The 63,089-nt window shown below is 31.0% G+C and overlaps 5 protein-coding genes across 5 annotated transcripts; 2 read left to right on the top strand and 3 right to left on the bottom strand.

Annotated features, from left to right (window-relative positions):
- Positions 1-1,790: 1,790 nt before the first annotated feature.
- LOC11407395 (uncharacterized) lies at positions 1,791-6,333 on the bottom strand. Its single transcript, XM_003613128.4, has 7 exons — positions 5,639-6,333; positions 5,431-5,517; positions 5,100-5,312; positions 4,183-4,347; positions 3,900-3,953; positions 3,606-3,752; positions 1,791-2,440 (listed from the first exon to the last, which is right to left on the bottom strand). The coding sequence occupies exons 1-7, from the start codon at positions 5,987-5,989 to the stop codon at positions 2,066-2,068; spliced, it is 1,392 nt and encodes a 463-aa protein (XP_003613176.3). The 5' UTR covers positions 5,990-6,333; the 3' UTR covers positions 1,791-2,065.
- Positions 6,334-24,081: 17,748 nt separating this feature from the next.
- LOC11407882 (polygalacturonase At1g48100) lies at positions 24,082-27,289 on the bottom strand. The gene is made up of 8 exons (XM_024783738.2): positions 27,004-27,289; positions 26,750-26,878; positions 26,406-26,573; positions 26,214-26,252; positions 25,895-26,102; positions 25,324-25,405; positions 25,132-25,240; positions 24,082-24,575 (listed from the first exon to the last, which is right to left on the bottom strand). The coding sequence occupies exons 1-8, from the start codon at positions 27,229-27,231 to the stop codon at positions 24,162-24,164; spliced, it is 1,377 nt and encodes a 458-aa protein (XP_024639506.1). The 5' UTR covers positions 27,232-27,289; the 3' UTR covers positions 24,082-24,161.
- Positions 27,290-34,090: 6,801 nt separating this feature from the next.
- Positions 34,091-37,619, top strand: LOC11408630 (cysteine-rich receptor-like protein kinase 2). The gene is given in 8 exon segments (XM_024783423.2): positions 34,091-34,885; positions 34,887-35,154; positions 35,289-35,402; positions 35,611-35,750; positions 35,828-36,038; positions 36,175-36,409; positions 36,899-37,049; positions 37,147-37,619. Coding segments are annotated over 8 exon segments (1,980 nt in total). The 5' UTR covers positions 34,091-34,387; the 3' UTR covers positions 37,510-37,619.
- A 157-nt stretch (positions 37,620-37,776) lies between these two features.
- LOC11409460 (2-phytyl-1,4-beta-naphthoquinone methyltransferase, chloroplastic) lies at positions 37,777-40,068 on the bottom strand. The gene is made up of 8 exons (XM_003613133.3): positions 39,901-40,068; positions 39,756-39,820; positions 39,573-39,663; positions 38,992-39,074; positions 38,631-38,764; positions 38,489-38,550; positions 38,222-38,321; positions 37,777-38,042 (listed from the first exon to the last, which is right to left on the bottom strand). The coding sequence occupies exons 1-8, from the start codon at positions 40,051-40,053 to the stop codon at positions 37,942-37,944; spliced, it is 789 nt and encodes a 262-aa protein (XP_003613181.2). The 5' UTR covers positions 40,054-40,068; the 3' UTR covers positions 37,777-37,941.
- An 11,934-nt stretch (positions 40,069-52,002) lies between these two features.
- LOC11415594 (homeobox protein knotted-1-like 6) lies at positions 52,003-60,597 on the top strand. Its single transcript, XM_003613135.4, has 5 exons — positions 52,003-52,451; positions 52,546-52,668; positions 52,798-52,945; positions 59,889-60,127; positions 60,216-60,597. The coding sequence occupies exons 1-5, from the start codon at positions 52,170-52,172 to the stop codon at positions 60,372-60,374; spliced, it is 951 nt and encodes a 316-aa protein (XP_003613183.1). The 5' UTR covers positions 52,003-52,169; the 3' UTR covers positions 60,375-60,597.
- The last annotated feature ends 2,492 nt before the right edge of the window (positions 60,598-63,089 follow it).

The raw sequence follows: 63,089 nt of genomic DNA on the forward strand, positions 1-63,089 counted from the left end.
CTTGAAATAATTAAAAAATTTATAAAAGATTTTTAAATAGTAAAATTTACAAAAATAAATTACAAGTCAAGACTCTTCTACGAGGGGTGAATCAAGACTAATAATTATTTGTGATTTTTTTTAAAAAAAAAGTCAAAGAGAATAATTATAATAACAAACTACCAAAAATATAAGGTGTGTCCAACATGGATCACAATGAGTATCTTTTAGGCATGATACTATAGCACCTCTGATGTCATTACGATGCTTAACTTCATGAATTACAGAAGAAAGACCTTCAACACAAATAATAAAAAGGTAAGGTGAGAGAGGATCACTTTGACGAAGACCACGACCCGACACAATAGAACCTGGTGATGTTAACCAAAACGGAATAGTCTATTGTCTCAACACATAACATAATCCAACTGACACAACGAGATTAAAATCCCATTTGCATCATAACATCACACAAGTATTCCCAGTCTAACCTGTCATATGGTTTACTAATATCCAACTTAAGTGTCATCTAATTTATTCCCTTTAGGTTTTGCCTTCATGTAGTGAAAAATCTCAATTGCCACCATTGCATTGTCAAGAATGGGTCTACCTGGGAAGAAAGCTGACTAGTTAATAGATATACACCTATCCAACACCTACTTAAGTCTATTCGCAAGCACCTTGGCTACAATCTTATACACAACATTACAGAGAGCAATAGGTCACGCACCAATACTTCACAGATACATGGGCATCCCCTTTAGGAATGAGTGTGATATTGATGGAATTAACATGAGGCGGAAAGACACCATTTTCTAACCATTGACATTCTTCTTGATATACTTCATGACCATATGTATCCCAAAAATGTTGATAGAAACCCGGGTTGAATCCATCCGGATCAGGACACTTATATGCTTGCATGGAAAAAGTTGCTTCATTGAATTCTTCTGCGATGAAAGGGGCAGTCAGCATATGATTGTCTTCCCCAATGATGGTTGATGGGACCAACTTATTAACATTTTCACGGAGTCCATTTGATTTTTGAAAAAGTTGCGTAAAGTAATCACACATAGTTTTACACATACCATCTTCAGACCGACCCAAACCACCATCCGCGTTTTCTAAATGTCCAACTCTATTCATCTTCCTCCTTGTAGTATCAGCTGCATGAAAGAATTTCCTATTGAGGTCCCCATCGTGATACCAAAATTTCTTTGCTCGTTGTTTTCAAAACATGTCATCTTTAATCAACAATTTATCCAACTTATGACGGAACATATTGAAATAATTGATATTTGATGCATCCACATGGGAAATTATTGCTTAAAGTTTGCGTTGGGTCTTGTGAATATCTTTCCTTATATTTTGGTTAACATTCTTGCTCCATTTCGAGAGATCTGAAGCAGACTGATTAAGTTTCTGCTAAAGAGGACGATTTTCATAACCCTACCACCTTTGGGAAACAAACAGTCCAAACTATGATTTAACTAGCCAAGCATTTCCAAAACAAAAACGATGATGAGACATGTCATGATTGCATTCGAAAACCTGTCAAACCATCTATCATTAGCCATTGCTCGATCTAGTTATTTTTTCACAACACGATTATTCCTAGACTTTTAAACCAAGTGAAAATATAGTAGATGCATCATTTCATAATTACAAAACTATAGGAACCTTGTATAACCAATTGTGTGTAAAAAAAAAATGGAACAAAGTATTTGTTAGTTTTAATCATTGAAAAGCCACTCAAATCAACTGTGGAGAACATAAGAAGGAAGGGATATGTACCCCAAAAAAAGAGAAAGTGGAAGGGATATATACCAATAACGGTACATAGTATATTTACTATTTATCTTTAAAGATTTACATAAGAGTCCATGCAGTAATGGTATAATCAATGGATGACATGTTAGTCAACATTTAAAGAACAAATCCTAATCAAAAGGAATTTAATTTAAAATATAAGAATAAATGACCCCAAGCACCTTGAATGCCCTTCAAAAAGGAGAACCAATATCACCCAAACCCAAAAATGCCAAAAAGAAGAAAAAATAATCACTTTTTTTTATGCTTCATTCCCTTAGGGACATTTCACATTTCTTCCTGGTCCACCATAGTAAAAGTAATTCCCCCAAACATTATTTATTCCTCCTTGTATATCATAGCAATTTGGATGATCCGCTAGAACCCTTAGATTTGACAATGGTATCAAATTGTTATCCCAATCCACAACTTGCAAATTCCTAAAGTATGATGCTTTTCCAAAACCTTCTCCAGCAAAATGGCCACTACCCATTTGAGTTGAAGTGTGTGACCCTTGTCTAGAATTCACAATTTCTCCACCAAATTGTACCATACTTGCATGATCCCTTAAGTGTGTAAACAAAAACGATGGCCAGTACCCTACCAATATTCCGGAGCCAAATTCAAGCCACCAATTTCCATGCTTTGGATCCTAAAATAAATAGTATAACAAAACTTTCAATTACACTTGTTATTTTTGTATTTTGCAAGAAAGCAAAAAAATTCAATTAAAGCTAGACATAATTATGAATAGCATCATGTTAGCTTGGTTGGCAAGTGAAATGAGTCAAAAAGAGGAGTAAGAAAAGTGGTGAATGTGTGAAGGGTATGTACAAAAATAATGGAAAATTTTGTTAAAATAATAAAAAAAAAAAAAAAATGATGAACAAAACTACAAAAGGTTGAAGAGTTTCAGAATTAGAAGCTCTTTGTGGGAAAAAGGAAGAGAATCTTTAAAAGAAAGGAAAACATATAAGAGAAATACAGTTCATTATTCGAATTCACTAGGCATGCGTGTAATGTCCCAAAGTATTAAAGTGAATAAAGTGGTGCATGTTGTTAACTAAGACTAGACATTGTACAACACTTTGTTGCACTATTTTCATTTTTGTCTTTTTTCAAAATTTTCATTTTATAAAAAATAATTTTTATCTTGGAATGAAAACATAAAATAACTTCCCCTATACTTCTTCTAATATTCTATATCACAAAATTCAATGGTGTTTGTTACTTCCAAAACAATGGAGACCCCACCATTAAGCATTTTTAATCATTTTTATTTATTTTTATTTGTTTTTGAGTTCCTTTGAAGCTTTTGACCATGAAATTTGAAGACTTTTCTGAAACTAGTAAAAGATTCATATCAAAGGGTAGGGATCAATCTTCTATCCTTTAGGTGGGACCCTTAATGTGATCCATCAATATTGGTTGTTGGATTTCAACCAAAGTGTATATGCTCAAAACAGATTTCTAAACTATATAGAATACAAATGAATCAAGTATTATAAACCCTTAATCCGTTTTATAAGACTTGTGTGACAAAGTTTAACTTTTCCAATCAATAGTAAAACTAATTTTTTTCGAAGAAGCTAAACTAGCCCATCTAAATTGGCATCGGAGAGAATCAAATCTGAGACCTCGAGGAGGAGCACACTCCCAGATCCCAAGTCAATACCACCAGACCAACCCAAATGGGTTAATAGTAAAACTAAATCATCCACTATAAAAAAAAATAGAATTGGACACTTGTAGTATAAATTGACAATAATTTTCTAAGGTAAGGTAAATTTTCTTATAGAGCACAAAATAAAAATTACCTTCCAAATGAGCAAGCTAATATCAAATTGGCCCCCAGTATATGAAGAAGTTGGAGAGATTGCAGCACCAATTGCAATTTTATTGTTAGTTTGAACAAAGCCAGAACACAATAAATTGTAGCATCCAGTTGCTTGATATGCATCACTCTGCAAATAAAAATCAATATTTTTTTATTATTTATTTTCATTATTGAATGTCTTCTTATCTTAACTTACACTTCAAGCAAAGGTTTATAATTATGTATTTATAGTATATAACTTCTCTCCCTTTTCTTTATTGAGTTTTATACTTACCGTCCAATAAGTAAAGAATCTAGGGTAACTGTCCCCATAGAGCTCAGGGCTGACCTGAAAAATAATAATTTAAATTAGTTAATTTGGCTAAGATACAAAAATTTAAAACATGGAGAAAATATTATGGTAGGTAGTTGAGCAATGGTAACTGTTTTTGAATGCTAACCAAATATAGTGCATTTAAGAGTAAGACAAAATCATTGAAATATCAAAATAAAGAAAAAGTGTGTTTCAACAAATGAAGAATCAGTTAAGTTGAAGTAATGGATGAATTAAAACTTGCCTGCCAACCAGCTTCAATGGTGTTAAGATCATCTCCAAATGAACCAGAAATGACCCACATTTGGGACAAGCTGAATTCATATTGGTTTGCTACACGTGGGGCCCACACGTTTATGCTAGCCTTTGCTCCATAGTATTGATTTCCAGTCACATATCCAACTGCATGCTGAGCACCAATTAAAACTTTATGTTAGGCGATTTCTACTATGATACAAATACTAGACACATTGATATGTCTAGTATTTGGATGTCAGACACGTATCAGTGTCAAACACATGATATATATATCGGATGTTGGATATTGGAAACACATGTTTGAAACATGTGTTAGTGTCACACGTTCACATATATTGGATATCGGAGACGTCTATATGAAGTGTAAGGGCTATATAGGGTCATTTTGAATATAATTTAGGTTCCTTAGTGAGATTAAAAAAAAATTACCTAAAGTTTTTCCTTGCAAAGGCTCATGGTAGTTTATATTTCAAGTTTGATTTTTTTGGTTAGATTTTCCAACACAAGATAATGTGATAGTTGCAGCACACACAAGAGTAGAAACATCATTTAGTGAAACATTAACTAACTGAAGAACCATGAAATTCTGCAATCACTATAAATAGGAAAAAAGGTTGAAGTTTCATCATCAATGAAATTCCCACTACTCAAAATTTATTGTTCTTGCTTCCATGAATACTCATTTTCATACCAAACAAGACAAATGGACATTAAAACATGAAAAAAAAAAAAAAAGAAAGAAAAAAACATAAGCAAAGAATGAAAATCAAAACAGTATATTTGGTTGTTAATAATGTCTTGCTTCATTTGATGAACCAAAAAAATTTAATAAACTTAAAAAACAAACAGAAACTTTAATTTCTTGGTGTGAATTTTCAGAAATTGCATTGCATTTGCATATACCTCATGTCCATTGCTATTTGTGTCCCTTCTAACACGTCTTCTTAATTTTCTTCCAAATGTGTTGATAGAACTTGCCCTTAACATGTCTTGTTCTGTTGTTCTTCTAATCGGAATTGTTCCTTCTGGACATGATTCACCCGACAAGCTCCATGACTGAAAATTCTCACTCAACACATCCCTTTTGTTATGATTTTTAGGCCTTTCTGGAGGATCCTGCACACATGCAAGAAAATAAAATTACATTTTTTTTTATATAAATATTTCCTTTATACCTTAACCTATACATGTAATAAAAATCTTAGAGATTATTTTTGACTCAATTAGAATTTACCAGTGGTCTTTGTCCTTTTAACATAGGATGATCAAAAGCTGGTTGTTGATGAGACGCAACGCATTCTATAATATCACCGTCAGGACTCTAAAAAAAATTACCAAAAATATATATCAACAAATTATGATAAAACAGAGCATGAAGCAGAACAAAAAACAGAGCAAAAACAGGGGAAGTGAAAAAACAAAAGCATGAAACTTTGACATACCTGAATTGTCTTAATAGAAGGTTTATTGATCTGTTGAAGACGATATCTTATGATGTTCATTCTATTCAACTCTTCCTTTGGTTTAAAAGTGTTATTGGCAACAGGGTTGTTATCAATTTTTGAGGAAGAAAAAACAGGACAAAGGAAAGAAAAAACAAGAAGAAAATGTACAAGATTGTAAATGATTGGAGAAGTCAAACACAAGCTAAAATCCATGTTTAAGAATTTTCCTTTCTTTGTTTCTATTGAAGAATCCGTTTGAAGTAGTTCACATTGATCTTGTCTTCTTCTTCCATCTACAAAAACAAAATTGTGTGTTCCTAGATTTTGATTGTGGCAAGGGAAACACATCTTCCACCAAAGCTATACTATAGAATATACATAAAAATGAGTATTCTAAGTATGGTTAATTACTTCTTTCACTATTTTCAATGCCTTGGAAGCATAGTATATAATTGTATAACGTGCTTCTATTCTCTTTGTGAGTCAAAACTTGGGTTATGTTACTGACAACTTGAGGTTTCAGGAGTTGGGTGGATGATTAAAATACATGAAAGGGTTGGGTTGTATTCAAGTTTTGCCCATGTGGGTTGGAGCCCTTATAAATGCCTAGATTAGTGATGAAATCGTGCTAAATTTAAAAATTTATAGGAGTGTGTACAAGGGAAGGGGTACACGAATCATAGCAGCTTATAAATATATGTTGAATTTCAAAGGTATCTTTTTGCTTATCCAAGATTATTTAATACATGGCTTATGTAAAAAAAAATACATTTAAAGTATTTTTATGTAAATCTGAAATAAAGGTCCGTCCAACGGATCAACCGCGGATGAGTCTAACGAAATGAGTTAGTCTTTCACAAAATGATAAATGAAGGCGTGAATCTCGTTTTAAAATGGTATTTACGTTTAGTGTTTGACTGTGTTTTAAATATGATTTCCTCCGCTAATTGAATCTAACCAGGGTCGTTTTTAAGAATTTTGGTGTCATGGACAAATCAATAAAGTTCTGCCCTTTTAACTATTTAAATTTCTTCTTGTATTTTTTGTTCAAAAAGATTCATTTATAATAAAAAAAATTAAATATATATTTTCATTAGATTTAACCAAAACGAGTTACAAAAATATATATTTCTTTACCAATATATACATATATATATATATATATATATATATATATATATATATATATATATATATATATATAGTAACAACCATTAAGTAAAAATTCCTTAAAAAAAAAAAAACTATTAAGTAAAAATAATCATTTTGATACCTCTAAAAATCTGGTGCATTGGATTGTTGTTCCTTTCGCCCACCGTTAGGGCCACCACTGAATCTAACAAAAGAGACTAATCTCTGTCTTTCAAAATAAAAGAGCTCTTATAACATGATAGATTAAAGTTCAGATGTTGTCTGAGAGAGACATCCACATTTTAATGTCCAACGGTGAATCTAACATGTAAATATGATTACATGCGGTGAAGTGAATATGTAAAAAAATGTTCAAACTATTACACATATATGAATAATCTGGTACAAAAAAAAGTAAATGACTAGATTTATAAAAACAAATTAAGAAAAATGACTTTTGTTGTAATTTTATCCAAAAAAAATCATATTCGAATGGTTATCATGATAAAGCAACCATTTGTTCTTTTTGCAGCATAATTTAATGATGTGCTTTTTGCAATTGTTGATGATGATATATTTTTTCAACTAAAGAATTTTATTAGTTGGTGCTTTAATTAAATTAAAAAATGGATATGTAACTAATACGATCAATTATGAAAAGGGTTAATATATTCTGAATATAAATAATGTACTTGAAAGAGAAGGAAGAAAGAGATAACAAGACATGTTTCCAGTCTAGAATACAAGGACTGAAACTTTATCTTTTATGTTTGTTAGTTTATTGGGGCAAAATGGGACTGATGATTTCTGTTATTCTTTACTTTTGTGTCTGAGTGAGGAGTGAGGACAGATAGGAATTACAATTGATTCTGGGTTTCCAAAGTTCTATCTTTGCTTTCAGTCTCTCTTCCTTTCTCATTTCCCAAGATGTTCTATTCTGAGTCAGCAACACTTCATAGCACTCCATTACTCTTATTTTGGGCAACAATAAAGCTATCCTACTTTGATTTCTCAATGAGATAATTTCCTATATATACTTTTTTTTATAATCTTTGGAGGATTTGGATAAGTTAATTACAACTAGAAAATTAATACTCGTGGTAATCTTGTGACAAAACAAGAGCAATTATCTACAAGATTAATTTGTACTCGTGGTATACATGTAACGTTCATGTTAATACTCGTGGTATACATGTAACATTATGTTAAGTTAAAAAAAAGTGGATGTTAAACAACGTATAATTAGAAGGACCCACATATCGAATGTTTTAAAGTTGTGAAATAATATATCGTATCCAAATCATCTGTAGGATTACTCAAAACCAAGTAAGATGATGAATTAGACTTTCGCACTTGTATACGAATGAGTCAAGCTTAAAAGATGGACGCTCATTATTTGGTTACGCTTGAGCGTCGGCACACTTATCAATGAATATGAACCACATTCAACAATGTTTAAATTCAAAAATCTATAACACCGTGGTATCATAGTAACAATATTGGCTCTCCATTTTCTAGTTGCCATTACCATATGGAAGTAAGGCTGGAAATGAACCGATACAACTCGAATACAGTTCGGAACTCGACTCGATAATTAGTTCGTTGAACTTGGTTCATGAACCAAACGAGCCGAACTTGAGCTAAAGATTAAGTTCGTTAACTGAATGAGTTGAACTTGAGTTATATATAGCTCGACTCGTTTGGTTCACGAACTGACTCGATTATATATATATATATATATATATATATATATATATATATATATAGACACACACAAAGCTAGCTAGGTAATAATATTTAACTAATAGTAAAATATAATAGAAGCAATATAAAACAACAATGGTAACAGAGTGCACTGGATAGTTTTTAGCAATGAAAATATGTTGCTTATAGTGCCATGGTGCTAAACACTACTTTGTTTTTGTCCCACATCGAAAGTATTTGAGATAGATACAACAATACTTGTCTATAAAAGAAGCGGTTTTGCTACTCTTTGATATGAAGGTGGACAATCTATTATTTCACGTTTGTGGAATGACTGTAGTCCTCTTTGCTTTAGTTTTTTTTTTATAATTTTTTTTAAAAATATTAATAGGTTTAAAATATGCAATTTTTTAAATAATAAAATAAATTTCAAAATTATGTGATTCGAGTAAATGAACTTAACGAGCCGAACCGAGTTGCTCGTGAACTTTAAACGAGCCGAACTCGAGCCCAAAAAAAGGTCCCTCGAGTCGAGTTTCGAGCCGAACCGATTCTTATCGAGTCGAGCCGAGCTCAGACAAATTCGACTCGACGCGACTCATTTCCAACCCTATATGGAAGTGAAGCGAAATTGTTGTATTTGTGCCCCTAATCCAACTACGTGCTTCACCCTCCATGCATATCATAGTTATAGTTTGTCTATTGTTTTATTTTTGGGGCTCAATATTTTAATACTGTTTACCAACTTAACTAAATGTAAACAATACTTAATTACATGAAGGCCACTTATCATACTCTATTTGCTCACTAAATTCTTTTCCTTTGTAAGAAAAAATTGTTTTATTAAACCAGAGTATAAGTGGTTCGTTCCTAAATTTTAACTCAAGTGATAATGACAAAATTGTTAAGTTGAACACTTTCATCTGAATTTATTCTTAGAATTTGTAGTTGTATGTGAGTTTTAGTGGTGTTTACCACTTTGTCTAAAAAAAAATTAGAGGCTAATTTCAAAAGTAACAAAAAAATGGTTAATATATATATATATATATATATATATATATATATATATATATATATATATATATATATATATATATATATATATATATATATATATATATTAGACTATGCTTAGGTATATTAGTAAGAGTGGAACACGAGGAGAATAGAAATGAGCATTATGTATATTAAAAACATAGTATCTATTTGGTATAGTGATGACTAATTTGTGCTAAGCACTCATTGTGGTTAATATAGAAAAGAAAAATTAACGTAAGAAAAAAAAAAAAAAAACTAAAACACATTAATTAGTTTGAATGTTTTGCAGCTAACGTGTAGGAAAATGTAAGTTTTAGAAGGATTGAATTATGACATTTGTGTAGGGTCTGATGGCGTCATAGATAACTAAGTCTCACTTTCACTGAGAAAATTGTGTCGACTGATACTCTGAAAAAGATGTCGATCTTCCAGTAGTATTTTGTTTTTACACCATTTTTTTGTTAATTTTGAAAAACTATATATTTTTTTTGTCACAATGGTGTGATAAATAGCACATGAAACACAAATGTAAATGAAAGATCTTGGATTCGAACCAAAGATACCATGAATATTTAGCGTAACAATTTTGATATTTTCCCGTTTGTTTAGGACTTACGGATTGTTTATTTCAATAAGGCTGAATCAAGCATGTTTTTTTAATTAGTATTTTCCCATCAAATTGTGCTCTTTTACTAAAAATTATTTGAATTAAAGGCATCCACATTTATTTTTATGGGTCGGATTTGGTCATTGTATCTATCATCGAGGAGTATTTGGTTGGGCACAACCTCAAATCAAAAGTATTTAGGCGCACACACGTAAATGATAAAATTTAAAAGAGAAATAATTTAGTCACATCACTTAAAAAAAAGATAGGATTATTATGTTCTTAATAAATTACAAATCCAGTTATTATAATAATCTAAATGAGAATAATTAGAATTAAACATATCAGAGATGCAATACAAAAACCATAAGAAGGCATGCATGCAGTACACTTGAATGCAATTAAAAAAATATTTTCATTTGAGTAAAACTTAACTTACTTAGACCTCACTATTTTTACATGTATATTACCTAAATCTACAATCAAAATGATTAGTACCAGCAAATCAGCAATATATTGTGGATTTGAATAAAGATACATATAGTACATAGTTTTAAACTCTATGAGAAGGCTTAATTATGAGAGCACCAAAGCTAAATTAAGTTGCCTTTGTTTCACAGTGTTTCTCCTTTTTGGGTTCAAGCAATGATGCCTACCATTTTGCCAGCAGTCCCTTTATTTCTAGCTATGAATTTTCAAATTTTATAGTAATTGACTAATTGGAATTTTCTAACTTCTAAGAGCAACAAAAATGGAAAACATATACAGAATCTGGTCCCCTGTGAGTCACTGTCATTACAGCTAATTGGCCAGCATAAATAAATAAATTACTTAATCTCAATGAAACCAGAAACTCATGTCTCTTGATTACATTTAGAAACATTCAGCAATGTACTTTAGGTACAAGTTAGTTGAATGTCAAGGAACAAGGACATATAAACACAAAAGGCAAAATAATATGTTTTCTTGTTTCATCATCACCATATGTTGTTTGAATGAAAATTGAAAACAAACTAATCTTTAATCAAGTCTAGTCTACGTAAATTTTCAGACAAAGGGTTAATTTTAAGTTGACGTTTATGGTACACAACTTGAGTTTAGCATACCGGTACACAAATGGTCGGAGATTAAAATTATGGTGGAAGGATGAATGAGCAAGACACTCCAAGTGGTTAGCCTCATGCCTCAAGGTGGACTACTTGTGATGTAGGCAAAGTGGCTGCACTTATTGAAGATAAAGTGGCGCGCAAGAAAGGTTCAATAAAAATAGTGCAGATTTAACATCTGGTGTCAGATTGACTCAAATTATAAAAGTCCCGAACCTCATGAGCATAAGTCATCGCTTCACCATGATGTAGGGGTGAATTTAGTCTTTCGAAGCCCAAAACCGCATTTTACTATTTCAACACATTTATTATTTTTCTGTTTTATTTCAGTTTGTTATTTTTCGGCCCATTCGAGTTTGTTATTTCCCCTACTATTTAAAGAGTACTTTCGTAACCCAAGAGAAATTTTTTGCATTCAATAAAATTATCGAGATCCTTTCTCCACTTTGGTGGATTCTGGAAACTCTTATTTGACAGGTTTGTTGCTTGCAACTTGTTGTTTTATCTTCTAGGTTTAACGCTTGCTATTCCTTGCTTCCGTTCTGCGTCAACTTGACTGCGTTGCTGGTTAGGTTATTGGTTGATTGAAGCATGACTGCCGTCGGTTAGCATGCATTTCATAAAAACATGGAGATATTATTCGAAATAAAAGAAGTAAAAAAGATGAAATTAGTGAAAGTAATTTAGAGAGAGAAAAAAACTTAATTTAGAATGATGATTCAATTTAGTCCCTCACAATTTTTCCATAATCCAATTTAATTTCCGACAAAAGATAAACTCAAACTAGTCTATGTTATTTTTATATTGGGGACAATTTTTTTATCGGAGACTATAATGAATCGAGAAAAAATTATGAGAAAAAATTGAATATTCACTCTAATTTGAATTATAGGCTGCAGTTTTTATCAACATTGACTCTTGAACAACTAAATTTATTACGACAGTTTCTTAATTGATAATGTCTTAAAAGTTGTCACTTGTCACTCACTATAACTATGGTTTTCATGAGTTAAGATGGTTAATCACTTAATCCTTATCTTGACAGATGGAATTTTGAAACGAAGGGATGGAGATTGATGTAAAACTTAATTTGACATTAATATGAGAAAGCTATAGTATAACAACATAACAACCAATGGTTTTGCTTGCTAATAATTGTTGGTTGTGTTGTGTGTATAAAAGAGAAATCTATGATTGCAAAGCCGTGAGAAAAGGGAAAATTTGCTAAAATTTAACAGAATGATGTAGTAGTTCACAATTAGATGAACATAAAAAAATTAATATAACTATAGTCTATAGTGAATTTTGAAGACAATTGTGGAATTAATCAATTGTCAATAGGTAAAGAGTGCATGCGTGAAGGCTGAAGGGTGGATAAGCCTATTGTGGGAAAGTGCCTCTATTTAATGCATAGTTGTGGAAATTAATTAAAGGCAATATTTAGATGCATTTTCTTGTATAACTGCGGAATATGGACATGCATGTTACAGCTGAATAGGTTTCTATATGCATGATTGATTACACATTTTGTCAGAGAAGAACGTGGGTCTTTGTTTATTACAAATGATGAAGGAAAATTTCATTGCATTAGTGTTCACAATCTGATATGAGATCACTGAAACAAAAAGAAGCATGAAATGCTATAAACAAATATTGGATTGAATAGGAACATATGCACTAAGGAATTAACATGTATATTAAGAAGGTTAATGTGTAGAGCTGTCAAAACGGGCGGTCCGGCCTGTTTAGGGCCGGCCCTAACGGGCTTCGGGCTTTATCGGGCCGGGTCAAAAAGTCCGGTTGATAAAACGGGCTTGAAATATACTACCCGAGCCCGGCCCTACACGGGCCGCGGGCTTAACGGGCCGGTCCGTATTAAAAATTATATATTTTTTTTATAAAAAAAGTACTATAAATACTCCTATATTTTTTTTTTTTTATAAATAATATTTTTAATATGTTTAAATAATGCCTAGAACAAAAATAAATTGTAAACATTTTGGTATAAACGTCGTAAACTAAACGGCGAGGAAAACAATTTTAAATAAATTAGATACGTTATGGTTATGGATATTTATATATTCGATCTTTAAAATTATAAATAACAAAACGAGTAAATATAATTTTATATTAGATGTATATTTGTGTTAATTCATTGAATTTTCACTTTTATTTATTACTTTGATAATCAACTAAGTAAAGAATTATTTGAAAAATATATATAGTTTATAGGATTTTTTTTGTTATGCGGGCTAGCGGGCTACCCTCGGTCCGTTCGGGCTAACCCTAACGGGTAGCGGACTTTTTAGGGCCGGGCTAAAAAGCCCTATTAAAATCCGGGCTCAATATTTAAGGCCCAAGCTCTATAATTAATCGGGCTAAACGGGCCGGCCCGGCCCATTTTGACAGCTCTAATAATGTGTTAAATGTGAGTTAGAAATTGAATATTTGATAAAAATATGATATCAAAATTCGCTTACGGTTGATCTTAATTCAATGCGATGATTTACCCAAATTTTTTTGACTCCCCGAAATTCCCAACACAAATTCTTTGACTATAAGTAAAATTATTATTGGACTATCTTTTCATCTATCTAGGAAAATAAATAAATTTGTTTTTATTGGTGATAAAATATCAGTGTATCACTCAAATATAATTGACATTCCATAAGCTAAATTATAAGAAAATTCTTGTTCTTTCTTATCTTTTTGATTCATCGTTATCTCTCATAGATTTGAAGTCTTAGTCATATATTCCATCAAAATTCTGTCTTCATTCCATATAAGGTGTTACACAAGTGGCCTTTTCAACTCACTATATGTAGTTGGTCACTTGGTGGTGACTATATATTCTTCTGAAATTCTTTTGTGGAATAATGTTATAATTGTGGGGCCTAAGTATATAATGATGGTGTCTCCCAGTTGAAGATGTGAGATTAACTTGAGGAAGTGAGGCATATGGAAAAAGAGAAATTTGGGAGCCACTTTGTGTGGCATTTCAGAGTGGGAGCCAAAGTTACTCTTTTTTGACATTATCATTAGCAGCTGGTGGGTTGCATTGACTCTAGATTGTATGAGTTTCACATCACTGTTTAGTTGCTAGAGCAATAATCGTATTTATAATTTTTTTAGGCAATTATTTCAACCTTGTAGCATTTGATATTCTACATCAATAAAAAATAATAATGGTTTTATTAAATTATCCCCATTTATCCTTACATGGAACAAAAAAAAAATTGTGTTTGTGTCTATGTAACACTATTTCTATTGATGTATTGCAAAATGGACACTCTTAGGATAGTTTGGGTGTGGTGGTCTCCTTCAACACTCTGATAGGAGATGATTGACCGAGTACTCATGTAAAATTGAAACTTGTGATGCTCTTAGTTCTGAGATGTGGAGAATGTACATGGGTATGCAACTTGCTTGGAGACAAGGTTTTGGTCATCTTTAGGTGAAAAATGACTCAAACCCTGTTTGACATGATCATTGAAAATTTCAAAGTTAATGGTAAACCGCCTACTTTGATGCGACACGTTCACGAGCTTTTAAAGTTGGATTTGCAGGTGCACAGTCATACCTGACAAGAGGGAAATGGATTGGCAGGTGTATCTCAATCATACATGACGAGAGAGTAATAAAAGCACTGATTGGCTAGCTAATTTTTAGCTATTCTTTGAATTCTTTTCAAATTCATAATATAGAAACTCCTCATAGTGGGATTTCAAGTCTCATTTTTCATTATATTTTTGGAGGTTGCATGCCTAAAAATATTCATGTAACCTTATAGTTCTCTTTCTTTTTAGGTTTTGACCCTCTTTTTCTAAAAAAAGAAAAGAATATAGTATTAATTCGAAAAAAGCAATTAAAACTACAAAATAATAAATGTAAAGTACAATTCTTTTTAGAATAAATACTTTTTACTAATATGACTGTTACTTACTATTGGATGAAGACTATAATACATAAGGAAAATACAAAGTGTTTTACCAAAAGCTGTATTAAAATTAGGTGATCAACAGTAACTAACTATCACTAACAAAGATCCAAAATGGTGATAGAACTGAAAAAGTGAAAAGAGATTTTGAGAAAATTGTTTGTCGCCAAGGACCCGACTCGTGAGACACTTTGTCTTAACATATGACTCAATTGGCTTGATAAGTAGCTATTACATGTCATGCTCGGTTCGGTTCACTACAAAAAGTTCAATCAGAATTTCAGGTCAGCCATTTGACCATATTTTGTAAATAAAATAATGAATTTAGATGTAACATTGACCCATTCCGAGTTTGTTCTTATGAATTTAGATGTATGATATATAGGTTAGGGAGTGCAATATTTTAGAACAGGTGTGGCATAGATTTCATTGAAAGATTTTCTTTATCCTTTACTTCGCCGTCAAGGATATTACTATAATCCTCTTCCTAGCCTTTAATTTTGAAGTGGTATAATGATTGGCAAGAAACATTTGCATTTAATTTCCAATGGGGTGACTTAGTATTACAATTCTTGGTATCTAATAGGTACTACTAAGAGTAAGAATATAATATGCGTATGAAAGAGATAGTTGTCACAAAATAGTTGTACAAATATCATTTCTCTCAATATAATATAGAGGTTTGCAGTCTACTGCAGCTACGTCATAAAACCAAGCATAAAAGTAAATTCAAATTTTATAACATGTTCTCTCTTCGCTTTCATAGCAATTATTTTTCTTTTGGGTGAATTTCATAGCAGTTATATTCCATGCATGCTAGAACAGTATCAAATTAAGGCATCTAACTTTAGAATTTTAAAAAGTGGTATATTGGCAAAGTGGTTATAAAAAGAAGAGAATAGAATCATGAGAAGAAGGTAGGTGCTAGAATTTAAATGATGAATCTATCTCTACATGTTGGTGTATATTATAAGGTTTAAACGCCAAAAGGTAAATCAAAAGAGGCCAATTAGGAATATATTAAGGTTTTGCAAGGGTGAAATAGTGATGCTAAACAATGATTTTGTCTAATGAGTTTAAGTGTCATGACCAACTTTTCATGTTCAAAACTAAAACACAATTAAATCCTAAAAAGGCATGAAACATGGCAATTGAAAATGTTGTGACCATTTCATGTATTGCATGCTAACATCATCTCTTGGGCCATGTCTTTCTATTACTGTATACATCATCATTTACATCATGATCATGTTTCTCAAACCATTTACATAATTTATAGGGTAAGGTCTGTAAATTGTAAGTTATGGGGACAAATAATTATGATTAATGATGTACTTTTATAATCCATACACATGCACACAGTGGTAAAACTAATCTCTTTTTGCAAAAAGCTGTTCTGATATGTTGGAGATAAAATGCTTAGATTTGGAAATATAAAAAATAAATAAAAATAAACGGCTCTTCTATTATTTATTTTATCAACCAACCAAATAAATTACATTTGATATTTTCCATAAAATATTTAGAGATCCTTCAAAAATATAATAAAATAAAATATTTAGATATTTATTAATCCCCGTCGATCAGAATTCCGAAGAATTGAATTCTTTTTTTCTTTTTCTGAGGAAAGAATAATTGAATTATTGGCTGCCAATATTATTAGTGTTGGTGCGGCAGGTGTACGAAAAAATTGACGCTAGTATAAGTAAAATAGATTGAAAAAGTTAAATGTATTTGAATAAAAAATGGATATAAATATCTAAAAGTAAAAAAAAAATATTAAATTCTACCTGAACTTTTATTTTTAAAATCAAATAATTTGGCCAAATGACCATGTATGTTAATCACTTTCGATGCATTTTCCATTATTTCTCTTTTGACTACTCACTTGTATGGGACAATAATTCGTAGAGAAATCATATATCTATGACATGATTCTTTGTTGGTTTCACATGCTCATCAAACAAAATAAATATTCTTGTAACAAAAAAAAAACAAAATAAATATTCATTCTTTGTTTTACTTTGATGAGCAATATGTATCCGAAACCAACAAAGAATCATGTCCTATTAATTTTTTTTCACCTCTTACAATGACCAAAATGCCAAATACATTTTGATAATGATTGGCACCATCTGATAGTCTTCTCATAAAAAATAGAGTGGTCTTATAAATGAAATGATTACAGGAATCATGGCGAGAATTTTATGGGAATTGGCCAATCTAAGTTTTGATTTTCGTTTACAAGTACTACCTCCGGTCACACATTTATAAGCAAAAAAACAACTTTTTAAGTACATTCAATAATTAATGTATTTAACTCATAAATATGATTGGATACATTAATTATTCAATATATCTAAAAAATTATTTTTTATTTATAAATGTGACCGGATGAAGTACAAGAAAGAAGTGTGTGGAGAAATAGAATGCAAGAATCAGCAATAAGTATACTCATTAGTTGATTCTTTTTTGAACAAACAAGTAATTCAAATTTCTATTTTTCAAGACATACATATTTTTTGTTTCAAAAGTTCACACATCTTACCGTATTTTCTGGAGTATTGGAGAAGTTATAGTAAAAAATCCAAAAACTAGAAAATTAACATTCTTTAAACTAAAATTGGTTAGCTGAGATATTTTATTTTAATGTGGGGGAAAGGACTAGCTTAGTCAACCACAATATGACAACAAAAGTGAGAAGTTAAGGTTAGAATGAATCGTATCTTAGGAGGACACCGTAGAGCCCTCTTTATAGACTAGGGAGCAAGAATCCAAGGTGTTAAGGCTAAAAAATTGTTGGTGTGCGGTTACAAATGGAGGAGTTTTGTAACCGTTATCTATTGGTCTTTATCGCGGACATGAGATGTTAAGGATGCGGGGAATCCTAAACCCCTATCCATTGGAGTTTTTGTTTGGTGTATCTTTGAAGTAGAATTGGTGTGGATGGAAGTGGAACTATCACACGATATGGACCTTATTTACACTTCTGTTCGATAAGTATTTGTTGCACCAAAGATGTATTTTGCGCCCTTAGTTGGTGTTGTGTTTGGAATAGGACGAGTGCTTTATAGACCCCTTCAATTGCTCATATACCCACAAAATCCCAATATTAAAACCCACCCCATCTCAGATTGTAACTCCTGATCGCTCAAGTTCGGGAGTTACGACCTAAAACACCTATTTTACATACATAAACATAACCAATTTATTTCATTTGTGTTTCAAATCATTTTTTACACTCTCCTTCCTCCAAACTCTTTCCTTACTCCCTCAATTGAAATTCAAGCAATAGGATTCAAACTCAATCAACCACCCAACAAGAAAGTGTTTAATTTCTCCAACTCTATGCATTCCATCTCATTTTTTAGGTTAGGGTTTTTGAAGTTGCTAAATTAGATTGTGCATTTGAATGTTGTTTAGTTATTTTTGTACTTATTGATCAATTTGAAGGTGGATTTTAATATATGAACTGTAGTTTAGTTTATTTTACTTTTTTGGGATTACAAAGAGAGTTTAACACTCAAAAAAGAAAAATACATTGAGATCAACCATGGGACAGAAACCCCCAACAAATCAACGACTAATCTTAGTCGGACATGACTCATAAAATCAAATACATATATGCAAGGAACAATCAAGATTAGCTAAAGCATCTTTAAATAATTTGTTTCCCGATAAGAGTGACACATCACCACCGTCCAATCCATATGAAGGAGACGACGAATCTTTTCAACCATAGCTTAGATTAAGTATTCGTGTGGTATTGAAATAATAAATTGCAAATTGTATGTTAAGCTTATGCTCTGTGTGTTTGATGAACTCTTGGCTAAATATTTCCATATCAGTTTTTAAGTCAAAATTCTTACAAAATTCAACTTTAGCGTTTAAGTCATAGAAGAAGAGGAAAATGGTGATTTGTTTCAAGAAAAAAAATATGAAAGAGAACTTATATCATGAAAGGAAAAAAATGAACAAAGACGAGAGCCAACAGAGGAAGATTATCATGAATCTAAAAATAGTATTTTATCTTCGATTAACCAAAAGATAAAGTTTAATTATGCTGTGTCCATGCACTTTGTTCCAATTCAACCAATGTAACATTACAGTCCATGGAGAATCCTCGTAACACATATAAATAGTTGTAGCAAAATTGCCACGCGAGAGAAGTTCACACTAATTAGATGCTAATTACTGTTATTCACTAAGCTATGTGTGATTACTTGCAAGTCAAGTAATCTCACTAATTGTGTTACTATTATTTCCTTCATTCTCTAATAGTCCCCCACAAGCTGGGACATGGCATATATCAAGCATTCCCAGCTTGGATAAAAGTACATGAAATGGTTGAGGAAGAAGGGGTCATATCAAATAATTCCGAAGCCTGATGTGAATAGTGACAAAGAATCGGATCGAAGAATTTCCCTTTTTTCAACATACTAAGGTACAAACAAGCAGTAAAGAGTGTGATTCTTTCCTTAAGTAAGGTCTTGGATTTGAGTCTTAAGAGAACTTTTGCACTAAAATTGATCCATCCAACTAGATTCTACACAATCATCTAATCAGTTCTTACCATAATGTTTTGTTATAAACATTTGTATAATGGTATCTGATTGGATAACTGTGTTAAGAAGTTGTTCATTATGAGTGCATAGATAGTCCTAAAGCGCTACATGTTTGGTGCAAATTATAGTGAATATATAGAGAAATCCCACATCATGATAGTGTTTTTTTTTTAATACAAATGCTTGAAGTCCCACATTGAAACTTTGGCAAGCAAAAGAGAGTTGAAGTGGCTATAAATAAAAAGCTTAGAATGATGTTGAAAATATGCAACGGAAGTGTATCTGGTAAACACTTCCAATATCAGAAATTAAATGAAGTGGTAGTGTTTATTTTTTTTATTAAGACTTTATTGTCGTACTTCACTTGTTTAATTTAGTGAAGTTCAACAGTTGGTTTTGCTAAAAATGATAAATACTTCCTAAATTGGATATTAAAATTTTGTGTTACACCTGTTTTCTATAGTTTAAGGCTTTAAGCTGTTTTTATTAAATATTTGTTGTTTTTATACGCAAAAAACCTTTTAATTATTTGGATAGTATTAAATATTTGTTTTTATATGCAAAAAAACCTTTTAAATATTTGTTGTTTTTTATGCAAAAAAACCTTTTAAATATTTGCATTGTACTATTTATGAAGGATTTTTTGTGCCAATATTCGGAAAACAATTTTTTATGTTACAATATGGTAACAATGATAAAATAAAATTTTAAGGGTCCTGCTAACTTGTGTTTGAAAGGTACAAATTAAGCAATCAAATAATAGAAATATTTCCTTAATACTTATGCATTCAATCAATTAAAAGTTCTTTCAAAAAAATCAATTAAAAGTTAAAAAATTAAATTCAATGTACGGATTTCAACAAAAAAAAAAAATTACATTTGACTCATTAACTTGTGCCTTATGTACACAAGTTAGCATTTTCCAAATTTAAATACATATAAGTAACATTTATATTTTAAACAAACAAACTGCATATTCTTAATTGACTGATGTGGTCAACGTCGGAGCACCCGGTGGTCTGGAGGCGGGAGTTTTGATAGCGCTTCTCAAACGTCATTAAAAGCTAAAATGAACGCTATTAAAGAGGCTATCTATAAATGTATCCAAAATTTCTTTTTAACTTGGCATCGTCCAGCATAGTATTGACCAATGTTATAAAGTCATTTACTATTGGAGTCCAATTTATTGAAGTATATAACATAGTTATATGGTTCGCAATACGCAGCATAAAAAAGAATTAGGTACATGGGGTATACATAGTCGGTACGCTATTTGGATTCGTGGTACGATTAAATATAATAATAGGTACGTTATGAATAAAAATGGCAGCCTTACTTATTATTTTCACTTTCTCGATCTAATATTACTACTAGAATCACAAATTGTTGTCTACAAATGCACTATCTCTGTCAGGTTCTCAACCACATCACCAGGACAATTTGTTACCTCTAAGACTAGTGTATTAATCGAATATAAAACTGAGCTCAAATCTTTTCATATCACCAGCAACTTGTTATGATTATTAATTAATCATTATTGATGCATGTGTTATCAAAAGAGTAAAAAGAAAGAGTACATTTTTAACCTACTGGTGATGTTTTATAGAGAGATAGGCAAATAGCACATACTCCCACATCGGAGTATGTTTTTTGAGCTCTGATACACTGAAGCGGCCTAAAAATTTGAGGGTTGTGTGAAAAATAATGAAGTCGCCACAAATGTTTAATAAAATAGAGAAAACATTTGATGCCATATTTTAGGTTCGGGAAGTATTAGCATCCTACAACATTTGTTTAAAAAGCGGTCACCTCTAATTAATTGTGGAAGATTTATTAACTTTAAAAATATATATTTCTCCTTATTATTAGATGCGAATTAAAATTAAGTTTTTACATGAAAAATATAATGTGTTTAAATAGGGGGAAAAAAGTTTTGTTATTATTGTGTTTGATAACAGTTTAATCTTACTCTTACGTATCTCCTGCTACCTAGTTTTTGGTAGAAAATGTTTGTGTGTTGATTGATTTTAAAGAAAATGTTATTTTGTCACGATGATTTTGGTTAAAAGTTTGTTGATTTGATTAAGTAAAAATATTATATTAATTGCAAGAAAGTGGATTTGTGATGCGTTTGTTTGGTAACTGATAAGCGCCAGAAATTGAATAAATCACATAGATAATTAAGGCACTCGTTAATTTGTTTAGCAAGTTACCTCATTAAAAGCTCTAAACGCAATTGCCATGGAAACGCAATTATTGTAATACGTGCTTTTTATACCTAATGTCAATCATTTATGTAGGTAAACGCAATTGCCATGGAATTTAAGATAAAAAATGGAAGAAAAATGGATCAAGAGGGTGGCACAGTGAGCTCAAAACGAAGCAACTCAGAGATCAGAGAGCAAGAGAAATCAGGAAAGTGGAGGCATAGCTAAGCGAGGTCAAAGCCATGAAGTGTGGCTAAGCAAACTCAAAGCGAAGTTAAGGCAAGACAAGACAGAGAGCAAGGGAAACCAGGATTCCATGGGGTGGCTAAGCGAAGTATGGCGTGGCTAAGTGAAGTATAGTGTGACTAAGCGAAGTATAGCATGGCTAAGCGAGCTAAGGCGGTTTTGACAGCTTCAGTGCTGGTGTGGCAGAAACCCACCCAGTGGGGAAGAAAGATGAGCGTGGCTAAGCGAGCTGCAAAATTCAAAACCAGTATAAATAGCTTCAGAACTCATAAAATAGATAATTATGTCAAAATTGGCTTTGGGGGCCAAAACTGCCAAAGATCCAATACATAGGGGGCTGTTTTTTATTTTAATCAGTTAGGAGGTCAAAATTGCAACTTTTGGAAAGATAGGGGGCCAAAAGTGCAATTAAACCTTAAATGTAATCAACCCTATTTGTATGTATCTCTTTTAATTATGATATTACATGATTCTAATTATTATTCATGATATTGATGATTATCCTTGCTTTTAATGCTTTAATCATACGTGTTTCAATTGTTATTGACAAATACCTTTGAATCTAGCTTAGGATAATATCTATTAAACACTAAACTCTAGAAATAGCTTTTGGGTTTAATATTCACTTAAAGAATAGAATCTTAATGCTATCATATTGGTTAATAGGCTCAGAAATCGTCGATTAACCGATATGATCGACCTCACAACATTATTCAGACATAAACATTGTTTGCCGAGCAACATGTGAGAATATCGAGTGATAACTAGATATTGCAATACTAATCATAATAATACATATGAAATGGGTTGATGAAGTTCAATCCCAACATACTAATTTCCTTGTTAATTCTTGTACCATTTACATTTTCATAGCTGTCTAGCTTATGAAACAAAACATATCAAAATTCTATCACTTAGAACAATATTGATTGTTGAACGGCTTGAATATCGCACTAGTCCTTGTGGAGACGATACAAAAATATTTACCTTTGATACTGCATCAGTAACTTGTTTTATTGCAAATGTTTTGAGGACTGCGCTAAAAGTGTATTTAGCGTAGTTATCGATTTTGGAATTTGTGCGATGACCAAATCAAAAGCGGTCGATGTAGTCATCGACTTCAGAATATGAATAGTGGTCGAATCAAAAGTGGATTTGACGTAATCACTGTTTTGGGATTTTTGCGATGACCAAACCAAAAAAGGATCTAGCGTAGTCATTGACTTTAAAATTTGCGTAATGATTGAATCAAAAGTGGATTTGACGTAACTTTGAGATTTTTTGCGACAATCGAACTAAAAGAGGACTTAACACAATTGTCGGCTTTGAAATCTTTGCGATGACCGAATCAAAAGAGGATTCGAAATAGGCGCCGACTTATTATTTATTGATTCTTATGTTAAAATGTTTCAACTATCAAAAGATAAAACTAAATATAAATTCAAAGTTGTTAAGCAAGGTTTCAATAGAAAAGAGATGGATTAATATCGCTTGGCTTCAGTCCAATTCAGAATTCTTAGACTGGCCCAATTAAAAAAAGATGGGGTAACTGTAATGTGAATCTTCATGTTTCAAACTAACATGATCTCAAAACTGTTTGTCTGTCCACTTTAGCGTCAGGAATCAAATGCATTAAATATAAAGATAATGATAACAACTTGCAAGAAGTTTTTGTGGCTGGGCACAACTTGAGGAACATTTGTTACTGCTCACTTCTCTGATTTCTTTTCGGTTCCATACTTACCCTTCTTCAAGCCTCTTTGGTTCTTTTCGGTTCCATACATTATAATTTTAGTCAATGGTTAATAAAACAAAAGAGTAATAGTTAGCATTGAATGAAACCCAAATAAATCAACTCTGTTACAATTCCAATGAAAGGAAAAAAAAAAAAAAAAAACTAAAATTTACACCATAACCACCTTCACAAAGTTAAAAAGCATTTGGAGAAGGGAAGCTACAAAACTAACTAAAGATAACATCTATAACATTTTATAACATACACTATCATGTGACTTTGCTATCCTCTTAATTAATCCACCACCACTTCTCAAACAATAATCAATACTTGAAGGTACTAATTGACCTTGTGATTTTCCATAAGAGTTCCAACACATAGCTTGTTGCATTCCCCTATAACTAAGGGAAGGTCTTAACTGAATGTCAGTTAAATCAACGTCTGTGCATGGGATGGAATTGCTGCATGCTAGGTGGACCGGCTGCAGAGTATAACTGCCACTTATTTGATCAAATTTGACACCAGAAATTATCACTGTTCCTGTTTGGTTCTTGCAGATTTGTTTGTCACAATAGTATTGGTCTATCATTACTGGATACATAACATCATAGACTTTGATTCTTGAAAATGATACATTTTTTACCATACCATTGCCTCCCTATTCAAAGATAAAAATTTACTCAAGTTAAAATTGTCAATCAGATCATATAATGTTAGAAAGAAAAAAAAAACTACAAAGGCATGACATCTCAGGGCACTAAAGCTCCTGGTACGCAGGGTCTGGGAAAAAAAAACTACCAATCAAAATTATACCAAAAAAAATGAAATACGTCTCTAACTCCCTCGTCGTTAAATTTAGTCACAGAATTAGGCTCTCTTAAAATTAATATTTATGGTTGGACCAAACATACAACTCCACAAAACCGGCTTGTGAGGTGAAGATACTCATCACTTATAAACATTTGTTCTGATCGCATCACTTTCAATGTGAAACTCTTAACATGATACTGTAAAGTCAAATTGTTTTCCATTTAGGTTATAAGTTATTCTAAAGAGCTTATGAAAATAAGCTAAAAAGTGAAAACATACTATGGACATGTCATAAGTTGTTTTTATAAGTTATCTAGAATAGTGTTTATACCAGCAAATAAGTTCAAATAAGTCAATTCTAACATATTCAGTTACTATTATTGCACAAGTAATTAGGTTCATACCTGCCATGTTTTGATCCTTGCTCCATATAGAGTATTTTTCATTGAAATATCTTCAACAATGATGTCAGAGACGCATGCCACACTCTTGTCTTTTCCTAATCCTCCTAGACTATATTCACAAAATTAATTTTGTATTATAATCAGTTACTAGGGCCAACATTTACTAGCTAGGTTATATATTCTTTTTCTTACCTTATGCCATGACCAGGGCCACATTTAATGTGGTGGACATGAATATTAGAGCAACCGGTTTGTATGGACACACAGTCATCTCCTGATAATACATATATACAATAACAAGTGTCAATATTATAAGCTTGTCACAAAAAATAACTTTAATATATGTACTATGATGCGCATAATGTTACAAGTTGAAGTTAGTTTAACTTTATAAAATGCACGTTTCAAAAGTTAGTTGCTGTGACAGTTTACCGTTTAAACTTGAAAAGACAATCATTCTTTGTCAAATTTAAGCTCAACAATTCTAAGTGGACAAAGCACCATATGGCTATGATTTAACAATTTACTAGATTCTACTTTTTCAGGTATAAATGGAATGTACACTATGAAATACTAATAAGAACATCGGACACGATATTTATACCGACACATTTGCATCATGAATAATTTGAGAAAATAGATGTAATTGAACGAAACCACACGTGTCAATGTCGTCTCAGTGTCGGATACAAGACACTTCTTTAATCCGAATTGCCGATGCTAGATAGATAGTCATATAAAATAAATTAATTTAATGTCTTACCAGTTCCAATATTAGAGTGTTGAATTTCTACATCCTGTGTATTTTGCAAGTGAATGCCATCAGTGTTTGGACTATTTTCCGGGGAAGATATTGTAATATTGTCAACTTTGATTCCCTTTGAGTTGTCAAATTTTAGATGGCATAGAGGACTGTTTTTGATTTTGATATCTCTAATCTTTACAAAGTTGCTAGAATAAAATCTTATAGCCTGCATATAGAAGTGTCAAACAAGAACAATGAGAAACTATTAAACTCTAAATTAAAACAAAAATACACGAAAATAATGTTAGTTTTGTAAGGGGAAAAATGAAAATCTTACAGTTGGCTTCATGCTTGGAATTTGTTTAGAGTGAGTTTTCTGCAAGAATTTGTACCAACAAAGTGAGACTTTGGTTTTGAAAGTTTTAGAGGTCTACTACATCATCGCAACGGAAATTCTGGTCGCATCAATCACATTTTACCTCGATATAAAAGTTTGTAGAATAAACGCGAAGGTAATTTAAAATCGAACCTGTATATCATAAAGTTTTGAAGAGCTCCACCAATTAGAACCTTGACCATCAATAGTGCCATAGCCTTTGATAGTGAAATTCTGCACCCATTTAAAATTTATCCATTGAAATAAATTGGACTTTGGCCATGAAGATACTTCAGGAGGAGCCAATATTGTTCCATCTATCTGTCATAATTCAATTTGTATTAACTTATTTATACATTAAACATCTAACATTCAAAATGTAACATAATATCAATTTCATGAAACAACAATGACATGTATTTATGTTAGTCATGTTGCTAAATATGTTGGTTCAAGTGGTTAAACACAATACAAAAAAATGGTAAATGAAAGTAAACCTGAAGAGTAAGATCAGGCATACAAGGGCCTTGTAAAGTAATAGGCTTAATGAGGAATTTGAGTTTTTCTGGAACTTTGATTGTTGCACCAGAAACTTTGCATGCACATTTCCATGCAGCTAGAAATGCCTGCTTAATGAAAATAATCAACTATATATATATTATCTTAAATGCTTTCAAAACAAATTTTTATGATGAACATTATATTATAGTAGTTGAAAATCATTATAATCTTTAATCTCCCATTTGATTACCTCTGAATCATCAGAAACTCCATTGCCCTTTGCACCAAAAGACATAATATCAAAAGTGTTTGGTTGAATTGGATGAGGATCATAATGAGGAAGAGGATGTGATTTTTTGTGATGTTTGTGTAGTTTTTTCTTTATGTTAGTGTTCCTTGCATCCACAGAAAATGTGACAAAGATAAGCACCAACAAAGACATAAAAAAGAGTTGAGAAAAACTGTTGTTTCTCTTCATTCTCTAACAAAAAAAATTTCAAACTTTCTGAAACAGTGCTAGCAAAGAAAATATTAGGAATTTCAGGTGGTTTTGAAGTTGTGTGGAAGTTATAGATAGCTTATATAGTGGAATATGGTGGAAATAGTGTTGGTTTTCTTTTAATTTTTAAAGGACTTGCTTTTAATTAAAACAATTGTTAAATTGCTAATGCATAAAATTAGGTTCATTTAGAAGACGTGGATTCCCTTGTTACATGGTATGAAGATGCCTAGAAGTTTGAGATGGGCTGTGAACTGTACAAAAGTATATATTTTAATGGTTATGCTTGCTTTTGGCTACTTTTATCAATAAGTTGCTGAATCAGAATTTGTTTTTTGAGTAATTTTGTCCTTATGTGATGAATATTATGGTTGATTATGAAATATTGTTGTGAATTCCGGTGAAAATCACACCAATGAATAACAAAGATGTGTGGAGCAAAGGAAGTGGTAATCAATGTGTAAAGTGTCTCCAAGCAACAACAACAAAAACAGACCTAGATCTAAGTGTAGAGCAACACCACAAGCATAAACAAAGCACAAAGATAAGCACTGAAAGAAAGGAACAAACACACCAAAAGATTGTTGACCCAGTTCGGTCCAATATGACCTAATCTAGGGGGGAGAGCAGCTCTTCAATCCACTATGATGAAAGTGTTACAAAGAGTTACAAGAAAATAGCTTGCAAGCTTACACAAGAACAAGACCTAATTTCTACCCATTTGTGTTACCCACTCTCTCAATTATGAACCCTAAAGAGAAGACACAAAAGGAAGCTTTTGATCCTTCCAATGGTGAAATCTCACTATCCAAGGTGTTTACAATGTTTCCCAACCCAAGAGATCCTCACTACAAAGACACTCAACCCTAAAGTTACCTCCTTTGTAATCTAAGTTTCTCTCTCTTCAAGCTCTCCTTCAAAATCTGCACAAGAACACTTATATAGGAGTCTCCAGCTGTCAAAATCGTGTCACGTTTTCCAAATCGTGACACGATTAATGCGTACGACCCAAGGTACGACCAACCTTATCCTGAAAACGTACCCAACAAGTTTGAAAATCGTGTCACGTTTTCCCAAAATCATGACACGATTGAGCACCCTGAGAAACCATGCTCCCTGCCTGAAAATCGTGACACGTTGATGAAATCGTGTCACGATTTCTCTGTTCTTCCAAACCACAAATTTGAAGCCAATTTTCAACAAATATAACTTTAAGGAATAAGTATTAGAAAATAAGTTTTGAGAAACCTATTCATCACCTTAGTCAATAATTGTAGTCCGATAGTAGACTGACCTAAGTCGTTGAATAAAGATTAGATGACTCACATCATGACTTTGGCAAATGAAATATTAGAATCTAAATTGTTTGATTTTTCATCAATGGCCAAGAGAATTTACAATGATTGTTGACTGCATCAAATCTTTCTAGACACATTGAGGATGATATGACTTTCCATGTTAAACAAACCAGTCAACCTGTTATGAGTTCAATATCAAGCAGATAAAAGAGATCAATGTGGCGCGTAAGTCATTAGTTTCTCCCTTAATGGACTGATCTTTTGAAATGTACTCTTCTCACAAGCTTAGGTCATAATAATTTGTGCTCATTTTAAGAGTTAGGCTATTTAAAGGACAACCTATTGGCTAGATTCCTGGATTACGGTAGACGATCAAGTCATTGCTGATGGTGAACATTTTGCTACGAAAATGGTGCAACAGTTATGAGTCCACACAGGGGTGGTTCCTCTCAAGAGGATGGGGTAGCCTTTGCTACCTCAAAAAATAAATTATTCTTGAATTGATCAGTATAAAATTACATTTAGCTATCCCAAATAATAAATATTGAGTTACCCCAAATAAATTTGGTTTGTCAAAAATTAGCATAAATAAGAAGGAAAAAAATTACTACATGATTGATAGATATATTTATATTGGTTTGATTGATACTTTCAATCTCAAAAACAACTATAGGTAGAAAATATTTCAACAACAATAGTTATAAACAAATTAAAAGTACAATAAGTTGTTGCAAATAACTTGTTTGTTTACATTGAAAAAACATTAATAATATATTTATTAAACAGTCAATTATGGATAAAATAGACTTCTTAAAATGTGTTTTGCCCAAAAAATTTAAATATTTTTGTCAATTTTTATTTCATTTGTTGTTGCTCTAATTTATACTTCATATAAGTAAAAATTGTTGTGATTTTTTACATAATGGTTAAGTTTCGAATTAAATTTGTTTTTGATATCTACAAAACTCACAATTTTTAAACTAACTTTCCAAAATTTTGTTTATTTTAGTCCTTAATTTATTGTTATAGAGATTAAATGCAAGACTAAAAACACTTTTTTTTTTTGTAAAATTTTAAAAAGATCAGACAAAAATTGAATAAAATTTTTGTAAGATTAAACTTAAAAAGTTATAATCTATGGGACTAAAAATATAATTTATCCTTAAATTTCATATGTTGATTTTAATTTATTTTTTTTTTGCCCCCGCGAAGAATTTTTGCTAGCTTCGCCTCTGTGTCCACGTTGAATTTTGAGCTACATAAATTAATACCTATATACTAGATTAAGGTAGATCATTGGGTCAGTTCCGATCGAGTAAAAGTTGTCGTGAAAGACGACTCCTAAAGGATATGCCAATGTTATGAGTTGAACTTTGAGTATATATGAAAACTCGATGTGATAGTAAAGTGATGAAGCTCTCCTACTTTATATTGACTAGTATTATTGATTGGCTTCACATCATTGTTTAATACAACATCTGAGTGTATACTAGGTATGTTTGAGATTGAATCAAATGTTTTTTCTCCATGTCTCCATCTTTGTCCCTCGAGTTAGAAATAACAGCTCAACTAGAAAAAAGATTTTGTAATTAAATATTTTTCATTATGAGCATATCATTCGTTTTAGTTCTCATTAATTAGTTAAAGAGAAAAAGAATATGGTTTCATCAGATTTGAGTTGTGGTTGAGAGTCAGTTTTTCTTTGCAAAATCAAAATGATGGTTTTCACTATCCCTTGTGTTTATAAACATGTAATGTAATGGTATACTAGCATGGGACATCTCTTTGTGCTAACTATGGTTAGCATATGATTGATGGTAATTGTAAATATACTTTGCTATGATTAATATAAGATTAATGGAACAAACATATAGTTAGATTGATCTTGTCATTATTACATAAGTAAATGTTATTTGAACAACTTTTTTGCTACAACTTTTGGGACAATCTTATTGTGCTATCTTTTTATTGGTCAAAAACAATGGAGAGAAAAAAAGGAAGAGAAAGAATAAGAAGATAATGTTAGTATGAGAGAGAAAATTGTAAAAAAGTTGTACAAAAATGGTTGTACAAATATCATTTCTCTTGTTATATTATGTTTGGGTGGGCAATGATGAAAAAAGTCCTTTCAAGGATAGCATAATTTAAACGTCAGCTTTATACTCAGTTTTTAGTCCACGATCGAACTCCTTTTCCACCAATTGCATAATCTAACCGTAATTATAAGCTTGATAATTAAGGATAAGGTCTAATGATTTTAATAATGGGTTGTAATGACATTAAGACAAAAGCAGCATTATATGTATATCAACAATGGATAACCAACTCAGTGGCCAACTAATAGAACCTTAATAAATTAATTTTCTCTAAATACTGGCTTTGAATTGAACTAGTAGAAAATACACAAAGGTGATTGTTATTACCTCATTTATTATGTTGCAGACAAATAAGAGTGTGCCACCAAAGCACTCACTATTAGAATGGGACTGGTCGGTGCAGCTCTGGCAGTGTGCTCTTTATGTTACTTCAAGCAGCCAAAGAGGTGTTGTTTCAAGAAAATATAATAGATGAGATGTAGTGTAGTATATGGATCAAGAAAGAGCGTTGCTACTTGGTGCGAGAAATAACAGTGAAAATTTTAGAGGGATTAAAACGAAAAGTTTGTATATTTATAAGGAGCAAAAACATATTTAATCATTTATTATAGTTAATACTTCGTAGTTCTCTTTCTTCGTAACTTTAGCCCTCGATTATACAAAGAATGACTTATTTTTAATTAGATTTATCATTTATGAGTATGATTTGTTTCTAAATCAATTTTTCTCCCTCTTGTTTTGTGCTGAGTTATAATGTGAAAAGTTATTTTTCTGCATTGGACAAAGGGATGGTGATTTTGTTAAGCATAGCATACTCCCCAATGGAGATGCTAGCATTGGCAAAAACCTGCTACAAATATAAAGGTCCTTTGTTAAGTAATTACATGATTTGAGGATTTCATGAATAGACAAAGATCTTGAGTATCTCAAAATAAGTTCAAACCACCATTATCATGTTACTCGTAAATTTGTTGGTTCGCAAAACTTTATACAAGTTACTTTATAAAAAACTTTATTTTGGGTTATTCTAGATTCGATGTTATGAAATACTTTTAAGTTTCTTCATAATCGTCACTAAAATGAATTAATTATATGTAATGTATATAATATCACGACCCACATTTGAGCCATAATTGACGCATAGGCTAACACCAACTTGTTACAATTTAGCCCAACAAACCTAACTTAAAGTAACCCATGCACAATACTCCCTTGTTTATCTTATGTTTCAAATATCAAGAACAATTAACAAACTACTAGTTAACAACCGATTTTTTTGGTCTCATCTAATTTTCACAATTGATATAATAAGATAAGATTTATCAGTTCAAATGTACAATAACCACTGTTCAATTAATGTACAACCTTTCTTATTCTTATAACATATATAATCCAAAAGCAACTACATTATCATGTTTAACATTTTATATTTCATTTTAATTTGTGCATTTAGGTCACACCACCTCTTGGTTGTGACGAACGGAATCCACATAAGTTGTATTATCTCTTCGTCACAAAAAACTATCTCACTTAAGATGTATTATCTCTTTGTTGCATCAACCGTAATTCATGAATTACCATGAGTAGGTAACTCATAAAGCTATATTATCTTTTCGTTGCAACAAAAAGTTATTAATTGGAGTACCAAGTAAGTATCATTAAAATATTTCAGAAAAATACACAATCAAAATATATCTCGTCTATAAAACTACAGTCATAACCACAATTTTAAGCCAATTTTAATTGACAATATACATGTTCAAGTTAGGCTTTAAAATTGAACATATAATTATTTGATGCCACAACCTCAACTGCTACTTATACATTTTCTTAAACGTTACCATTATATAGTGCTGGGAATGTATATTCTTAAGTTTGGACAATCTAAAGAGCAACCAGAATGATACTACTTGTTGATATATATGCTATTGTCTTTGAGCATTGCTCTAGATGCATTTCTTTATATTCCCATATGGATGTTTACAAAATTTCTAAGGTGAGATTTAGGAGTGTTGTTATCCATTGATATAGTCGGGTTTGGGTAAACAAAAAAATTAAAAAGTGTCATATTGAATAGTTTATAGATTTTTTGAGTCTTTATATACTATCGTGAAATATGAATATTTAGACAAACTAGTAAGAACGAGGTAACTTCCTGAGGATTAAGATTTGATTTGGTAGTATTTATATGCGTTTAAATTTCAATTTAGGTTTTTTTTTTTTTTTTTGAACAACAATTCAGGTTTTAATCAAACAGGTAGAATTCTCTTTCAAGCTAGTAAGAACGAGGAAACTTCCTGAGGATTAAGATTTGATTTGGTAGTATTTATATGCGTTTAAATTTCAATTCAGGTTTTTTTTTTTTTTTTTGAACAACAATTCAGATTTTAATCAAACAGGTAGAATTCTCTTTCAAGCTAGTAAGAACGAGGAAACTTCTTGAGGATTAAGATTTGATTTGGTAGTATTTATATGCGTTTAAATTTCAATTCAGGTTTTTTTTTTTTTGAACAACAATTCAGGTTTTAATCAAACAGGTAGAATTCTCTTTCAAGTTTTTTTTTTTTTTTATTCCCATTAGCATTCAAACAGACAATTTGTATTTGTCTGTCTGCTTTTTTTATTGTGTTAATGCGTATAAATTACAAACAATAATTTTTACGAATTTGATTTTGATTGAAATTATAAGCATGTATATTTTGACTTTCATATTGTAATAAATTATACTTATTTTTTTCAATAACACCAACAATAAAATAAATATAGTATAAACTCTATAAAATAAATTATTATTTTTTTGAATGACACCAATAATATTCCAAGTTAGCAATGCACTCTTTCAATTCACTGTTTGATATATTTCACATGATTGTTAAGAAAAAAATTGTCAAAAATAAAATTAAAAATAAATCAATTAATTAATTTTTCAAACAAAGTATATTGAAATTTTAAAATGAACAATTTAAAAAAAGATGTGTGTTGTAAATGTTTAAAAAAGTCTTCCTCAAAAATTTAATTACACCTCATTCTGAAGTTATGTTGTAATATTCATTTTATTTTTGGTACAAAACGAGGGCAGAGCCCAAGAAAAAGAAAAAGAAAATTAAGCAATTAATCGACCATTTCGAAGAGTATATATGAGAAAAATGTTGTAATATTAATTACTAAAATATCCACAGAAATATATATAGATAGTGAAATAGGATTCTATGTATGTACAAAAAAGCTACATTGTTGAAAATTTATTTCATTGAATAATGTAATGAGAAAAATGTGGTGATTACGAGGATTTTTTTTTTTTTTTAAGAAATGTGGATTTTAAAATTTCCAACAATAATAAATAAATTATATTTTAAAGTTTGTAACAAGTGTCTATTGCACATTTATTAGCATACCAAAAATAATAATAATAATCAGTGGGGTCTTGTGAAAAGAGTCTTGTGTCTTCAACAAGTTTATCAAGTTTGTAACAATAATATTTTAAAGTTTGTAACAATAATAATAAATAAATTCAACAGTGGGGTCTTGTGTCTTCAACAAGTTTATCAAGTAAAGTCAAGGATATATAGGTGATCCAACTACACAACCAAACATCCAAAATCTGCCTTCAAACTATGATGAAAAGAGTTCTTCTAAAGTTCAAGGATTGCAAGAAAAAATATAATCAGTGTACTAAGATCATAAATATTGTAAACAATATAATCAACCAAAGAAAGTGATTCAGATTGGACCATCCAGAAAATGAAGAAACCAGTCCCTCTCATATTTTCTCAATGCCTCAAACTACTTCTAATCAAGTTTGTACTACTATCAGAAACTATAATAGCAGAACCAAGAGCAAAGACAGTTATGATAACATGTGGCCATCAAGTAGAGCATAACACAAGCATCTTTGTTCCGAATTTTGTTGCAACTATGGAGAAGATTAGCGAGCAGATGCGCAGTACCGGCTTCGGCACAGCAGTTACAGGGACAGGACCTGATGATAACTATGGCCTAGCACAATGCTATGGATATCTTTCATTACTTGACTGTGTGTTGTGTTATGCTGAGGCGCGCACGGTTCTTCCTCAGTGCTTCCCTTATAACTCCGGTCGCATTTACCTTGATGGTTGCTTCATGAGGTCTGTGAACTATAGTTTTTTTAGTGAGTATACAGGAAAAGAAGATAGAACTGTGTGTGGGAACACAACTAAGAAGAGCTCGGGTTTTCAAGCAGCAGCGAAGGAGGCAGTGTTAAAGAGCGGTTCGAGATGCACCGAAAAATAAAGGCTATGCCAGAGGGAAAGTAGTTGTATCAGGAACATCGAATGAATCTGCTTATGTTCTGGCTGATTGTTGGAGAAGTTTGGATTCTAAGTCTTGCAAAGCATGTCTCGAGCATGCGTCATCTTCTATTTTGAGATGTCTGCCCTCGTCAGAAGGACGGGCGCTCAACACCGGATGCTTCATGAGGTACTCCAACACTGACTTTCTTAACAAGGAAGTTGAAAATGGGAGTTCAGGAGGTAAATAAATTGTAGTTCTCGGCACTTTTTAGTGGACAAAATTATGCTAGGATGTAGCTTCATGCATTGAGAAAAATTAACAAACCTAGTAGTGATAAATCTTGAGTATGAATCCAATTTGTTGACTTGTACAGGTAATGTAGTAGTGATAGTCGTTGCAGTAGTTAGTTCGGTGATCGTTGTGGTGGTTGCCGTAACTTTTGGAGCTTATATCTGGAAACAGAGATACATTCAAAAGAAAAGAAGAGGTATAAGATTTAATAGCTTATCTCTATTTGTTAATAATAATAGCAAACCTAGAATATCACACCATTTATATCATCATAGTAAGAAATTCTGTTTTTTCTTTTCAAAGTGCTACAATTTATCTTGCAAACAAATTGTGGAATCGTTAGCAGTTATAACACAACTACATTGAGAAACTTTACTGATCCAAATGGTCGTCCTGGTTGCCAGGATCAAATGATGCAGAAAAGTTAGCAAAGAGTCTAGAGCAAAAAAGCTTGAACTTCAAGTACAATACATTGGAAAAAGCTACTGGATCTTTTAATGACAATAGAAAAATAGGGCATGGAGGATTCGGAACGGTTTATAAAGTATTTCTCTTATCTTAAGACCTATAAATAACCACACATTTTACATATCAAGCAGATTAACAGTTTGGTTGCTGCAGGGAGTTCTACCAGATGGAAGAGAGATTGCTATCAAGAGGTTATTTTTCAACAACAGACATAGAGCAGCAGATTTCTCTAACGAAGTCGACATAATTAGCGGTGTCGAACACAAGAATCTAGTTAGACTATTAGGATGCAGTTGTTCAGGACCCGAAAGCCTTCTTGTATATGAATTTATGCCTAACAGAAGTCTTGATCGCTTCATTTTTGGTAATTTATGAACTCATGCAGTAACTTAGACAACTAACTCATGCTTGTTTAAGCTAGTGCCTCACTTTGACTATTAAGTGATTATTAGTTTAACATAATATGAACTAAATATAAAGTGTCTTATGCATAATTACAGATAAAAACAAGGGCAGAGAACTAAACTGGGAAAAAAGATATGAAATTATTATTGGGACAGCTGAAGGATTAGTTTACCTGCATGAGAACTCCAAAATCAGAATAATTCATAGAGATATAAAAGCCAGCAACATCCTATTGGATTCAAAGCTTCGAGCTAAAATTGCAGATTTTGGTTTGGCCAGGTCCTTTCAAGAAGACAAGAGCCACATAAGCACAGCTATTGCAGGAACTTTGTAAGTATCTTATAACACATAATGTGTGTTTTGGTATAGAGAAATGTTTTTTGTACAACTAACTTGGACAAATGTTGTGACAACTTTTAAGTGATTAACAAAGCTTAAATAAGTTGTTAATTATGTTTAGTAGATAGTTAATAAATATATCAGGTGGCGAAACTCATTAACCAAGAATTTGGACGTGGTTTTGAACACCTAAAAAGTTTAGTTAATCACATCCAAATCTGTGGTTAATGAGTTTTACACCTTATATGCTCATTAACCATGTTCTGAATGTAATTAACCGCCTATTTTAACTGCGTTAACCACTTAGATAGTAGTCGCAAAAGTTGTCGAAATTTAGTTGTTCGAATAACACAGCTTTTTGGTAAATACTAAAAGTTTTGAACAATCAAAATAAGAGGCAAAGAACAACCTACTATTGCAAAAAAGAATAGTGTATTATATCTGAAATAGTATTGTACTCTTCTATTCCTGGATCTGCAGGGGTTATATGGCTCCAGAGTATCTAGCTCATGGTCAGTTAACAGAAAAGGCAGACGTATATAGTTTCGGAGTATTACTGCTAGAGATAGTTACTGGAAGACAGAACAACAGGAGCAAAGCATCAGAATATTCAGACAGTTTAGTTATAGTGGTCAGTTGCAGATTCCTCTGCTGTTTTGTTCTGATTGTTGTTCAACTAAGGAACTCTTTTTCTATCTTTTATCTGACACACATTCTTGCAACATCAGACATGGAAGCATTTTCAGTCGAGGACTGCTGAACAGTTGTTCGATCCAAATATAGAGTTGCACAACGACAGTAATAGTGATGTTAAGAATGAGAGTTTGAGAGTGGTTCACATAGGACTTCCATGCATCCAAGAGGTCGCTTCATTGCGACCAACTATGTCAAAGGCGTTACAGATGCTAACCAAGAATGAGGAGCATCTTGTTGCTCCCTCTAATCCACCTTTCTTAGATGAGAGTACCATGGAACTCCATGACACAAGTGGCGACCCATTTTACCTCCACAAAACAGCTGATTCAGTTGCTACTATGTCAAATAGCTCTTTCTATGGAAACGCAGAGAAAATAAATCACTGCACACATTAAGTCTGCCGTGCCACAAGTAAATTGGCTTGGCTCGGGATTATGACACTGAAGGTTGTTAACATTGCATTTTATCAGTTTCTGTTCCAAATGTACACTTCAATTATGGGAAGCAAACAATGTAAACTGTATAGTTCCATGATTAGCATTTACTACAGAAATTAGATTAATCCGATATGTAGCAGCTCATAACTAGTTTGAAATTTTGAACAATCATGACAGCATCATTATTTGAGAAATATAAAGTCATACGAAAACATGACTGGAACATTTCCTTGAAACTGCAAATAGAATTAACAGCAGAATGTCAGGCAATAAAAGAGCCATTGTTCGTTTGTTTATAATGCATTTGAATTAACAGCAGTTTATATTTATACAGCCTGAACAGGGGAGGTTGGAATTTATTGGTATACAAAGATGATGCCTAAATGTCATCTAATGTTTAGCTACCAAGCACCCCATGAGGCCTCCACCGATCTCATAATGTCGAGCAGTAGAAAATCCTACTTCTAAAGCAAGTTTCTCCAATTCCTTCCCTGCATCACAGGAATATTATTAAGTTAGGTGATCAACATGACAAAGTTCTAACATCGATAAACAGGATCACTTAGTATTTTCCTCCTACCACTATAAAAAAAATATGTTAAAAACAGAATCAACATGTACCAATGAAAGCTTGATTGTATAAATGCCTTGAGTTCAATTGAAAACAAACCTGTTAAAAATTCTCTTATTGAACTTTTGAGATATTTGTAGTCATCTGAAAGGCCATATACAGAGGCTACAGGGACAACAATATTGTCAATCATCCACTCCTAGAATGAGAAATGGGGTTAGACCTTCCGCTCACACCAAAGAATCAAAAAGACGAAAGCAAGTTAATTGAAATTATTATTGTAATTTATTATTCAGATTCACATGTCAAAAATAGATTTTCATCTAAACTTTAGCAGTGCAAAACAAATATGTTGCAAGGGTATACCGTAAATGAAGAAGTTAGTAGCTCATTGCTTTTATTAAAGTCAAGGATGGATGCTGTAGAACCTGGAAAGTAAAAAGTAGCATGTGTCAAATTTTATATAAACACCAATCAATATGTTATTGAGTTGAGACACAGCAGCTACCGGGCTTCAGCACACGTAAAATTTCCTGCATGGCTTTACGCTTATCAACAACATTTCGAAGACCATAGCCCATAGTGATTGCATCAAACCAAGCATCAGAAAACGGCAAGTCAAGAGCATCACCTTCAACCCACCTAGGATTTACAAATGATTAAAATCTTCCTATTATACTATCACCAATGATACTAATGTACAACTTGATCACAAGAGTAATCTTCACTATAATTACTGTTTTAGCTTTATACTGGAGAACATGGAAAAGAAATGAATGATTAAATGTGTACAAAGCAACTTTCTCTCTTAAAAATACTTTCAGGCTGTTATCTACTTTCAGGATACTGCAAAAGTTACCCATGCTCACTCAATATTATTGAAGCAATTCGTTGAAAACGATCGTGATGAGGCAACCATTAGTTGCTCCTTTGAGAAATCAAGACCAATCACCTACAGCCCAAAATATTTACAAAACTGTGATTTCGTTGCAAAAATTAAAGTAATTCTTATGCAAACAAAATGTCCATAAACAATGTCCAGAAAGGATTTGTTGTCTTGTTCGATACCATGTTAATGCATCTTGAATAATCGGTTAATTGTTAATTGTTTAAATGCAGAATCATTAAAATAATTAACAATAAAATGCATTGCCAGCTTTATAAACACTACATAGGTCGTATCTCTAGGGAATGTGGGACTAAATTCAATCGTTCACACCAATACATCGTAATTAGGCAGCTAGGGGCAGACCGCAATGAAGGTGGAATTTCCAATAAACCCGAATTTATTCCACCCTTCACAACACATTAATTATATTTGTACCTCACCATGTCTCTCTGTAACTATTTTAATCTCTCCTCCAACGTAAAATTGCAAAAATGATTTAGCAACATATTTTTCAACATAATGCAAAAAAAAAAAAAAAAAAAGAAGAGAAGAAGAGTTTGCCTTGCCATTGGAGGCAACTTTGTTAGACAAGAGAAAGGATAAATCACCACTTCCACAGCAGACATCCAACACACGATCACCCTTTTTTGCTCTGTTACCAAATTATTCAAACACAAAACAATCAAATTAATTAATTTCATTAGAATAGAAGGAAATGATTAAGTGAAGAAGCAAAATACGTACTCAGTCCAAGAAACAGCCATTCGCTTCCAAATCCGGTGCTGACCCAAGCTCAGCAAATCATTCAGCTGCAACAATGAAAAGGTGTGAAGGAGAAAGAAGACTAGAGAGAGAGAGAGAGAAAGATAAAGAAAAAAGAAGCGCGCACGTTATCATAGACAGGAGCAATGCGGTTGAAAAGCGCCTGTCGGTCGTTAGAGCAGCGAATGGAAGTCGGTCGGTATGAAGGATAAGGAGCAACCGCCGGGAACATCTCTGCAACACAACATTCACAACTCTCACGTGTCAAATTAAAGTACATGTTTTTCCACCTACAAGAAAACATTTTCTAGCTCCGTTAAAAAAAATAACTGAAATGATATTTCAACGATATTTTTTGATAATTTTTGTGACAACTTTCTCTCTCATACTCACATTTTGTTTTTACTTTCTTTCTCTATTGCTTTGGTTCTTGTGTCAATATTCATATTTCTTTGTATATTTAGGTTATCTCACAAATTGTCAACGAAAATGGTTGTTCAAATAACACTCCTCGAAAAATAATAATAATACTAATTAGTGTCATTCATTTATAAAATTTAAGTTCTTTTAACAAAAATTGTTTTTTCTTATGTGTAAATTTTTGGTTACTTGTATTTGTGGTTTCATAAATAGTTGAAATTTTCTTTAAAAAAATGAATAGTTGAAATTTATGAGAAAGAGAGAGTGTACGAAAATAAAATTAGAAAGTTATGTTGGAAGGTAGGTTATAGAAAACTTATGTGTTTCTCGAACTTTCTTTAATATGGTACAGTTGGCGATGAAGGAAATCCAGAATTATCTTGCTTGGTTTATTTCTATTCAGCATATCCTTTGGAAAAAAAAACTCTTACTCTGATATCCTTGTTAAGTTGGGAGCTAATAGTTCAAACCATTTTGTTATATTTGATGAGCCCCTTTCGAATTTATTACATACTTTATTAGTCGATGTTTTAGACGTGTCCTTTTCAAAGACTTAGTTTTCTTCTCTTTTTTTCTCCTTTCTTTTTTCTCATGTAACCAAAACTCTACTTTAATTTGAGTGTACAATTATAAAACGTACTTAAATAATAACGAGTGGACATAAAATAAAGGAGAATGTTACCCTAAAATTCATTTTAATTCTTAAGAAAATTCAAAAGACACAAATTAAAGTAACTTTTAGTCTCTTCATAAGAAAAATAATAATTAAACTCTAAAGTTAGTCTATGTCATCTTTACATTTTGTTTGGTTGATGATAGAAATATAGAGGAAAAAAATGAAAATAATATATTTGCTTTTTTACAAAGAAGAGATTATTTAGTAGTTTGACATGAGAGAAATTAAAAACTATGATAAAAAAGAGATATGTGAATTTATAAAATGATATAGACTACTAAATATATATATCAAGGTCATTAAAATATAGTTAGATCTCATATATGAGGAGGAAAATTACATCAATGTAATGTAACATTGGTGTAACAACATTCAATATCATTTTCCTTAAAAAAAAAAATATTCAATATCATTTTATTTTATAGATATTTTCAAATTGATCGTTTTTTTTTTTGAAATAAAATTTGATCGTTGTATTGTAACTTGTAAGTTTATATCATCTATGTAAAAATTTACACAAATAAAAAAATCTACAGAAATTTATAAATTATTTGATATGTTATTAACACTCAAGATTCATGACTTATGCGTTTGTATTGAAGACGGTTAATTTTGATGAATTGAAGTAACATATAAAATGACTTTCAATCTATATAAAATTTTACATGAATGATTTATATGATATAAACTTACAATACAACTGTCAAATTTTTATATATCGAGTAAAACAATAATCAATGTTGTAACATTACCTTTCGTGTAATTTGATACTCTATAATTCTTAATTCATTAGTGGACTAACATAGCCAACCATAGCTTATTATGTGTCCATCTGTTTAACCAATTAACCCTATGTTGGACAAACGCCTTGTCGGTCAAGTTCATTATGAACCATATCTTGATAAGGCACTATCAAAATTTGAACTTTACATGAACTCTTTTTCAAGTATTTTTGTGAGCATCCAAGTGAAAAAGCATCATATAGAACAAAGCTTTCTAAAGCACCAAATTAGATAGGTATTTCAATTCTTGGGAAGTTTAACATATTAAATTTATTTGGGCTTTTAGGTTTGACTTATGATCATGATAAGTTTATTTAGTCAAATACTAAAACTGCACTTTCAGGTGTTGTGGTCTATGAATCTTGCTTTTGCTGCTAATCGCTTTTAATAAATTTTGATGTCTTTTAGTTAGAAAGATTGTGATAATGAATGATCTTTGACCACTAATTGGGGTATTGAAATGAACATGTGTCCTTTGTTTTGGTCAAGAATGGTAATGGTAAGACTCATACATGTGAAAAAGTAAAAATAAAAACACTTTCCCTAATCTAGTGATGAATTGGCAAAATCTTTTTGTTTTTGTTTTTTTTTTTTCCATTTCCATATCATAGTAATTAAAATTCTCAATAGAGATTTTGTATTTGAATTTTGGTTGAAAACAACATCGGTAGGCAAAATTCATTTACAACTTTATTTTATTTTTAAATGAGCTATATAAAAATATGACATTATATTGTATTATTGGATGATTGGTATATTTATCCAACCAATTTCATAAAAATATTTAACCGTAACAATTTTTCTTCTTAATCTATTAAAGAGCGATGATTTAGGGTAAATTTTGATCCGAAATCAACCGTCTGAATTGTTTTTCTTTTTCTTTTAGTTAAATAAGTGATTAAGGGTTCACATATTTTCAGTTTTCTTTCGTTTGTTTTTGTGATTTCTTTGTCTAGCACGTCATTGTTTATTTTGATTTCCCGTCTTTGTGCGGTGTGTTTTTTATTTCTCATCTTAATGCGGTGTTTATTTGATTCGGATTGAAAGATTGGCTTTGATCAAGTGTAGATTCAATCAATGACTTTTGCGTCATCAACGTTGCAGATCCGGATACATGAGTATTCTTGTGGCTTGAATATAATCATATTTATAGACATATGTACTCTGCCGTTTTATCCTATTAACATTGATTTTGCGAGTTTATTTGCAGATTCATCCTTTTTATTTTTAAACACTTTAAATTTGTATTGTATCAATCTAATATATCAATTTGAATGAACTACGTAAAAAAAAAGGTACTATTAAGAGATGGGTATTTACCCAACCAAATTTCATGAGTACAATGTTCACGGTTCACAATTTCCATAAAAAGACTGTCTTTAATGGCTCAAGTCAAAATATGATTTGAAAATTCTGAAATCAAAATCAAACACATTAGTCAATAAAGATCCCATTTCTCCAATCTTGAGGATATTTTTATATAGAGAGTTTTGAAAATTTTGAAAATTCTCCAATCTTGAGGATATGTTATTTAAAAATGGGATCCACGCTCTCTATATAAAGATCCCATTTCTCTTGCCAAATAACAAACAAAAGTCAATAAAGTACTCCCATTTGTGTCCTAAGCTCTTAATTTTCTCACTTCTCAAGCCAACTCGACTTTCTTGCTTGTATCTCCTCACAACCAATTTTTTTGCAATTTTCCTCGTTGTGATTATATATAGGTAGTAGTGCAGGTGGTACAAATTGAACCACTCAAGGCAAGTTAGACACAAATTAAATAAACCAGAAGTATCCACATCTTCATATAAGGTTTGGGAGAACCAACAATCTCAATGAAATTTTACAATTAAAGTTGCATGTGAGCGAAAGAAAGATCCAACATATTTTAGCCTCTTACCAGGTATGTATTCTATTTTATATCTTATATATAGTGGATTTTTTAAGAGTATATTATCCCTTTCTATACTTTTAAAGATAATGATATTACAACTCACTCTCTTTATGTTTTAAAATGTACACAATCCTTCCTTTAAAGATGTTATATTATATATGTTGATGTGAATTTAAAAAAGTCTTAGATGGGCACAACCCCGAATCAAAATGATTTGAGCACACTCACAAAACATAAAAAAAATTAAATAAGAGTAAAATTAATTGATATCAATTGATGCGACTGATTTGTTTTTGTTTTAATTTTTCATTTTATGTGAGTGTACCCGAATCTTTTTGATTTAGGGTTGTGACTATATTAGACTTTCTTATGAATTTATATTTTTTTCATTAACTTTTGTTTGACCTTGCTAAATAATTTTTTATTTTATCAAAATGACATTTTTTGTCCAATTGTTTTTCGCTATCATATGCTCCATCTTCCTCTTTACACCGTCAAGAGTTCATCATGTCAGCCATCGTCGTGCTTGATGCTAATATATTCTCTTAATTATTAACAAGTTATGTGGAAAAGATAATGCACTTTGCTATTGTTGTTGTGTTGGAGCTTTGAAATGATGAGTGAATTTTACAAAGACCTACTTTAAAATTTGGAAAACAAGAGCAATAGATTATTGCTCTTTGATGACCAAGAAAATCGATAGATGAATTGGATATAAAAAAAAACAATATTTTAGTATATAAAAAATTGTTTAACATGTTAAAAGAAAGTTAATGGAATAACACAAATTCGAATTAAAATATATAATTTAGCATCTTTAAAGGAAGAGATGTGTATGTTTTGAAACATAAAATGAAGAGGTTGTGATATCATTATCTTTGGAGATAATGATATTACAACTCACTCCACTTATGTATATGTTTAACATGTTTATAGAAAGTTAATGTATATGTTTTGAAAAATATATAATTGGAGATAATGATATTACAACTCACTCCACTTATGTTTTAAAATGTACACAACCCTCCCTTTAAAGATGTTAAATTATATATTTTGATGTGAACTTATATTTTTTCATTAACTTTTGTTTGATCTTGTTAAAAAAAAAAATTATTTAACCAAAATGACCTTTTTTGTCCAATTGTTTTTCACTATCGTATCGTCAATCTTCCACTTTAAATTGTCGAGAGTTCATCATGTCAGTTATCGTTGTGTTTGATGTTAATATATTGTCTTAATTTTTAACAAGTTATGTTGAAAAAGAGCACTTTACTATTGTTGTTGTGTTTGTGTTGGAGCTTCGAAATGATGAGTGGATTTTACGGAGATCTACTTTGAAACTTGGAAAACAAGAGCAATGGATTATTGCTCCTTTGATGGCCAAGAAAATCGATAGATGAATTCGATAAAAAAAAAAAAAAAATCACTTTGGTAAAATCAAAATGGAAAATGTTAACTAAGGGCATAGGTTAAGGTTTTAAAGATGGAAATTATGCATCGTAAATTGTGCCAATTTATTTTTTATAGGATTAAAATTTAATGTTTCTCAATAAATACTTACTCTATGTAGAAACCTTAACATGTGTCTAAAGGACACAAGTTAACAAGACTCAATAAAAATTTATTTAACATGTTAAAAGAAAGTTAACGGAATAATACATATTGAGATCAAAATATATAATTTAGCATCTTTAAAGGAAGAGTTGTGTATGTTTTGAAACATGAAAGTAAGGGGTTGTTATAACATTATCTTTGATGGGGGATTATTTACTCATTATTTTAATTATTTGTATAATTGATATTGGACCGTGTGTATAAATTGTTTATAAATTCCATAAATTACGAGCTTTCAGAAGAGTAAAATAAATGCGAGTTCTAAGATAAAACTAATTGATTGGATGGTTGATATTTTTTTAATCAAGGTACAAGTAGTGAAAATACTTAAACTAAAAGATAAATAAGTTTTTGGTCCTTATAAAATTTTAAATTTTTAAGTTTTAGTGCCTCTGAAAGTTTTTATTAATTTTTGGTCCTTCAAAAAAAATTGTCACCACTTATGGTCTCTATTTTTAAGTCAACTCATATGTTTGTATCATATTTTTTAATGAATTATAAAATTATTTATAATATTATAATAATATCTCCCACAAAAAATAAATTGTTTAACAACATAAGAATTTTTAAAAACTTAAAAATTCATATGTAATCCATCCCTTGTTAAAGCAATTTAAAATTTTGTAAAAGAGATTTTCATAATGTACTAAACATGACTGGAAAAAAAAATTCAAAATTTTGAAAGCTACACGTAAGTTTACTTAAATGCAGAGATCAAGAGCCGTGATGAATTCTTTTTAGGGACCAAAAATTGATGAACAATTTTAGAGGAATTAAAATTTGAAAATTTTATAGGGACCAAAGCTTATTTAACTCTTAAATTAATTAAGGTTGAAGCGCTTGTATATCACCAGGGTTCCCTCCATGATTAAATAGCAATTAATTGAGTGCATTTGATTTGTTGAAAAACCATGAGACTGAATTGAACAACTTTTTTGTATTCTGTTTGATTTAGAAACGAGTCATATGACAAAATAAAATAGGTATGAAGGGTTGAACAAAAATATGAACTTTTGTTTCTCACTAAACACTAAGAGAACTTCTTAACTATAGCACAAATAATTACCAAAAGGGTCCATGCCCGTAGGGGGTGAATAAAAAATTATAAGGGGATGCATAGCGAATGCATCAAAAGGGCCCAAAAATCAGCCGTACCAATGCTTCAACCCAGCAGCCTCTAAACCATTTTTCATCAAAAGGGGGGTCTGTATAGACACTCAAAGCTTTAGCAAACAGAAACGCAGCACAATAGAAACTGAGAAACGAAAATTTTGTAGAAACACAAACCTAAAATCGGAAAAATACATCAAGGGTGTCAGATCCTTCCCCTCCTATCTTGGTGATGATGGACCAAATGCATCTAATATTGAAATTTCTCATTTTGATATGTATGATCCAAGAAATTGAAAGAATGTTGATAACATGTCGAGAGATATTCTGGTTGAAAAGGAACCTATTAGAAAAATAAATCTTAGTTTTCCCAATGTGAATATTTTAGCCATTTCTCATATGCCAATTATTCAAGAAAATTAAGCACCGATGAGATTAATGATTGAAAATGGGTATTACCTTGACAACCGTCATAACTAATGTATGTGTCATTCATCTTTTATCAGAAGAAGAAAAAATTATCACATATTATATTATGTAATAGCTCTTTTCTTATAACATCTTTTATAATAAATTGTTGAATTTATTCTGTTAGGGCACCATAACATCAAATCAAATACAAAATAATCTGAATTGTTGGTGGTGGTGGTTGCACTTTGTTAGAATTTTCATGAAAGATGAACGGAATTAGCGTGTGATTCATTTGATTGGGAAAGAATTTATTGATGTTAGTGAGACTTCAAGGAGATGTTCTCATGAAAAATTATTGAATGAAAATCGATCCCTTAATTAAATCAAATCTTCATAGCAGATGAAAGTAAACCCACAATGTCGATGTAAAAAAGTGCAAAAAGGATGAAAATGATTGATTATTTTTGTGAAAAAATCTTTAAATATATGTTAATCGTAATTTATGTTTGATTTGTTTGGTGTCAACGGATCTGACTTTAATAAAAAAAATACTAAAAAAAGATGAAACACTTTATACTTAATAAATTTTAATGAACTTCCTTACAAAAACGAAATGTTTAAACGTTCTTATGATATGTGTCTTCTTAATGACCAAAGCATTTGAACATAAGTTGAAAATAATTTTCCACCTTTAATTTTTAAAAACTTCTTAACATTGAACTTCGTTAGCACCTATAAACTCAAAGACTTTTTTTTTAAAGAAAGACATAAACTCAAAGACGTTTTCATTTATCAAATAAGAGAATTTCATTGTGTAACTAAAACCAAATCTATATTACGATTATGGTTTTGTAACAATTGCATATCATATATTGTTAAATTAATTTGATGCAAATTGAAACAGACAAACAACATAGAATCGTATGTAATAGTTCTGCTTGTTGTTTAATTAGTGAATATATTAATCAAGTTGTGAGTTGATTCTGATCGTTAGCAGCATCATATCGACCACAACATTAGAAGGAATATATAACATATGGGTACATTCTTTTTTTGATAAGAAAATTTTATTAACAAGAGTATAAGGGGGTACCACCAAACCCATCAAAATCGAAATACAACACATTTAACTAATTTTTGCAACCTTCCCTTCAAATACCAACTTATTCCTTATTGTCCTAAGAGTCCATATCACTTCACAATTAGCTACAATACACCTTCGTTTTAAGGCTTTCGTCGAAGCAATTCTGCCTTGCAGAACTCATCTTCCATGAATGATGAATTTTGATGGAACCGATGAATTCCACAACTATTTATAGGCTTTCTTATTTCTCCAACTTTGTCGACAATGAATTTTGTGCACACTAAGACACACTAATGTAAATGGGTGCATCCAATATTAGACTTCAAAAAAGTGTAAATATTTAGTCTTACTATTTTTAATAAATTTTCAAAAATAGTACATCCATTTTCCTTTCTTTATTATAAATTCTATTATTTTACTAAACATTGCAAGAGTCCGTCTTCATACAATATTTTGGATGTGTTCATATTAAAATGCCTAATGTTTTATATGTCTTTGGCTATTGCCAAATAAAATTTAAATATTCTTTCAATTTTTTTTAAAAATATGTAACGATGCATAGGACATCATGCTCACTCACTTCCTTTATGTGGAGTGGAAGTTTTATGTGAAGTGGAAGTGAAAAGAGACAGAACTTCACAGTATTTTGTCTAGGTATTTTGCCTAGACAGGTCTTTTGTTTTCAAGTCTTTATCTAATTGATATATTTAAAAGTTTTGTGATCATATCTCTAAATATTTTAATTTAAAGGAGTAATAGATTAATGGGAGCTAAATTCATGCATAATAATATCTTAATGGTTATGAGTTGGTTTAATATAGATCTCTAAAAAATAGTTTAAGGGCGGACTCTTACTATTTTCAATAAATAAATTGAATAATAATTATTAAAAAATAATTGGAAAACGGGTATAGTTGTTTATTAAAATTTACTAAAAATTATAATAACCACCTTTAACCAGAGATGTATATTAGACCCCTTAAACTATTTATTAATTAAATAGAATATGCTAACGAATGTCTTCGGAGATTTTTTAAGAACCTTAAATGAAGTTTTTATTAAAGTTTGTTTATTCAGTGCAACCAATCGGGTTTATGTTTTGGTGAATGAACCGACCTTCAACACATAAATAGATCACGTACCATCAACCCCTACGGTGACGACAACAAGCATTAACAACTCTTTCGAGTTTTAAATATTCTCGTTACAAACAACGAAAAATAACTAAGATATTACAGAAGTCTAAATTCAGTCACAAGACTAAGACTAATATTAAGATGACATTGGTGCATAATCTTTGACCTTGAAACCTACAAATCTCAACAGATTTGAAGCTACTTTAAAAATTAAAGGTGGAGGTATGCGTTAGACACACCACAACAAAAAATCACTAAACCATTGTGCGCTATGGTTACGAACCAATGTTAAGAAAGCTGCATATCTCAATAGATCTAGATGAATCGAAGATCAAGGAAGCAACACATCAACTCAATGGCGAGTTTGCGGCGACGTAGCTCAACAAAAATACAACACATTTAACTAATTTTAGCAACCTTCCCTTCAAAGACCATCTTATTCCTTGCTCTCCTAAGAGTCCATATCACTGATATGGCTGCATTCTATGCGGCTTCCGAACCAAACACACAAGGAATTACCTCACAATTAGCTACAATACACCTTCGTTTTAAGGCCTTCGTCGAAGCAATTCAGCCCTGCAGAACTTGCCATCCACGAATGATGAATTTCAATGGAACCGATGAATTCCATAACTATTTATAGGCTTTCTCGTTTCTCCAACCCTGTCTACAACGAATTTTGTGTCAACTAAGACACTAGTGTAAATGGGTGCATCTAATATTAGACTTCAACAAAGTGTAAATGTTTACTCTTATTGTTTTTAGTAAATTTTTAAAAATAATACATCCCTTTTCCTTTTTTTTTTTAATTATAAAATCTATTAATTAGTGGCTTAATCCTTTTAGTTTGCTTGAGTTTTGACATGTAAATATTTTTGGTTTGGTTTGACACTTTTGTCTATTAAACTCGTTGTCTTCTATCTTAGCACTTGTTGTGCTTGATAGAAAGTTTTCTCAGTAGTAATATATTCAATTTTAGCTTGTTTACAAATCTACTTTATACACATATATTTTTTATTTTTTTAAGTAGCTTAGTTGCTATAAATTAATTTCTTAAGATGAATAAATGAAGAATTTGGAGTTTGAACACTAAACCCTACATATTATAAAGATTTTATTAACTAAGTTATACTTACGAAGACAATTTATACACATATGTATCATAAGTTATTTTCATTAGTTTTTCTAAACCGAGGCATAAATGCTTAAGCAAACAACACTTATTGTATGGTTGAAGTATAGAGAATGAGAGGTTCATTAATTCTTCAGGAGTACTTCTTACCAAGTACTTGTACTACAAACATTCATTCACATTTCATGGTTTTTTTTTTTGTAATTTTGAAATGACAATTCAAACACAAAGTAAGGGGTGGGGGTTGAGGCTTATATTGTCTATTGACCACAAAGTATCATTAGATAGTCTAGACAACTCAAACCATGTTTCCATAATTTAGGAAGTGTCGTAAGCCCGCACCCACCTGAACTTGATATGTTTTTCTCGCTCAAATAAATTATCAAATAAAGTAGATAAAAAATCCAAAAAAAATGTCAAAAGAAAAAGGAGTAGGAAAGACCGGAAAAGAAAGCCAAAAAGCACTTGACCCCTTGAAGAGGTAAGTCCACACATTTTCTCATTTCTCCTTCGAAGCTAAAGTCCAAACTCTATTTTCAACCAAACTAAATCTTATTAATACTGTTATTACCTAAAATTAGTGTGTCCTTTGAAAAAGTTAAGGTTCATTAAATTGTTACAAAAGTAGGTAATTTGCTTAATCACCACCATCGCCTTAATTTTTGTGGGAGTCCCCCAGGTGAGTCCCACCATCACCTTATTTGTTTATACACATTCATTCAGTAGAACTATGCAATACAATGGTGAATAATATTTGCGGGCATATTTGTCAAAAAAAATAAATATATATTTGCGGGCATATGAATGTCATTTCATACATAGGATCATTATTAATTTTTTTTGAAAGAATGAATAGGATCATTATTAATTATTGCAGACATGTGTTAGCTTCAAATCTTATAAACTCAATTTCTAAGTTTATTTGAATACAAGTCAATGAAGTTATTCAAATTTTAGTTTGAGTAACTCAATGTTATGTTAGTTATCAACTTTTTATTAACATTCTAACATGTATTACTGTTTTTATTATTATGAATGAAATGCATTAAATTTAGTTTCGTTAAAAAAATAAAATAATAATCTATACCAATATATAAAAGGAATACATTAATTTTACAGATTGAACTTTTTCTTTCATTTTTATCCTTTATTTACACTATTTTATTATTTTTATATAATCATTGAAATTATCAATTAAAAAAATTAGTTAGATCCCACTAGAATAGTACTCCCCCCATTTTTTAACTGTCATTTCATGTTTGATTTTGTGTTTCTATTTATTTGCCGTTTTGATATTTTAAGGTACAATTTTTCAATTATACCCTTTCTCAATTACTCATACTCATTTTCAATAAAACTAATTAATCCTATGCATTTGGATAATTTAAGTTTGTTATTTTTTAAACAATTTTTTTAGAACAAACTTTTGTTACTTATAATAATGGATCAATGAAGAGTAGAAATTATATAAATAAAATTGTAACATTGTTAAAAAATTTAAGTAAAAATTATAAGAACAATTCTAATGCGAAAAATTGTTTCTTATGAAAGAGTTAATGTGTGGAAAAAAAGAGTTTGTTAAAAAGAAAAATAGTATACCAATCCATCGGTTGATTGATATATATGGAATCAAATTTATTAAAAAGAGAAAAAAATAAAATTAATTGATAGTTTAAAATGAGAAACATAATAGAAAAAAATAATTCAAAAAAATCCATTTTTTTAATTTCATGCTCCTATTCTAAAACGACAGTATAACAAAAAGGAAGATGTAATAATTCATAACAATATGACTAACAATCTACAATAATTGAACAATATAACAAAAACTATATTTCGGTATAACATTTTTTCTTTGAATATTACCCTTCATTGGATCATTTTTTTACCATTTATCAGATTGTGAAATTATCAATAAAAGCAGGAAGACTTCATTCATAATATTAGTCGTCTTGAGGTAAGTAATAATATAAAATAAAGATACGGAATTGTTGATTACTTAACTATACTATATACTACTAGTAGTATTTGTATTGTGTGAGAACTTTATCTTTTTCTTCAAGAGTAGTGGCTATCTCTAGCAACAAGAAGAAGAAGAAGTTCCAATCCAAAAGTGAGTTTTAGCATCATCACGGTGATGGAAGAAATGTACGGAGTACCAACAACGGTGGAATACGGCGACAAATCCCTGATGACACCGGAGAATCTAATCTTCCCGGCAGACTACAACAGTTTCCTCATGTCCACCACTTCATCAACCAACCGAATTCCTATGTTCGGATCCGACGATATCTTCACGGCGGCGGAACCTTCTTCCGCCGGAATTCAAGATGACGTGGCATCTAATATCATGAAAGCTAAAATTGCTTCTCATCCTTATTACCCTCGCCTTCTTCAAGCCTATATCGATTGTCAAAAGGTAAAATTAAACTAAGTCTGATCGTAACTACTCTGCAACGTGACGGTCTTAATCCAGTTTAACGAATTTCTATAATTGCTAATAAATTGTTTAGGTTGGTGCTCCTCCTGAAATTGCAAGTTTATTGGAGGAGATTCGAAGAGAAAACGATATGTGTAAAAGAGACGTTGTTGTTTCCACGTGTTTTGGAGCCGATCCCGAGCTTGATGAATTTATGGTCCCCCCCTTAAATCCTTTCTTTCTTTGTTTCGCTTGCACGAACACAAAAATATTTATATTTTTTTTATTTTATTGAAAATAAATAAATTAAATGCAACTTTATTGATGTTGATTATGGTTGTTTCAGGAAAGTTATTGTGACATGCTTGTGAAGTATAAATCAGACCTTACTCGACCTTTTGACGAAGCTACAACGTTTCTGAACAAGATCGAAACTCAACTCAGTCATCTCTGCACTGGTGGTGCTGCTGCTGCTTCACTTCCAACTGCTTCTGGTTTGTTTTTCTTCTCTCTCTCTCTCTCTCTTTCTGTTAGTGGTTGTTTAGTTTTGGAACTCATGTTATTTTTGTTGATAACTGTGCTTTGGTTCTTATCCTCTTGTGGATTAGTTTTTTTGTTTAACTTTAACTATTTGTTTTTGTGTGATTTTAGACACTAAATAATATACTCCACACAGTATAGTTTAACTTTTAATTACTACTATTAAACATGATGAATACACAGATTTCGAAGTAAATCAAGGAAAATAATTAACAAAAAAAGAAGAAAGGTAAACCCTAATACATCCACATCACACAGATATACACACATACCCTCTTTCTATGCGTGTGCAGTTTTTTTGTTTTTGGTCAAATTTTGTGTTCAGTTATAACGTGAGTTTTATGGAATGCTTTTCAGATTTCACTGTTAAACCGTAATGTAATCTGTGATAGTTTGATTTTGTTATAAGAAAAGTTTGTGGTGTTTGGTCATTCAAACCTTTCTTCATTTACAGTTACACGGGTCTTTAATTACACTAGCCTCTTTACTCTAGAGATTTTTGTCTTGTTTGTACTTTTGAGTTTTGAGTAGTTAGCATCACTACTCAGACTTCATTTCTTCATAGTTTTCAATATTTTTTTTGTTTTATTACTAGCTTATCTGCTTCATCCTCGTGAATAATGTTCAGTTTTTATGAACAACAAGGACTTTCTAACTTGACATTGCAAACAGTGGCCTAGATTCAATACACTGACCAAATTTTCTTGCTTCCTATCAAATTGTTTCTTCTTTTAATTCTTTATACTATAGTTTTGATTTTGTATGCTTTCCAGCTCATAGAGACACGTATCATGCTTAATCTGTTAAAGTTTCTGTTAAGAAAATTTATACAGAAAATACATTCAATGAAGTAAGTTTGTTTCTATTCATAAATCATGACATACTAACAATGTGTTGAATATTGCATGACTTCTTGTGGGTTTATCTTTTTTAGTTTCTATGCAAGTCAAGGAAACAAATTTTGCAGTGAATTTTTTTTTTCAAAATGCTATTGTTCATATTTGGTATCAATGTCATAATGACTTTTTTTTTTGATGAAAATGTCATAATGACTTTGGTTGTATCACGGTGAGCCATTGTGATTTTGCAAAATCATAGTGGTTTGACATGATATCAAACATACAAATTAAATCAAATTGTTGTGTGATAATATTATGTCCAAGTAAAACTTTTTTTATCATGAAAAGAAGAGCATTGCTGAGGCTTGAATTGTTGTATGGCTGTGGTAGAATGCAGTAGAAAAGGTTCAAAATTTGTTTGTGATGGATAGATAACATTGGAATGGTACATGTACATCAACATGCAATTGTTGGGAGATTTTTTGTGATTTGTTTTTATTTGTTGTAGTTGGTGTTTTCTTGTTTGGTGCGGTTGTTTGGTCACCTATGGTGTCACTCAAACCACGGGCATTCAATGTTTTTCTCTTATATATAATATTTTCCATTAAAAAAGAACATCTACATGCAATTCATTTATGTGAATTAGTGTTTGGCCTAAGAATGAAAGATGCAATTCATTTATGTGAATTAGTGTTTGGCCTAGAAACATCCCTTTTAAGGTGTGTGCCAACTTCATTTATACATGCATTGCATCTTTCATTCTTTCTTATTGAGTCAACAAATCTTCTCATTCAAAATTTATATATTTATTTCTCTAAAATATTCACATATTTTGATAGGATATCACGGTTTTACTGTGTATGAATACACAAATACTAGTATTAGTACTTATTTGGTACGAAATTTTTCATGAGATAATCTATTTTGCGTGAAACTTAATTGTAATTTTCATAAAATCATTAGGTGAATAACAACCTTCCAAACTCTTACATTTTGGATTAGATGAACACAACATGATCTGACAGTAATGGCATGCAATGATTCTACTTTCATACTTTATTAATTATTAATTATATAATGTATCGAGTTCCAATAGACCACAAGGGATCCATGCTGTTGGTTGATAAAAAAAAAAATAGTCATTGGGAATTGTCTAAAGGGCTGATAGTCTGTAGTATGTTGCTAAAGTAATGTCAGATTTTCTTTAAATGAATTAAGTGCAAAGCAGTTTGGGTTGGTAAGTTCATGGTTTTAAATTGTGGTTGCAGTTACGTTGCAAATCATTATATATTTTGGAAAAATACCTTTGAAATTATGGTTGTGGAGACCTTAAAATCCGTTATATTGTGGTCGCACTTTAAATTGCAGTCGCGTTTTTGTATTATTACTAAATTTGAAGGAAGGTTTTAATGGTATTGTGAACTAAGGACTCCAAGTGATTTAGAATTTGATGGTTTGCTTCTTATATGATTCATCTTCCGGTTCTTAACGGATTTCTTATTATAAAAACTATATCTTACACATGCATTTTGACTCACATGCATATGTGATTATATTTATTTTTGTAGTTATATATAAATTTTAAGGCAAATGTTAACTTATGCCCTCAAGGGCACATGTTAAGGAATTCCTTATAGAAATATACGCATCAAAAGTCGTGCAGTTAATTTATTAAAAGTTAAATTATCATATCTTTCAATGCAAAGTTGCTCTAAGGACAGAAGTTAACATCACCCAAACTTTAATTATATAGATTTTATTTTGGTTTTATCGATTCTAGAATATAAGTTAACAATTCCCATACCGATTTGCCGATTATGGAAGCTGGCACAAGATGTATTAAATTAAATATATCAATTTTGAAAGAATATTTTATGCTGTAAAGCATGGTCACTGGTCAGGTTGGTTATGATTTGAAAATATTGTTGTTTATGTTTGAAAGTACAAATTACCTTTTCAGTTTTTAGCTGTGATGTTTTAATTAGTTAATTAGTACTTTAGAGTTTAGACTGCATCATAGACGGATTCTCCTTCATCATCCCTTTCACAAATATAAATTCGTAATCTTTGCTTCAAAATCAAATTGTTGATAGGAGGATATGAAATCCTTTGTTTTTAATTTATTCATTATTTTCTATTCTTGTTGTACTTCTGCTGATATGAGAAGCAAGTTTTTATGTGCTTAGGAGGGGTATAAGGTTCGTTTGATGGTTAGAGTGTTGAGTGATGAATAATTTAAGTGTTGGATCCTTCCCTCTTTTTTGTTTTTGGTGGTAGCTGAGGTTTGGACCTCGGATCTTGAATATATTATGTATTATTCTTAGTCCACGAGGACTTTGGATCCGTACCTTTACACAACATTAATAATACCAATATTTTTCTGTTGAAAAAAAAAAATTAAAGTTGCCTTGATTGATAAACATAATGTCCATATGGCAACTATGCTATGCTTTCCCTCAAAAAAAAAAAAAACAAAACTATGCTATGCTTATCAACTTGTGCTATTTATCGATCTTCCCCATGTGCTATGAGAAAATCCCTTGGAATTTATTTCCCTAACTAAATGATGTCATCCTCGGTCTTTAGTTTTGAATGTCTTCAACCTTCTCGAGGGGCACTAGTTAGCATTTTCCTTATAATGGAAAATACATGGAATGACATGGTTGAATTTTAGTGTTCATTAGACCTCTAAAGAGACTTCAATATTTCGATTTTAATTTTGATTTGTTTTTTTTGGGTAATATATAACTTTTAGAAGTTTGGGTTATTGTAAGTTTAAATAATGACAACTAGAATCACCTCAATGTGAATCCTAAAGTGCTTCTTTTTCCTTTATGACCAAAGACATGTTAAGTACAAAAAAGTGTACTACATCCAGGCGATATATATTATAAAGTGTTGTTTGAGATTAAAGTTAATGATTGTATATAGGAAGAAAATAGAGGATTGAAGTGAAAAGGAATAATAAACATTAAATTTTGGTAGTGATAGAGCCAATATAGTTGGAGTCACATTCTCAATAGAAATGCTAGATATTTTATAAAATAAAAATAAAAAATAAACTCTAAAGTTCTTTGCTTGAGCCTTATCTCTTACAAGGACAATTGAAAGTAAACATGTGTCATGTCTTTCTTTGTGCTTCCCTTGGCTGTTCTTTACTTTATGTTGTGGCATATATAGAATTGTAAAATGGAAGGTGGGATGTTTATTAGTGTCATTGCGAAATGGGTAAGAGATGGGACGAAATAACAATAGATCATCTAAGAGGATATGTTTGTATCATTGGAGTGAAATAAGAGTTGCCATATTTTACTTATTGATTCTAGCAACAGATACCAAAAAGAAATTGAATGAGAGAATATGTAAATAGTGGGGTCCATTTGCGTTTTTAAAGTTGTTTGCTATTGAAGTAAAATTTTTGGTCAATTCTTAATAGTGATATGGCTGGTTATGGCCCACTAAAAATGGAGTAGATATTTCTTCATTTTTCTTAAGGTCAAGTGAGACACAAGTCAAGATTATTTCTACAATTGGATAAAAAAACTTTATTAATGTAACAAATGAGAGATAACATGACTTCTTAATTGAATGATAGAAAACAAACTTATGTAGGGTGCTAGGCCAATTAACTAACTTGTATACACTAGACAAAGTCTTTTTGAGATCTCCATTATAATAGCTTTTCCAAATAAAATTCTAATCAATGCCACCAAGTTTTGAAATGTGTATATTTATATTTACTCCATCCGTTTCAAAGTTTTTGAGATCTCCATTATATCTATAAAAATGAATGAACCTAAAAAAGTGAATTTTGAGATCTCCATTATATCCATATATGAATGATGTATATGGACCACATACATCGATGTATATGGACCATATACATCATTAAATGAATGAACCTAAAAAGTGAATTTTGCTTATATTTTAAAACGGAGGGAGTATATTGTTTATGACTCTAAAAATTCTATCAATAATGGAGTGGATCCTTATTCCTTACCCTAAAAATATGGTTAGAACCAAATTTTGGTTCTAGTATATGCTTAGATCCTATAAAAGAGTAGACTGGTTTATTCTGTGCAGTCTGTTTTATATACGTTTTGCTACATTGTCTTTTTTTGTGTTAACCTTGTTTAAATATTCTTGTCTATTCCTATGGGCTGAAATTGAAGAACCAAATAAACCCTAGGGTTTTTTCTTGGTAAAGAATAAAGCTTAGGTTTTACCTAGAAGCCTTGGTGTGTGCATAGATTACAGTATTATTAAAAATGATTTCACATTAGAAAAATATAAATGACAAATTACAATTACAAGTTCTTGGATCTCCAAAATAACTTGGACTCATCAGAAACAAGGAATGAAAACCTTGGGAGCTGTATAATAATAATAATGCAGTTTGGTAGCATTATATATTTAACTAATAGGAGGAGGAAGTGATTCTGATGAATACTGAAAACTGATTATAGAACCTTTTACAAAACAATCCCGTGTAGAACGGGTGATATACAAGATTATTAAAACTTTCACATGCACTCCCGGAATTTAAGCTGTTTTCTACAGCAGCTTTTTCGTTTGAAAGAACGTTCAATGCCATGAATATCTTCCCCCCCCACGCACTCTGCCTTACCCTGTCTTAGTGCTTTGTTTTGTTATTGTTCACTATGAGCTTCTGCTATTAACCTTTAGACAATTGGAGGAACCATAACACTTGTCGATTTAGAGGGTCCCTCTTTGGAAAAGAAACCTATCTTATTCTCTTGATAGTAGAGTATAGTTTTGGTTGGGACATTTGCTTTTGGGAACAATTTTCGTACTCATGCTACTACTGGCATGTTACAAGGTCTTCATTTCACAAATTAAATGTAAACATAGTTTAAATAAGTAAATGTAATGGTAAATTTGAATTCAGAAATTGATGGTATGGTAAATTGGTACGTACAATTTGATTGAATGTGAACTTGGACTTGGAGTGATTCTGGATTGGGACATAGTAGTGACAATGGATGGAACCAGGCACTGACACTGATGTTTTCTTTTTCTTTACACTTTCTTTTCTTTTCTTTCCTTTCCAACCTAGGTCTGCTATGATCTGACGTGTACAGTGTACTCTCATGCGACGGTCAAATCCTTGTCGGATTGGGTGGGTGTCAGAAGCAACTTATGGCTACTCGTGGGCTACTAGGCAGCCCTCTAATTAAACATTATTCCATATTTAAGATAAGCTAGTCAGAAATGATAGAGTGCCAAAACTTTATCCCTAGATTAATTAATTAATGTTTAGGAGAAAATATAATTAGATAAGCTGGTCAGATTATTATAAAAAAATAAAATAAAATCAGAAATGATAAAGTGGCAAAAGTATTCACAGTAGATTGACTTTGTATTTTAGGTTACAAAGTTATTTAGATTTAGATAGAAGAACAATTCTTGAAAAAAAAATAAAAAAATTCTTACTTGGGTACGGTCAAATTAAATTAATGGGCACACACATAAATATAAACATTAATTTAAGGTTTATAAATCAAAGTGTTTTCTCCAAATTAATATTTATACAAAGTTTATAAATTAATATTAAGAGCCTTCAATTAATTTATAAATATTAAGAGATTGTCTTAAATTAATTATTATATGAAATTAACACAAAGTTTGCTTTTTTATATGGTTCATATGGACCTTCCAAAAAAAAAAAAAGAACTTGGGTAAACTTTAAAAAAAATTAACTTTAGGTAAACTTTTACAAATTTTTAATAATAAATTGAGTTTTATAATTATAAAAATAGAGTTCCCTCAAAAAAAAAAAATATAAATAGAGTGAAATGTAATATTTTTAATAAGAGTTTATCTTTGGACATTTTTTGAGCTCCATTAAGTACGCCTTTTTTAGAATATATTTTGCATAATTTTTTAACAAAGTTTTTTTAAAGAAATTGTTAGCATCTTCATTTCATTTTTGCATAAACAAATGGTGTTTATTTTTGTTAATTTTTAACATCAACATTGAGATAGAAACAAATAACATTGAGCTTAATGAATTTTCCTATTGTCTTTGTTTTGCTAGATGATGGTGGTGCATCTTCGGACGAAGATCTTAGTACAGGAGATGGTGATGTTCAAGATGGACAATCAAGGGGAGAAGATCGTGAGCTCAAAGATAGGCTTTTACGCAAATTTGGAAGTCACATTGGTACTTTGAAATTGGAGTTTTCAAAGAAGAAAAAGAAGGGTAAGCTTCCAAAAGAAGCAAGACAAACCCTACTTCAATGGTGGAATGTTCACTACAAATGGCCTTACCCAACGGTAAATTTTTCATCACCCATTTACTAAACTTTATACTAATAATAATAATTCAAAACTAACAAATAAATTTTTTTACATGATTATGCAGGAAGCTGATAAGATTGAACTGGCTAAGTCAACAGGGTTAGACCAGAAGCAAATTAACAATTGGTTTATTAATCAAAGAAAACGTCATTGGAAACCATCTGAGAATATGCAGTTTTCTATGATGGAAAATTTTACCGGACGGTTTCTTACTGAAGAATGAGGTGCATTTTCATGACAATCTCAAATGTATATCCTAGGTAATTATTGGTGCTATTTTCTTTTGTAAATTCTAAATTAAAAAGCAGATTACTGACACTAAAATCCTTATTTTCCCACAAAGAAGAAGGGAAATAATCATAGTAATTTGCGTCACTTGTATTCTTGATGAATAACTACTTGACATTGTGAATGAATGCATATATACTTTGCTTCATGGTCCTAAATGAGTTTCACTTTTTTACTTCTAATTTAATAATATTAATTTTTATTTTTTAGTTGTACGTAAAATATAATTAATAGTCTTGACCAAAAAAATATATATATAATTAATAGTATATGCATGATTATTATTTAAAAATAAAAAGTATATGAATGACTATGTAGTAGTCAATGTCTTTTTACTTTGTATTTATTTAAACTATATATACCATTATATAAAAGGATACATAGTTTTAGTGTAGTACATTTTCTTTCAATTACATCCTTTATTTAAAACATTGATGTTTACCATTTTATCCTTTTAATAGGATAATTTAAAGTAGGAGAAATCTAATTAAAGTAGGAGCAATCTCACAATAATAAAAACAAAATCTTATTCAATTATTTTTTACAATCTTCACTTTTTTTTTTTTTTTAGAAAAAAACAATCTTCACTTTAAAGTGGACATATTTTGATTAATTTATTAAAATTATTTGAGTGGGGATATTTACTAAACGAGGAATGCTAGCATCACTCATTTTGTAGCACTCTTTCTAGCACTCACTCTCTTTTATTGGATGAAATTAATGTATATGTATCAATGTATGTCCTACCATTTTACGTTGGTTCAATTTTTAAAGTGTAGACCCACAATAAATTAAACCAACAAGAGAGTGAGTATTAGAGAGATGGTGCCATTTAATTTGGGAAAGCAAACTTCTTTTCCATCATGGGAAAGTAAATCTCAACCATTAGATTTAAGAGGAACAATGATTTTATCATAGTCTTTGTACATTATATTTTTTCGTTTGTGTGTATTTGAGTTTTTTTATTTTTGAATTTTTATTTTGATTTTTGGAATTTTGGGTTTAAGAGATGAACAAAAATGAATGAGAGTTTTTATTGAGGGATGAAGAAGAATAAAGGGGAAAAAATATAATGTAAAAAGACTATGATAAAATCATTGTTCCTCTTAAATCTAATGGTTGAGATTTACTTTCCCATAATAGTAAATAAGTTTACTTTCCCAAATTAAATGGCATCGAGAGAGAGTGTTGCAAAGGAGTCTTGCTAAGAGAGTGTTAACATTACTCTTTACTAAATTTTATAACTAAACATAATATGATTTACGATTTTCTCTCTTAGGGTTTTCCGCCGCCCCTTTGTGAGAGTTTGGTGTCGATCAGTTGAAGCTTTCTCAATCTTGATCGTTTCTGCTTGTTTCTCCATCACTTTGTTTGTTTAATTCTCTATGTGTTCTGTTTTCATAGCACCATCTTTTTGTCAAAATTCATTGATTCCATCATGTGTGCTGTGTTTGTTTTTGCACCGTTTGCTTTTTCTTTGTTTTCCCACTCTTGCTTTTGATTGCTAGTACCATGTGTCACGTCTTCCCCTTCTTTGGTTTGATTGACAATTAGCATAAGACGAGGCTTTCTTTGATTTTTTCATACTCTTGTATTCAATGGTACGGTATGGCCTTGGCTTAATGCATGTTTGTAAAGTGTTTATGTCGGTTTAATTCCTGCCTAGTTTACATCAATTAAGGTGCATCACCGTACACAAGTTAGTGTCTAATAATGAGCGTTATCAGTTAGAATTGCTAGGGTTTAGGTAGTCCGAGCACGATTCCCAATTTAAAGTATCTAGTTTAGACCTATAAATCAGATGTAATAATCGTGTGTAAAACAATGATAACGTCTAATAAAATTGAAGATTTAAAATATATGTTGGCTTTTGATTCTTGTTTTTTTTGTTGATTGTATCGGTAGAGGAGGTGGTTTGATATGTTTATGGAATAAGACCTTTAATTGTGATGGATCGGTAGAGGAGGTGGTTTGACATGTTTATAGAATAAGAACTTTAATTGTACCATCACAAATTTCTTCCAAAATCTTATTGATATGGAGGTTAATGATTCTTTGAGGGGCAGATGGAGGCTAACTCGATTATATAGTATGCCAAAAGGAGGAAGGAGAAGAGCATCTTGGAATTAAATTCGTCATGGACGAGTTAGTTTCAATTTAACTAGTTGGATATTTAAACAGAAGACGTAGTTCATTTAAAAAGAGAAGATATAGAATAGCTGGAGTTATACTTTTTGAATAGCGTCATAAAACAACTAACAAAATTGTTCAAACACCCTTTAACTACTCTAGGTATCCATTGGCACAAGTGAAGTGTAGTATTGTTAAAAGATCACGTAGAAGGGATTCTGTCAAGGAAAGCCTTAGTATTTAAGTGGTCTAGGAGACCCACCTCTTTTTCCTTTTTATGCACCATTTGATTTACAAACTGAACTAACTGCTTAGTACAAACATAAATAATGGACTAATATCGACATGTTAGGATAAAGAGAAAATGGACCGAATAGAGGAATAAAATCGTCAACCCCAAGCAGGCACCGAACGTAAAAAATCGTCAACCCCAAGAGGGTGCTGAACGTAAGAAACTTCAACCCCTATGTGGGCTCTGAACGAACAAGAAATGTCAACTCCTATGAGAGCTCTGAACGAT

The sequence above is a fragment of the Medicago truncatula genome, chromosome 5, assembly GCF_003473485.1.
Source record: "Medicago truncatula cultivar Jemalong A17 chromosome 5, MtrunA17r5.0-ANR, whole genome shotgun sequence".
NCBI lineage: Eukaryota > Viridiplantae > Streptophyta > Magnoliopsida > Fabales > Fabaceae > Medicago > Medicago truncatula.

Excerpts from the sequence above, each read along its gene's own strand:
- LOC11415594 (XM_003613135.4), top strand. The coding sequence starts at position 52,170 with ATGGAAGAAATGTACGGAGTACCAACAACGGTGGAATACGGCGACAAA. Across the intron at positions 52,452-52,545 it reads CCTATATCGATTGTCAAAAG|GTTGGTGCTCCTCCTGAAAT; the intron begins GTAAAATTAAAC and ends TAAATTGTTTAG. Across the intron at positions 60,128-60,215 it reads ACAAATGGCCTTACCCAACG|GAAGCTGATAAGATTGAACT; the intron begins GTAAATTTTTCA and ends ATGATTATGCAG.
- LOC11407882 (XM_024783738.2), bottom strand. The coding sequence starts at position 27,231 with ATGAAGAGAAACAACAGTTTTTCTCAACTCTTTTTTATGTCTTTGTTG. Across the intron at positions 26,574-26,749 it reads TGCCTGATCTTACTCTTCAG|ATAGATGGAACAATATTGGC; the intron begins GTTTACTTTCAT and ends GAATTATGACAG. Across the intron at positions 25,241-25,323 it reads GGCCCTGGTCATGGCATAAG|TCTAGGAGGATTAGGAAAAG; the intron begins GTAAGAAAAAGA and ends TTGTGAATATAG.
- LOC11409460 (XM_003613133.3), bottom strand. The coding sequence starts at position 40,053 with ATGTACTTTAATTTGACACGTGAGAGTTGTGAATGTTGTGTTGCAGAG. Across the intron at positions 39,664-39,755 it reads ATGGCTGTTTCTTGGACTGA|AGCAAAAAAGGGTGATCGTG; the intron begins GTACGTATTTTG and ends ATTTGGTAACAG. Across the intron at positions 38,043-38,221 it reads AATAAGAGAATTTTTAACAG|GGAAGGAATTGGAGAAACTT; the intron begins GTTTGTTTTCAA and ends CCTGTGATGCAG.
- LOC11407395 (XM_003613128.4), bottom strand. The coding sequence starts at position 5,989 with ATGTGTTTCCCTTGCCACAATCAAAATCTAGGAACACACAATTTTGTT. Across the intron at positions 5,313-5,430 it reads TAAAAGGACAAAGACCACTG|GATCCTCCAGAAAGGCCTAA; the intron begins GTAAATTCTAAT and ends GCATGTGTGCAG. Across the intron at positions 3,954-4,182 it reads CCATTGAAGCTGGTTGGCAG|GTCAGCCCTGAGCTCTATGG; the intron begins GCAAGTTTTAAT and ends ATTATTTTTCAG.